At 35.3% G+C, this 72,089-nt stretch overlaps 4 protein-coding genes and 1 pseudogene across 6 annotated transcripts in view; 2 read left to right on the top strand and 3 right to left on the bottom strand.

Moving 5' to 3' along the window:
* The window catches only part of CPR5 (protein), a 1,868-nt gene extending 930 nt beyond the window's left edge, over positions 1-938 (bottom strand). Inside the window, 2 exon segments of the mRNA XM_088945682.1 lie at positions 1-138; positions 141-938. The exon segment at positions 1-138 is cut by the window's left edge and continues 15 nt beyond it. Coding sequence (XP_088801808.1) covers positions 1-138; positions 141-791 — 789 coding nt within the window. The 5' untranslated portion in view covers positions 792-938.
* Positions 939-12,419: 11,481 nt separating this feature from the next.
* LOC148851424 (nuclear transcription factor Y subunit B-1 pseudogene) lies at positions 12,420-13,318 on the bottom strand (annotated as a pseudogene). The gene has a single exon (XR_016099513.1). The product of XR_016099513.1 is annotated as a nuclear transcription factor Y subunit B-1 pseudogene (transcript).
* Positions 13,319-31,269: 17,951 nt separating this feature from the next.
* LOC148851423 (histone acetyltransferase of the MYST family 1-like) lies at positions 31,270-54,579 on the top strand. Of its 2 annotated transcripts, none has more exons than XM_088945578.1 (9): positions 31,270-31,805; positions 34,743-34,831; positions 45,965-46,024; positions 46,271-46,480; positions 48,111-48,179; positions 48,585-48,746; positions 49,609-49,702; positions 51,417-51,559; positions 54,112-54,579. In XM_088945578.1, the coding sequence occupies exons 1-9, from the start codon at positions 31,517-31,519 to the stop codon at positions 54,313-54,315; spliced, it is 1,320 nt and encodes a 439-aa protein (XP_088801704.1). In that variant the 5' UTR covers positions 31,270-31,516; the 3' UTR covers positions 54,316-54,579. The 2 variants fall into 2 exon arrangements, with proteins under 2 accessions (XP_088801704.1, XP_088801705.1); XM_088945579.1 differs by lacking the exon at positions 54,112-54,579 and adding an exon at positions 51,720-51,952 and having other exon boundaries at positions 31,386-31,805.
* Positions 54,580-61,267: 6,688 nt separating this feature from the next.
* Positions 61,268-67,016, top strand: LOC148851422 (somatic embryogenesis receptor kinase 1-like). Its single transcript, XM_088944398.1, has 8 exons — positions 61,268-61,283; positions 61,458-61,687; positions 62,492-62,624; positions 62,757-62,828; positions 65,006-65,149; positions 66,287-66,358; positions 66,470-66,541; positions 66,631-67,016. Exons 2-8 carry the CDS (start codon positions 61,546-61,548, stop codon positions 66,782-66,784), a joined length of 789 nt encoding a protein of 262 aa, XP_088800524.1. The 5' UTR covers positions 61,268-61,283; positions 61,458-61,545; the 3' UTR covers positions 66,785-67,016.
* Positions 67,017-70,303: 3,287 nt separating this feature from the next.
* Positions 70,304-71,839, bottom strand: LOC148851421 (uncharacterized). Its single transcript, XM_088944397.1, has 2 exons — positions 70,753-71,839; positions 70,304-70,462 (listed from the first exon to the last, which is right to left on the bottom strand). Exons 1-2 carry the CDS (start codon positions 71,693-71,695, stop codon positions 70,425-70,427), a joined length of 981 nt encoding a protein of 326 aa, XP_088800523.1. The 5' UTR covers positions 71,696-71,839; the 3' UTR covers positions 70,304-70,424.
* Between the last annotated feature and the right edge of the window lie 250 nt (positions 71,840-72,089).

Genomic DNA, 72,089 nt, shown 5'->3' with positions numbered 1-72,089 from the left:
ACAGGATTCAGTGGCCTCCATGATCTGTTCACAGGAATAAACATAAGCACCATATACAAGAGAAGCCAACATGATAATCAGACCAGCTATGAGACAATCCACACACTTCTTGAGCAGCTCAGCAGCTCTGCACATCTCATGTCTTCCAACTGATTCTTAAATTTCTTGGCTTTGAAGGATGCTTTTGAAATACCCATAGATAATTCAAACCTCTCTAAATGATTTGACTCAGAGTTGAGAGCCAGTTGTGATTCGTTCAGTTGCAAACCTTTCATAATCAGACCTATCTCTAATGTCTTCAGGTCATTGAAATGGGCTTGCTCCATGACAGATTTTTCAAAGGTGCTAAGCATAGACTGATTAAATTGAGAACCCATTGTGCTTGAAGCAGCACAAGCTAGCTGGTAGTTTATTTGTCCATTGAGAGCAAGCTCCTGCTTCATAGAATCTGAAATCACAGTCTCTTGTATTTCCTCAACATCAGAAAATAGTTTGCACGGAAGGATGGCTTCAGAATGGCAATTTTTCATGTCACTGTAACAATTGCTTAAAGGATCTTGTTGCTTGTTAAAAGAAGCAGGGTGTACCATTTCAGGACTACAATTTTGCATACTTTAACCACTTAATTCATCTCTTTCTTTGTTGAGAGATGCTTCACTGAGCTACTGTAGGGTCCACAGGGTGCTCCGAAATTATCTGTCAAGTTTCCTAGCAAAACTGTCAAACTGTTTCTCAAAAATCTGCCCAAAGATGGTCCATACAATAAAAGCCATATGGTATAGCTTCAGCATCTAAAATGCAATGACACATCAAGTGTTTGACACTAAAAATGTAAAATTTAACTAAAAACCTAAGAACATGTGGATTATCCAGCAGTTAAATTCCCTTCCACCCCACCCCACCCCACCAAAAAGAAATGTCTACCAGAAAAAAGTAGATGGATGAGTTAGCAGTTTAGCTTCTGGTTCTGCCTTACGTTGGCTAAAGATTCCTTCAATGCCAGGGTGAAAATCTGCAAGCATATCAATATATTCAAGTCAGTTGATATGCCGTACTTGTCAGATCAATAAAATTAACGAGTACACAGTCATGGAAAAAGAAGTACAGAGAAACATAAGGTGGGAGTGGGAAGACACCGTGACTTGCAGGCTTCATCTTTCAAAGCACCAATTATTTCAACAATCTGGATAGAGAACCTCCTGGATAGGCCGCAGCTGAAAAGAACAGCAGCTAGGTGTACAAACCATCCAATCTGGTTGACCCTTGGTCAACAAAAATGTACATGACATCCACTAGAAATAGCACTAATCAAATCAATGTGATATATGCAGAGCAATCCAGCAGATCTTAGTACACAAAATGCCCTTAATTGTTGGCCAAGGATGAACTTGTAGGAACCAAAAACAATAAATACAGGTATTGAAATAGGGATCAAAAAGTGTACCTTTGAAAGGTGATCTACAGAAATCCTATCCCCTGCTACATCATTAGTATCCAACACCTAAAACCAACATTAGTAATGTCCTCAGAATCAACAAAAATGACATTTATTGTGTGTGCGTGTGTAAGTGAGAGAGAGAGAGAGCAAAATCAAATCGTTTTTCTTTTTTTGATGAATAAATCAAATCTAAATCACAAGGAAGGTTTAATCTTTAAAGGGCCAATCTCAGGGGAAACATTAGCCATTTACAAAGGGGAAAAAAAAACAGGTATTGTTGGAAATTTAATGTCAGTATATTGTAAAAATTGTGGGTTTTGTAAAAACTACCAAACCTATAAAAATATTCAATAATGTGATAATGATTTAATAAATGAGGAAAGAAACATAAAGATGCACTTTGAAATTACTATTATCACTCTAAAAGTGCCTAATAAAGCTAAAAACAGTTGTCAAATAGACAAAAATACTTGTTATTTATAACCAATGTGGCAAATACTTTCGTTTTTTATATCAAAGGAAAGTCCTAGATATTAAAATGATTTTATCATGACATATTTATTTATTCTTTTATAGGAATGTCTGAGATAATGAGAAGATGATGCCACAACTAATTAAATTATGCACATATTACAAGAATATTTCAGAAAAAAAGGAATAACGTTTTAAACTTATAGCTTTAAACAACAACAACAATAAAGAGGGAGTCTTGCAAGCTTGACTCTTGAATATAATTGTTTAGACAATGTTTCTCTCCATGTAGACCAAAATATGATGTTTGTACAAATAAGAAAGTAAGTCATCAGAACAATAGAAAACAAATCAAAGTGTTAGGGGGCATGTCCAAAGATATGGCATGTATGATAGTTTTTCAATCTCAATTTCTTCATGCATGCCTTAAATTTTTTTCTTAATTGATAATACGGGATTGTGTTAATTGGACATATATATATATATATAGAGAGAGAGAGAGAGAGAGAGAGAGAGAGTGTGCGTGTGTGTTTAAAAAGCTGTACATTCATTGTGAAAACATATTTATCTATAGAAAAGTCACCAATACTCTTCTCCACAAAATTTTTCCTGAAATAAACCTTTCAATTTGATAACAATGTCATCTTACATACCAAGTTACACCCCTATACTTGATCTATTACTGTAATTCTATGGGCAATATCCTTTTTCTAGAGGAAAATATAGAGTAACTTGAAGCTCATAGAAGATGAAATCTATAATACAAACAAAAGCATGATAACTTGGAAATAGAATGATCATTATATTTTTCATTCTTTAGATTTTTATAGCTATGTCTGAAGTTATCACTTGAGGTGCATGAAAGAAGTGGAATCTCTAACTATGACCTGCTCAGGTCAGTGCAGTTCACCACACCTCATAGGAGGGTATATCCCTCCCTTTCCTTTCACAAAAACATTCCCTGCCTTCCTTCAATAACCTACATAGCCCTCAAATGGCTAAGAAGGGAACCATTCGTAATACCAAAACAACACAAACTACTAAACCTGATCACTTTCTAGCATAGGTAGCACACATTTAGTAGGTTACAAAGTGTAAGAAAATGGGCATATAAAATAACATAAACCCATTCAACCCAACATAAACCCAAACTGATCCAGACCAATCCAACCCATTTGTCCCAACAAATATAAAAATAGGGATACACGCTCAAATGAGGACCCAAAACCTAAGGAACCCCAAATTCTCTTCTCTCTAGTCTCTACAACCACCACTGCCTTGAACTTTCGGAGGCTTGACCACCACCTCTTCAGAGTTGATCCTCTTACACAAACAAATACACCTTTGCTTGGCTTCAAACCCACCTCACCCCCACCCCTCAACAAAACATGCACACAAAAAGTGAAGAACATTGTATTCAATTAACATATCCTATACATTTTTTTGAATTGTAATATAAAGTATTTCATTAAATCAAAAAGGCAACAAAGAACCCCTGTACATTAGGTTTATGAAAAATTATTTTCACTTTTTTGTTCCTTTTTTCCCTTTTTCCTCTGTGCTTAATACATCATGCTTTATTCCTTAACAAACCACGGTTCCTCCGTACTTGGTTAACCTTGGCCACCTAACTTAAATAAGGAGATGAAGGATCTAGAGACATTAAAAAGGAGTAACACTTCTATTTTTTGCCATTTGCTTAACTGTAAATAAGAATAGATTGTAAGTAGGAGGATACTAATATCATGAAGCATGGAACAAACTACACAAAAGATACTTCGGCGCATACAAAGAGGTTTACTTAGACATGAGCTGTAAAAAGCATAGGGGAAAATAATGATGAAACTATTTTTATTATAGTGATATTCCTGTTACTGCAGTAAAAGTCAATCACTTATGTATAAATAAAGCATTTTCTTCCCAAAACCACTCTTTTATGCTTAATGAAATATTAAATTTTTCTTCTCAAAATCTTGAATAAGTTTTCAGAACTCCAGCCCTCTTCGGAATGGTTGTGGCTGTATGTGGTTTATCGGATTCAGGAATTTGATAATCAGGTTACACATGCTTGTAGAGGAAACAACAAAGGTGGTGGAGATAATCTAGTGGTACTCGAGCTGCAACATGGAGAGGGAACTAGATAGTTAAAGAGTTAAAACCAACAGCTTTCTTGATAAATTGGACTATGTAGTTTTCCATAGTTTTTTACTGTCTGTAGGGACTCCAGGAGTTTCCAATCATATGCTAAACTGACACTCTCAAAGTTAACATATTCAGTTCAAGGACCATACTGTTAAAGGGATATGTACATAATGCAAATTGAATAAGAACCTAGACGGCTAGACCTGGAACATATTTGCGCCAATCTAAGGATTTGACAGTTCTGTCTTCAACTCTTTAAGTCTTTATACGTCCTTTAATGTGATTCCAATTTAAAATAAAGTATAACAAAGCAAAGCCCGGACGAACTCTGTTTTCTTCAACTCTGCCCAACCAAAATGCTCCTATGTTTGTATGACCATAAAAGTTTTCGCGTTGAAAGCTCTTTTTTTTATTCTAAATTCATCCCTATGCCAATCTCCAACGATAAGTATAGTCTCAAGGAGCGAAAAAGAGAAAGGCGTCTTCAAGAGTATATGCAGAGATGCAGACAACATTAAAAAAAAAGTGCACTGATCAAGATTACAACCTTATAAAGGTTCTAAAACAAAAATGAGACCTAGAATATTCGAACCTACGAAACAACGGAGGCAATCGACATCCCCAGAGGAAGCGCCTGTGCATCGAAATAGTTCTCGTCGCGCCGACTACATCGAATAAATACTTGAGGAGTTCAGCTTTTAATTGTGATGCGCAAGCCTTTCTGTTGGGATGAAAAAGAAGATAGAGAAAAAGAAGAACTAGACAAATGTCTCAATTGCTTCTTCTTCCTGACAACTTGTCCGCCATTATCGATGCTCGAGTTCCGACGAGGAGGCGAGGGGAGTTCCGGGTTTGCATTGGCTGGGGATAAATCAACTGTCCGATTCGAGTGACAAGCAGTCGACTCGACGGTAAAGCCTTTTCCAGCTCCGCCATTCACCTCTTCTGTGGCAATAGTGAAACCAGCACGATTGGAACCAAGCGCTTGCGAAGGAGACGAAGACGAAGACGATTGGACGAATACGAAGACGAAGACGAAGACGAAGACGAAGACGAAGACGAATACGAATACGAAGACGAATACGAAGACGAAGACGAATATGAAGAGGAGGTGGTGCTTGTTCACCAGCAGTGGTAACAAAGTAGCGGTAGTGGCGACGATGGTACCAAACAGCGGCGACGGTGGTGGCAATGACGTTAACAGACCAACAGCGATGCAAATGTATCTGAAATCTCGTATTTGAGATCTAATTTCAATCCCTCCCCCCATCTCTCGATCCCCTCTCAGTACATGCTCCCTTAAAAAATTAAATAACAAGTATTTTATTAGACCATGAACTGCTGTTTGGGTCGAATAGTTTAACGGTTCGATCGCCCAAGTTAGTGATTTTCTAACTAATTCAATGGTTTGTTTAGAAAAAGCGGTCCACTTGAAAACTGGACCCAAAAGTATCACCACTCCTGGGTTAAACAGTTCAACCGTCTAGTCTGCTCCAGTTTTTAAAACAACGGTTTGGATAGTTGATAAAGGAAATTAGATAACACTCAAAGGGTATTTGTGTCTTTTTCAAATACCACTTAATAGTTAGTTAATAGCATGATTGACACATTTTGAAAGTTTAGATATTGAGTTGTTGCATTTTAAAGTTTGGGGACCAAAGTGGTATTAGACCCAAAGTCCAGGGTACTAATTGGGAATTTCCCTTTGTTTTCTAAAAATGGAAAATAAATTACCCTATTGTTTCAATAATTATTTAAAGAATTCTTAAGTTTTCTAACAATTATAAAATCATTCCCTGTTGTTCGATGCCCTTCCAATATAACATGATTTATATAATTTTTCTTAATTCCAAAATTATCCTTTGCGATCTGCTTGTTATTGTTGTTCAAAATAAAACCGAAGGACAATGATAAAGAACCTTACACTAGATGAAATGAGATAAATTAATATAGAAAAAGAGAAGTTCCATCCCATATATTGCCTCTTAAAGAATATCGTCCAAAGGATTCTATGTTTAAAATATTTAGAAAAGGTCCAAACCCCAAGGTGGGTGGGTGGGGGTGTGGGGACCATGTATTTCCCTATCCTTATCTTCTCCTATTTAAAACCTCTGACACCGTTAAGAGAAAATAAATGCATGTAGTGTGGGACGTGCTGTGCTGGCATGGCACGGATTGGAGGCAGCCCGGACACCACCCTCTCTTGTTCAAATCAGCCCCCCACAACATCTCACAGCACATCCCCGCCGTATATTGCGAATATCTCACATCTGAAGATGCTCTCAATACACGGCGGGGATGTACTATGGGACGTTGTGGGGGGCAATCTTGTGGGAGGCTGATTTGATCTCCACCCTCTCGCTGTTGATGCTAATTAACATGTGAAAGTCTAAAGGTATTTGAAACTTTTCATAGTTCATGTAGTAAAGTAATACACCTCCCATATTTGTGGGGGGTTTGGAGTTTACCCTAAACAAGGACGAAGTGATTCATGTCTTCGCAACCAGGCCGAAACTCTAGAAAAGGAGAAAAGCAAACCTTGTTACCAAGTGAGTAGCAATGTTGGTATGAATCCCATTATTTAGGTGGTGTTTGGCACAATGGTATTGTCACATTATATATAATTGTCATTTCAAGTGAGTAGCAATTTTGGGCTGATTAATACAAATTTGTGAGAAATACGTATTGCCACATTATATATAATTGTCATTTCAAGTAAAGAAATGCATGTGCTTGAGAAAACATAATATTAGATGTTTTAGAATAAAAATAGCAATTTATATTGATAAACTCGAACGTTTTCAAAACATCTCTCAATTTTGTATTGATCGATTTAACTGTTAGAATAGTCACTCCTATCTTTGGTTTTGGTCCTCTTAAAACCTGACATTTGATAAAAATGTTAACCTGATAAAAAAGTGTCCACCTTGGGCAGTTGAACCATTAACCCATTCAACAAAATAAAAAGTTGCATACTTAATGTATGTGCAATTTTTCAGAGGTCATAATTTTGCACTTAGTTGTACAATTAAGGTGATTTTTTTTTATTTTGGGTAACTTTTCTAGATCCATGCATTGCAAGGTGCCAAAGCCCTACTTATTCCCCCAAAAAACACTTATTTGGTCTCAAATTGTAATTTTTAATATTTTTATAAATAAAAAAGTTAAATAAATTAAAAAATATAACTTAAACATAAAATAATATTTATATATACATATACTACATCTACAAAATATTTGTATTTTTTATTGATAAAATACAAGTTTATATACATACATATATACATGCATACATGTTTTGTTAATGTGTTATGGTCTGACCAATTCGACCCAAACGGTCGAACCGATGACCTACAACCAAGACGCAAGAACAATTTGGCCTTGATGCTGGTTTTTAAAACATTGGTTTTAGTTTAACACTAATGGGGACCCGTGCAAATGCACGGGATTTATTAAGCAAAAGCTAAACTATAGAAACACATAAGAGTATACAATTGTTTTATACTTTTAACTTTTAAAATAATTAATAATTATTTATATTTTATATACTACTTTTAATAATTTTTTACAATACAAAAATAACAATTAATAACTAATTTTAGCTAGCTAGGGCTGTTCATCAAACTGATGAAACAGACTAACCCAACCAACTCGACCTGAGTTGGTCAGTTTTCTAGTATTTCCAATTGGCTTTGGTTCAACAATTTCCCAACCCAACCAGGTTGGATTAATTTCATTTTTCCTATTTCTAAATCAACCAAAATCAAATGACGTAACCATAGATATATTTTATATTTTTTATATAAAATTTTAAAACAGAAAAGTGGGAAAATTCCCATATCTAAAATATTTTAATCATAAACTTAATTTTTAAATTTATTTTTAAATTTATTTTTAAATTTATTTTTAAATTATTTCACTATAATTTTTTAAATTTAAATTTATTTTTTAAGTTTAAATCTTTTGAACCGACCGACCAAATCGATACAACTCGAGTTGGTTGATTTTCACTAATGGTCAGTTGGTTTCATGTGACCAACTCCCTAACCTAACCAGGTTGATTTGGTCGGCCAAACATCCTACAACCGAGCAGAACTAACTCATGAGCACTCCTAATTTTAGCTAAATTAATAGTCTAATCTCTAATAAATAATAATAGTTTAATCTCCAATAATTATTGAAAATTTATAGCAAAAATACATAATTATTAAAAATATATTGATAATGAAAATATAATAAATACTAAAAAATATATTAAATTAGTCAATAAATAGTTTATTCTCAAATAAATATTAATCAATAAATTATAACAAAGATACAATAAGTACAATAAATTAAATTTAAAAATTTAAATAATAGTAGTTTAATCTCCAATAATTAGTGAAAATGTTCTACTAAATAATAAAACAAAAATAAATTTGTACATAATTATTGAAAATATATTTATCACAAAAACAATAAATAATTACTAAAAATACAAAAAATATTAAGTTTAATATAGATAAATATATAATAAATATATATATTAAGATTTTAAAAATATTATTAATAAATATTAATTTTTCAAAGTTTCTTTCTAGAATTATTAATTGAATACGTGAAATTAGTTATTTAAATAATATCATTATTTATATTTAAAATATTAATTATTCATTGAATTTAATAATCTGTAAATTTGTAATTTATACTATTATTACATAATTTCGTTATTAATTTTGTATAATATTTCATTATTATTAATTTGAATATTATGTTCTAGCTATTTTTCTAGTTTTAAGATTTTTTATAAATTCATTACATAATTTCATGATTTTAACTATTTAAAATCTAGTTATGTTAAATATTTCATTAGTTAACATATTTAGTTATTTATATATTTAAATAATATATAAAATATTTAAATTTTTTTGTTGTTTGAATTTTATTTATTTTAAAGTTATTACATAATATTATATATTTTGTTTAAATAATTATTTAGTTATTTTTATGTTATTTAAGATATTTAGCTATTGAAATATTTAATTAATAATTTATTGTTAAATGTTAAATTTTTATATTTAAACAACATTTGAATTGAATAATCTTGAAAACCATAATATATATTGTTAGTACATAATTTCGTGATGAATTTTGTAAAAATATAAAATTATTAATGATATGAGTATTATTAAATCTATTATAATTATTTTTTTGTATTCTTAATAAATATTTTAAAGTTATTATATAATTTTGTTAGAATATTTAAATAATTTTTAAATTTTTAATTCAAACTTTAAATATATATGGATAAAAAGTGGGGGAGAGGATAAATAGGAATTAGAGATAATTTAGGTTGCATTTGGAAACGATGCAAATGTGTGAATGCAAATATGTAGAGTGTAAAACAGTTCATATAAATTGCAAAGTTGGGTTAGTTTTGCACTGACAAATTTACCTTCTTACCAAACAGACTTTTAGTTGTAATGGATGTGAACATGAATTCCAATAAAGCATATTTTTTTTTTTTTATCAAAAGCACATTTTAATTCAAATTTACTCCTTTTTTATTGATGTACTTTTACATCTTATTATCAATGTAAATATACATTGGATTGTCATTTGTCAATGCATAAATGTAATGTTGCCAAACATAGGCAAAAGTAAACCAGAGTGCAAACTTACCCTAAATAGGGATTTACACTCCATTTGCTTCGTTTCCAAATGCAACCTTATAAAAAAATGGGGGAGGTAGTTTAGGAGAAATTTTAGGAGATGATATTATTCAAATTATTGAGAACATGCATGCATGGAATAAAAAAATAAAAATTGTTGTGTTTTAGTGTGTGTTTGTGTAGAGAGAGAGAGAGAGAGATAATTGGTTAGATTCTGACATAGATAGTGGGTCCCAAATAAAATGAATATATAGGAGTAGTTTTCCCCATACTCAACACGATGTGGTCAATAGAACAAAGCTGGAACAGTCCAAATTAAACTATACTAGTGCAATGTAAATTCTTTAAATCCGGCATCCGACTTGCACCCAATACTTGATGAGTTGGATCAATATAACTTTACTCCCACTCTCCAAAGGTGTGTTGATGTATAAAGACCCGCAATCCTTCCATGAAGCACAACTTATACTGAGAATTACAACCCAAGAGTTTTCAACATTGAAGAAAAAAATATAGTTCCACAATGTATGTGTTTGGCACCGCGGGTGTTTATTAACTAAACATTTTATACTTGATTTGTTTGGAAAACTGAGAAAAGCAATGATGAGCCCATTTATTGACACTTAAGCGCTATTAGATGCCACATCAACAAAATAGTGAATAAATGACTACCCATTTGGGGAAGCGCTAAATTGAAGCTTTTCCCAACAATAAGCACGCACATAAACCAAAGTCTACTTTTGCAAGTCCCTATGCGTATGGATTCATATAATGGGGGAAATGTTGAAGTGGTGCCTATGTGGTAGTGTTTTTTCAATAAACACCCACAATTCCAAACACACACAACATTGTTAGTGAAAAAACTTGTATACAATATTTTAAACCTTATATTTTGAACTATACATATTACTATATTTTTAAACCTTTTATTTGTATCGTCCATCTTTGCATTTCTAAATTTTACAAGTGTGCATGTACTTTGCACGTGACAAATTTTGATGATGATGATGATGATGATGATAGTAAATTATATGTTTTCAAAATTTTCTACAATTTTATTTTTATTAAGTACACTTGGTTTTGTCTAATATGATAAATATGTGCCTAAATGTCTTTTACTTTTTTTTGCATTTTTTATACTTTTGTTTGTTTTCATCCTTTTTAATTTGTATTATTATTTAATTATGACATCAAGGGCTTACACATTTAACCTAAAAGGTTGAATTGCTGATTCGCTACCAAATAGGAAAACAACTCCATTTTGGGCTGATTTTAAATTTGTATTTTATTTCTATCATCAATAAAACAATTATTCTTTGGTACACTTAGTTTTCTTTTTTAATATGGTCAATTAATATAAAAAAATAAAAAATGGGAGTTAATACCCTAAATATAAGACTTAATGAGAGGGAATTGAATGAGGAAAAATGTAGTAGTTAAAATTACATTTTATGCCCTCATAATTGAAGAGACCAAATTAAAAAATAGGGGTATTCTACTTAAGAATAGAATTCAATTAATGTTATTGGGAATTATTATGTACCTTAAATAGAAGACTTAATGATAAGGATTCAAATGAGAAAGAATGGTTACTCAAATTACATTTTGTCCTTGCAATGAGATAGGGTGCAAATTAAAAAATTGGGATATTTTAGGCGGTGTTTGGCATCAATGCTGTTTTCTAAGAAAACGACGCCACATCAATGCCATGTTAGAAAAGGCGATGCTTAAAAAAATGGTTATAAAGCATTGGTACCAAACAAAACCAGTGTTGTTTTCCCATAAAACAGCCTATGTGGTAGTATCAATGCCAAACCAAAAAATGAGCCACTTTCTAAGAAAACGGTGCAACGGACCCTCATGCATACAACACCATTTTCTCATAAATATCTTTAAAGCAACAACATTGATGCCAAACACCTACTTAATCAAACAAAACATTTCCCTTCCATTCAAACTTTTAATAATAGTATAGATGCGGTCTTAAAGTTTCTATTAATAAATGTTGCTCATCTGGTTTATTATCTCAATTAAAGCTTTTTTATTAAAATACAAATTTGCCCTCATATTATCTCAAGATCAAAGGGTAAATTCTATCCAATAAGAATAAGACCCATTCACACTTTTATAAGTAATATAGATATAAATATAGTATATAGACTGCAAATACAAATCCATACAGTGCAAAATCAAGATTTAAAAATATTGGATACAAGGTTATGCATCAAACATATTTGTATTTAATTTGCACTCCTAAACCGAGCCCAAGGGATTTTACTCTGTTTTCTCTTAAGGGCCTGGATGGGTTCATAATAGGAAAAGAAAAAAAAAAATTCCCAGACCAGCCTGGCCCAGGTCCTGACGAGTTGCTAGTTTACCAGTTTACCACTGCTTCGTTCTTTGTTCCATTAATTTCCCTGGCCAAAAGGCCCAAAACCCATATAATTGCAATGCCATACTACTAATATAATCTGAAGATAAACGCCTACTATCTCATAGAAATCCCTACAAGTCCCACCATCGCTACTTTCCCTGTAAACGTCTAAACCAGAACTGATAAATGCAGTTTGAAACATGTACAGAATAGCAAGTAAACGCTTGATCTCACCCAGCTGGGCTCCTTTAGTAGTCCTCTCTTTCTCTTCATTTTTCTTCTTCTAAGAAACACAGAGAGACGAAGAATGTCGCAATAGAAAACAGTAGCAGAGTCACAAGATACACACAAAATATTGAAACATCAATTAATTAATACCCACATATCGACTAATATGTCGAAACATATGCAGTTCCGGCTATGAAAATCTCCATATATTATATTCCACCAAGTTACAGAATGGAGAAAAATAAAGAGAACCCTTAATTTAAATTACCCCTACTCAACCCCACGATGATTTTACTCTATCTACCTCCAAATTTTCCTAGATTTTACCAGTGTAGAGAGTACCCATCCTCGAGTTGTCTCCATAGTCAACCATTCTCCCTTCATCTCCGTGGTTCTTCGAAGCTACTTGAGCCCCCAGCGAATAAAACCCGCCATTAAAACTCTGGAAGGTCGCCCTGCTTGCCATCGGATCAGTAACGACCTTGTCAAGTACAGTAACAGCATAATTATTATTGCTGCAGGTATTCGCCGTCTCCTCAGTTGGGGATTGATCTCCTTGTCTAAGCATGGAATTCTTCTCTCCTTCCATCTCCCGATACTTGTTAAGATAAATCTTCAGAGGCCCGACATAGTTCTCGAACCCCAGAGTTGTCATGGCCCATAAGAGATCGTCACCGTTTATAGTCTTTCTCTTCTCTCTCTGGCACTTGTCCGACGCTTCGCCAGTGATAAAGCTGATGAACTCCGACACACATTCTTGCACGGTCTCTTTCGCTTCCTTCGATATCTTTGCGTTGGCTGGGAGCGATTTTTTCATGATACGGCTCACGTTGGCTATGGGGAGGAATCGGTCTTGCTCTTTAGAGGAGCTATCCGATGCATTCTCAGTCATGGCTGCAGACTCAGACCCAGATAGATGGCTCTTGACTGGGCTATTTTGCTGTTGTATTCCTTAATTTCATAGAGGAGAAGGATTTTATAGAAGAAGAAGATAAACAAGAGGAAGGAGATAGAAACAGATCTAGGGATCACTTGAGTATCCTTCATTTCATGTGTTGTCAAGTTACAGTAGTTGAAGTATTATTTTGCTCATGAGTTGTAGACTTCTGGGGTGTGAACTGAAGGAAGAAGAAACACTTCCCCAGAATTAATCAGATGTATTCAGGGAACATGACTCGGCACTGGATTGGTGGGTTCCAACTAGCTATCAACCATCCATGGAAGCTGGTTCATTATCTCCTGCTAGGAGCCAACTCCCAAAGCAGGTACTCCCTAGCTAGTCCCTAGCTCTTTTGTTATATTTGATTTTCTAGGGTTTTTAGTAGGGTTTTGATCTAATCAACCTTTGCATTATTTTTTACCTTTTGACAAGGTATCTTGAATGGCCAAAGGAAGGAAGAAAAAAGGTGGTGGCACATATGCCTATTATCCTGTCATCTTGCTTGCTGTGTGTCCAGGATTCTTCTTGTCACATCCATGGATATTTGAAGACAAAAAAGTATCACAAGTTCATGATTTACCTTCATTCACAATCAAATATCATTCTTACGGTGAAAGTGAACCAGATTTAAAAATAAAACCTCAAGGAACATTTCAAAGAAGTGTATACAGTGACAGATGTGTCTTCACTTGGAACTACCCTAACCCACATCATATCACAAAGTACAAATATACTTTATATGTTTAAATATGTATTTATTTTTTTACTTGGTCTACCCTAACAAAATAGATGCTAAAGTCTCAATTTGTAAGCTAAGACTATTTTTATTAAATGGGTTTTCCTCCCATCGCTCATGAAATTTGATACTCCAAAAAAAGAAGGAAAAAAAAAAAAGAAAATGCTGTTGATTGATGAATTGGGTTTTGAAAATGGATAGAAGCCTCTAGGTCAAGCATAAATTTTTTCTCTTTTGGGGTGGTGGAGGGATGATCTTTCTTGAACAGACATGCTTAGCTATATAACATGTAATTGAGACAGGATGTGGCCTGTCGAATATAGATATGTAGAGGTGGATCCAAATGAAAAAAGATTGCTCACCTGGGACAAGCACAGGCTAAGCCTACTACAGTCACATGATACGATGGAAATGGCTTTTTCCTTTCTTCCATTCTCTCACTATCATCTGAAACTTAAAAAGTAAAATAAGAGTTCTCTGCAAACTAGAAACTGTACTGTAGAAGATTCTTTTTTAGTAACTTTCTTACTAGTGTACATGTACATTTTTTTATATGTATGTAATATAAGCTATTGGAATTTATTCTTTTAAATGTTCTTTATTTGTATAAAGGAAAGTACTTGTACGCCTAAATAGTGTTCTATCTTAAGGGATGGAATTTCTTGTCTTGAACTTCTGAACCTGTTTGATAATTGGGTATTTGGGTCAAGGTCGATTTAGGATCTTTGCTCATTGAAAAACTGGCTGATCACTCATGATTGACCCATTTTCAAGTTCTGCCTAGAACCCTTAAATTAGACCAACACTGGATCAGATTTGGTTGAATGTTTCTGATCTAACCAAATTACGAACGCACATAATTCGGTTATCTTATCATCATCTGAGTCATGCTCGAACTATATGGGGTCAGTTATATGAATTTTGTTTCACCATTCTTTAATTGTTTATGATCCCTCGGCATGAGAATTTGACAAAAGTTTTAGTGCCAGCTGCCAACCCTCTTTTATCTGGGCTTGGGAATGGCAATGTAAAACAAACTCATAGTGATAGAATTACCAACATAACTTGTCAATAAAATTATAGTTGTTGAAGCATGAGAGAGATGGTTTAACAAATTCATGGGCAAATCACCATCAACGAGTAAATGAATTTAACCAAGGGAAAATGTTTAGAAGATCTCCTTGTCGGCTCATTAGGTAGCCTTGATACAATCATGCATGCAACATTTTTGGATTGCTTCTTTGAACCATTTTGCATGTAAAGGGACTGAATATCTGTTTACCAGTTCTTTTCTAGTTTTCTTTCAATGAAAAAAAAATAAAATACATAATCTTCCAATAAGGCAAGTCCACAAGTAACTGTCTCTCCATAATTGTCATGTGAGATGCCCTTCTCCATGTCCACAATATGCACTTTTTTCTTCAAAAGAGTAGTAGAAGGAGATTCAATATATATACACACTAGTAATTAAGCACATGTGTTGCATGTGAGAATTTTTTTTATATTAATTACTTGTATTTCAAATATTTCGTAGTTAAAATAGAAATTAGAAATTAACAAAAGTAACAATATGTTCAAAAATAAACTTAAATATTTATTATTCAATTATGACATCACGCATTTCTTTGAAAAGTTTGATCATTGACCCACCATTTATATAAGAAAATAGCATTGCTTTTGGATTAATTTTAAATTACGAACGGAGCCGGCTGTACATTGAAAATTAGGTTACGAGTTGGTCCATAATCAAACAAAACTCTAACAACCGAATCTACATTTTAGGTTATAAAAACCCTTGCCATGTCATCGGAGGGTTATGTGGCTATTGCCAACATGGGACTCTTAATCCATATTGGACACAACAAAAAGCTTATACTGAAATTGCCTTTAATGTTGGGTGATTGGAAAAAGAAATGTTTTTAGTTTCTCTCTCTCTCTCATTTTTATTTGCTCAACGGCTATGTGATTTAAAAATAAATAAAAATGTTTTTGGTTTCTGTATTTACATTATCTATATCAATTTCTCTCATTCTCTCTCTCTCTCTAATTATCGTTCTCCCTCAATCTCTCTCATTCTCCTTCTTGGTCAATCTCTCATTCTCCCTTAATTTCTATCATTTCCCTTAGTTTCTCTCCATCTCCCTCTCTCGTTTTTATTTTTTATTTATTTTCTTACACGTTTATATGATATTAGTTAGATTGTATAAAAGAAAATTAAAACAACTTGGTATGGTTAAAAAATTATTACACCAATTTGATAAAAAATCACAAGAAACTCTTGGCTATGAAATTTACACCAACTAGAGAACGATAGAGATTGAGGGAGAATGAGATATTGATTGAGAGGGAGAGTGAGGGAGAAGAATCAAAAAAATTAAGGGAGAGCAATAAAGAGAGAGGGAGAGTGTGCATGTGTGTGTGTGTGTGAGGTTTTGATTTGGCTATAAACCGAAGTTGAGAGAGTGGGAAAGACAGAGGAAGGGAGAGATCGAGAGATGACTGTGAGAGTGGGAAAGAAGGGAGGGAGATTGAAAGACACAGGGAATGTGAGAGAAACTAAAAACCTATTTTAGATATAATTTTTTTTTATTGTGTCCAACATAGAATAAGAGTCCCATGTTTGCAACAACCACAAAAGCCTCTAATGACATGGCAAGGTTTTTATAATTTAAAATGTAGAGCCGATCGTTAGAGTTTTGTTGGTTTCCAAACCAACTTGCAACCTAATTTTAAATGTATAATTGGCTTTGACTATAGTTTTCCCTTTAAATTATATATTTCATTTATATTATATAAAATGTTTTTCATTTATCACACTTATTTTTTGTTTGTCTATGGTATCATTTTACTCAAACCACTAACCCACCATCTAAAAATAAAAATTGTTTCATTTCTAGGTTGACATTAAATTTTGTATTACATTTCCATCATTGATCATATTATTTCTTATGTATAAAACTTATTTTTGTTCAATATAATGATTGCACAATATTATAGATTACCCAATATTTTATTTTTTGTAAATATATAGCACTAAAAATGTGCCAAATTTTTTCTCTATCTTTTTATATTTTTACTTTTATGATTCTTTGTATGTTCTATTATTAAAAATTTATTATTTGACTATGAAATCATTTAATTTCTTAGTAGATTTTGAATTTGGCATTCCGTTTTCATCATTAATAAACATATTTCTTACATTTCATACTTATTTGTTTTAGTTTTTTATTATTTAATTATGACATTATTTATTAAACCATTTGACCCAAAATTGTCAAATTGCTTGCCCACCACCAAAGGGAAGAAAATAGTTTTTGTTTTCAAAATATTTATTTTTATACATTAAAATTAATATTGTGGATTTAATTACAAGAATTTAATGATGATAAAAATATATCTTAAATATATGATTTAATGACAGAGAATAGGAAAATATTTATATTTCCAATTGGTTTTAAATTTTACATTCCATTTTCATAATTAATAAAAACATTTCTTATTTATCATACTTATTATTGTTTAATATGTATGCTAAAAATGTTTTCATTTTTTTTAATTTCTATTTTTTTCATTTTTTTATAATTTTTATTTTTATTATTTAATCATGGCAACATGGATTAACCCATTTGACCTAAAATGATTTAATTTCTTACCACCACTTAGATGAAAACACTATTTTTTCTATGTAGATTTTAAAAGTATATAAGCTCTTATGTTATTGGAATTATTAATTCATTAAGTATGGAATTATCTAATAGAACTTAATGATGAGAAGAAATAAAAAATGACTTAAATATATGATTCAATGAACATGAATGCAAGTTTATAACTTAAATATTGGATGTAATGAGAGAGAATTGAATGCATTGAATATCTTTAAATTACCTCTTTTCAATTCATCATTTAATATCAAGAACCGGTTACCCTATTTGCCCTCATTTTTTTATCATTAAATTTAAATATAGAGGGGTAAATATTGTCCTTAGAAAATTCTAGAAATATTCTTGAGGTCATTCATACTTTTTAAAGTAGTATATATATATATATATAAGATCTAGATGTTGAGTGATCATAAACAATTTAAACTTTTAGCTTAGTTCTCTTCAATAGTTTGAAATTTGCTTCTTTTTGAAAACGCCATTATCCAATGGTGGTCCCACTCTCAGTTATTTGGGTAGTTCACATAAGCTAGGAGTGGATTTGAGCTGAGTCGAGCCAAATAATATGAGGCTCAAGCTTGGCTCGACAAGGTTGTTCAAGGCTTGAGCTTGACTCGAGTCAAAAACTCATAAGCTCGAGCTCGATTTGAGAAGAAAGGTTTTATAAAAATAAAAAATTATATATATATAAATTATATTTAAAATTTTAAAAATTATAAGCTCGAATAATAATAATAATAATAATAATAAAATTTTAAAAATTATAATAATAATAATAATAATAATAATAATAATTATTATTATTATTATTATTATTATTCAAGCTCGGTTGGCGAGCCTCACGAGTCATGAGTCGAGCTCTATTAGGCTCATTTATTAATCGAGCTTGTAAATTGGGCTCAAGCTCGACTCAAAGCTCGGTTGAAACCGAGTCGAGCTGAGCTCGAGTAGCTCATGAAGAGCTCGGCTCGTGGCCACCCCTAACATCAGCTCCCCACAACACCCCACATGCCACTACACATCCCAATTGTGTATTGAAACATCTCCTGATGACAGTATGAGAGATGGTAAGACATCATCGGAAGATATTTCCAATGCACAGTTGGGATGTGCTGTAGGGAATTGTGGGGCACTAATGTGAATTCCTATTTGGGGTCATGGGAGGGGTAGATTGTATACAGTCCTAACCTTTGACATTTTTAATTAGTATAAAATGATAGTCCCCTCAAACTCGAATTTGCATTCTCACACTTGCAAGCCTAAGATTTTATCATTACATCGAATAGTGTGCTTCTTCTTGAAGTAATGATAAAATTATTCGCGGTTCAAAATAGGCAGCTACAAATAAATAGTGGCTTTGAATTAGAGGTATCCTAGACCAACTCTTGCATGCTGGAAAAGACAAATTGCTTGTTGTCTTGTTGGAGGTAAATATATACCCATCTAGAGGTGAGAAAGCAATAACTTATTAGGCCAATACACACACTCAATTGGGAAAGTATTAGAATTAGAAGATAGGTTCCATTTTGTTGATGCAAACAACACTGCAACACTCACATTCCTCGTTTAGTTTGAGAGGAAAGGTCTGGAACACTATAATCCATATGAATGGATCACTTGTTCTAGACAAAGCACTATAATTCATTCATATGGAGATTATCATTTGTCTTAGGTCATTGGCAATATTATCAACACTACTGACAAGAGAAAAGTATGAACCACAAAAGGTATGGGAGAATCTGATTCCATTAGAGTCTATGTTGATAAACAAAAGGTTCCACAATAGTAATATTTCGAGTCCGGATCTGCTCCCAAAGAAAAACACTTCCAACACGTTCCAGCATGATTTATATCCACACATCTCAAACATATTTTGTAGAACTTGATGAAATATGTTGAAGATGTGCGGGCAAAGATCACGTTGGAAGCATTTTTTGTTGGGAGCAAATCCAGACTATAATCAATTTAATCATAGGAAAAGTATGGACAGGTCCAATGCAAATTTCTGATTTTCTTAAAATTATAAACATTCAAAATGTCAAAAACCCCACTTTATACACCGATACCACCCCAACTATACTTTGGGCCTAAAAATTCTGACCCTGGGTTGAACCATCATTCTCCCATTAATCATTGCATTCCAAAATTTACCTTTAGATGTTAAATTATGCAATCATCCACAACCACAAATTGCCAAACTGGAAAGAGGTTCTTGGTAAATTAAAATTGATGATCATATTGAGTAAGCACACAATCAAGAGTTAAATTATGCATGACACTTGTCCAACGCTTTTGTTTAAGTGATGGCATAGGTGAATCCGAAGGCATGCTTGTGGGACATTGTGTCGTATACTTTTATGTGTGGGGTGGGTGAAGAGTCGTTTACTGATTTTTTTTTCTGATACTAAGAAAGATACTTACTGACATCTAGAAAAAGAACACCCTAAGGCATCTAGAGGGAAACAATATATTCTAAGTCTAAGTGAGTGGCCTCCACTTCCAAGATGTTGACGCCATGGCCTTCATTAGCCAATCACAACTTGATTTTCTTCTTTGTGAATATGCAAGTAGCCGACCTTGTACCACTCAATTATGCCAATCAAGGCTCTAGATATCGATATAGGGGTGTATCAATCTGTATTGATATTTTTTTAAGCCGATCTTATTGTAGGGATACATCAAGAAAACCCTGATATAATACATATCAGTTGATAGGAGCTAATACTGAACGATATTTTGAACCTTGATGTCAACAAAATTGGGTTGTACTTACATTTTTTGTTTTTTTGCCCATAACTTTACTTTTATTTGATGAACTTACAGATTAGGTTTTAGGAGTAGAACATGATGAAATACAAACAAAAACATGTACATGGATTACGGAACCAATCAAAATTGAACATACTAGTGTTCATTGTTCAGTACACGCCTTTAATGGACTTGACTTGATGTAAGATTATGCTCCTTTTGGTAAAAGGAAGTCTAGCCAAGTTGTACATTTGGATCGGGAACACTGCCCGAACCAAACCCGACGTGTTTTCCCTTTCTGCTTCACATTGATCCAACATGATGTAAGAACGAGCCCAATAAATAATAGAATGGGTTCCATTTTTTTCCTATAAACCATTGAATGGATTTTCCCTAAGCCCGGATGACCGTCTTTAAGTGATAATAAAGGAATCACATAACTACCATGTGAAAGTTGCCCTTATTCATGTTCACAATATATACCTTTTTCTTTCCAAAAGGAGCATTAGTATAAAGCATGGTTTTTAAAACCGAACCGGTCAGGGTTCAGTTATCAGTCAAACAGTCCAACCATTTGATCCGAATGGTCATCCCGTTTTGACAAAAAAATAAAAAAATAATAAAAAAAAGGAAAAATGGTCAAAACCATTGGAACGATTAACCAGTCGGTTCAACGGTTTGTTGACCAAAATCAACAGTTTTGGGGAAAACTGGAACCAATCAAGTGACCGGTTCCCGGTTTGATCTAATACAAATAAAAGTTAAATCCAATTATCATGTGCTTTATATCACTCTCGATTATTCATAAAAACTCTACCTGTACCTACCCACAAAGCACTATAGCCATGCATCGAGAACATCTCCCATGCATAATAACATACAAGCAAGGAGATGTTCCCTTGTGTGGTTGTGATGTCATTGTGGGTAATTGTGGGTGTAGAGTTCTTATAGGTAAGTGATCCAAGCTGGTCAATACTTGCACACATGCATGGATTGATGTTAAAAGTATGACATCCATTCAATTTCTTAATTGAATTGGTTGTCGGTGACTTTGAATGGTAGTATATTTCTTTTTTATTTTTAAAATTAAAAAAAACATCACAAAATTCTAAAAGAATTAAGAAGCAATATGAAAAAAAAAAATCTTTTTTTCCCAAACTTACTCCAAGTGGAGGGGTGGCCACCTAAAACTTTTTGGGGTTTTAACTATTCAGTCCACCCCTAGAAATCTTAGCTTCACCCTAGGGGTGGAATGAATCTAGCCGTGGATTGATGTCAAATTCATAGGCAAGATGCGATTTATAGGGGGGCTAGTAGTAGACTAAGAGGTAGATGTAATTTCGGATTTCTGAGGGGGAGTACAGTCTACTTATCCCAAACTTTTTATTAATCAGCCAACATCAAAAGGAAAATCATTTACAAGAGAGGATGTAGCCCACCTAGCCACAAGACCTAAAATACAAACATACTTCCTTTCCCACTCAACCCTACCCAACAACATTACAGAAAATAGAAGAAAACAAATAAAAGACCATAAATACCTCATTAATCAATTCTTAAGATTGGCAGTCGCATGCAATCCTCCCTCAAATAGGTTAAGAGATCACGAGGAATCTCAATGGGGGAATTAAACACATGATCGTGGTTTTCAAAATCGGACTAGACCAAACGGTCAGACTGGAAAAATCGGGAACCAGTTAGGTGACCGGTTCCATTTTTCCCTGAAATCGGATTTTCTCCAAAAACCGTTGATTTTAGTCAGCAAACTATTGACCTGGGCAATTAACCGTTCGAATGGTTTTGACCGTTTTTATTTTTTTATTATTTTTATTTTTTTATCAAAACATGTTGGTCGTTCAACCCAGGAATTGAACCCCTGATCGGTTCATTCTCCAGATCGGTTTTAAAAGCTTATTACCTTCACGAAGAGTATGACAAACTTTATACCTCATAACTAAACATATAAATCTGATTTTTCTTAACATATAAGTGATACACCAAGGAAGCGACGGAGAACCAATGAGGTTATTCATTGAATTTTGTTATCACTTTCTATTTCCACTTCTATTAATCCCTTGCTATAGCAAAGATTTAAGCCATCTAGAAGCGCCCAACACATGGCCTGCATTGATGTGCCATCACCATAAAGGTTATAAAAAGTGCAAACCATTACACCATTGCTATCTCTAATAATCCCACCTCCAGCACAATCACTTGAGTTCCCACGACAAGACCCATCAAGTTCAGTTTAAGGGGAAATTCAGATGGATAGTGCCAATAGATCCCGGAAAGCTTTCTTTCCTAATAGATCAAATAGGAATGTTCAAGTAATATAAAATAGATGGATTGATCTCATGAGAGTCGAATTTATATTATGACAAGTTGATCTCCATTATCCATTTACGAACTTGCTTAACGAGCATAGTAGAAGGAAGTTTTTTACCCTTAAATCTTCTTTTGCATCTTTCTTTCTACTAGTAAATGTGTACGTGCTTTTGCAGGTGGCAGTGCCTTCGATGAAGGTAGATTTATTTTGTTTTATATTTTCATGCACTTTATGTGTTTATTTAAACATTACTTATCTATTGATGATAACATGTGGGGGTTATAGGTGTTATTTCTCTTTTTAATCCTCGTAAAGACTCTTTAGTAGACATTTTCTTATATATGATTATAAGTGGACACTTTCTAAATAGTTATAAGTAGACAATTTCTGAAGTGAGAGTAAACGACATATATGCCCTCTTTATGCCCATTGCGTGCATAGACAAAAGGATACAAAACATTTAGTGAAAATTCCAAAAAAAGGGGGTAATCACTCTTTTATAGGTAGTATAGATAACACCCAAAGTAATAAAGAGGGGAGAACTCTCTTAAGATATTGAGATTCCACCACAACTAAGTCCTATTTATTATATTTTGATTGAGTGACGATGATAGGAACATCAAAGACACTATTAAAATAGGTCCAGAGTTTGTTTGCAACAACGCCATTAATGAAAACATGGCCTCAGTAAAGGCTGTGGAGGGTAAATAACTAAATATCGGTATGGGTCTAGAGATGAGAAAGAAACCATTAAGGCCAACAATACACATTTAGCTAGGCAAGTGTTAGAATTAGAAAATAAAATAGGTTTCATTTTCCTCATGCAAACATGACTCGCATTCCTGGTTTAGTTAGAGCCTTTGGAGCAAAGATTTCGAACACCATAATGCATATAAATGAGATCATTTGTCTTAGACAAGCACTATAGACCATTCTTGTCAAATATGGAGATAATCACCTGTCTTAAACCCTCGGAAATAATATCAACATTCAACAATATACTATCAAGAGAAAAGAATGAACCACAAACGGCAGGCGAAAGAGTCGTCGGTAACCTTTGCACCCTAAAGTTTACCTACTTGTATTAAACGCACACATCCAACCATAAGTTTGGTTGCCAGACTGCAAAGTGTTGTTGGTATATTAAATCAGTGAGTATATATACTGGGTAAGCATACACTCAGTGCAAGATACTTGTCCTATATGTTTGTATAAATGATTGTATGAGTGGTTTTTTAAGGAAATTGTCTAAAACTCACCATGAGTTTTCAACATTTCTCTTAAACTCACCACAACTTTTCAAAATGTTTAAAACTCATCATGTCAATCAGTTTTTATTTTTCAAAATTCACCTTCTATTAGTGCACGTTAATGTTTCTTAACAGAAGTGTCCATGTCAGCATAAATAACATTTTTCATGACCAAATTACCCTTGAATAGTGAGTTAGAGGAAAAATGGTCTTTTCAGTTTTCAAATTTCTTGTTTCTTTTGCATTTTTAATGCTTTGTTATAATTTCCAATATTTATTATATTTATTGTTTTTTTACATTTTTCTATTTTCTACAATCTATAAGTTTCCCTATAATTTTGTTATTTATTTACAATTTCTGTGTTTTCTATTTTTTTTTTGTATTTTTCTATAATTTTTATTTTCCGACTTTGTTTTTCAATTTCTATAGTTTCTATAATTTGAAAATAATTTTTTATTTTGTTTTAAATTTTTAGAAATTTTTATATTTTTTGCAATTTCTATGTTTTTATGAATTTTATATTTTAGAATATTTTTTAAACATTTTCCTTTTTTCATGTCTAGATATTAAAATGGTAATATATTAACACCCGTTAATTTATTTTTTATATATTTTATATTTTTTATGAAGGTTAAAATGGTAATATATAACGTTCGTTAGTCTGTTTAACGTCAAGTTAGTGACATGGTGAGTTTTAGACATTTTGAAAAGTTGTGGTGAGTTTAAGTGAAATGCTAAAAACTCATGGTGAGTTTTAGATAATTTCTCTTTTTTTAATTGATTTACATGGGTGGGTTTTTGTTTAAGTGATTACATGCTTACCACTTATCAAATGCATGTGTCTATCAAATTGAGTTGAGCTACAATTTTTTAGGCTATGTTTGATGATTAAGTAGTTATTAAAATTGCATTTGTTTTACAAGTGCTTATTTTAACAACCATTTAAGGCTATTTGGTGACCCATTTGCCAAATCATTTATTGGGTTTTTTAAGCACTTATTGGGGTGGGGATATTTGATGAGCTACTATCCCCACAAGTGCTTATTTTAACATAAATGACAATGTAACCCTCATTTCACCAATACGTATAAATAATGTTTTTCACACATATAAACAATTTTAGCCCACATGGACTCAAATAATAATAATAATAATAATAATATTATTATTATTATTATTATTTGATCTAGGTTGTACCTTCATGTTTATATTATAAATCAAAACTGATAAGAATGTAACTTAGTTCTCCTTTGTCAAGCTAATAGAGCAGATATTCTAGTTCAAAATTAACCTAATACCAATAAATTGGGCTTAACCTCAAGCTCAGTTTGGGCTCGGACCTTATGTCCAAATTTTAGGGTCAAGCCTGAGTTAACCCGCCCCACTTGCACCCCTTAATTCTTGACAAGTATTTTGAGATTTTATTCAATAAGAACTTGAAACCACTTCATGATTGCTCAGTATAATCTTTTAAGTGCCTCGTTTTAGGCGATAATGTGCTTCCCACCAAAGTAATATCCATAATTCCCAAGCATAAGCAGCCAAACTCCCTCTGCTTCGATTAATTACTTCACTCGTCCAAATTATCCTATTGTGTTTTAAGTTCAACAAGCCAAATCAACTATCAATCCACTATGCATCATTAATTTATGGTTGTTATGAAATATACGCATCAACCGATTCAAGGGCTTATCCCACAAGCCATCGCATGTGAAATGCAAGCTGCAAAGGTTGTAAACTTTCAAATCAAGCCTGCAGAAGATTTTGTGTTCTTTTCTATCGATCCTCTGAGAAGTTCTCACTTGGCACATGGCAAGAGAAGTTATCAGTCCTGCGCGACCAACTTTTGCTTGATAGACTTTGAATGTTGACATAGAAGTAGAAATGGAACAAATAACTTAGGAGAATCTATAAAGTTGAAAGTGGAATTCGAAGTTGAAACATTTTTTGGGAGATGCTTCTGTAAGAAGCCTTTTTCAGTTCCACCAAATTGACAGTAGTGTGGGGGTCATGACTCATGAGGATTCTTCTACACTTTGCAGGTTCAGTGGGAGGTCATTACCAGTTGGCTCAAATGGTGAATCACTAGCTCCCATATAACTGGTAAAGATGTTAATATTAATGCAAGGACCACCGCTTGTGTGGCTAATGTTTTCTTTCGGTTCCAACATATTGACAAATAGTTTTGTTAAGTAATTAAAGAGCCTTATTTTTAGTTGTTTTGAGTACTCTAATTTCTTCAATGTAACAGTATTGAAATTTATTAATAAAATCTTATGGTGATCACCTGTCCACTAGAGTAAAGTTTGGGGTAAAAACAAGCAAAAAAAAAAAAAAAACAAAAAAAACATTATTGGAGATACAATCTAACCAGTCAAGGCCAATAATGCATCACAAGTGGACGATATTATTTTTACTTGCTTAATAAGAGACTTATTTTCAAATGTCGTGTTTAGAAAGCTATAATTGATCAATAGAAAAAAAATAAGGCTTGGTTTGGAAGGAGTGCAAAACCTCGCATTTTGTATGTATTTGTACTATATACATTAATTTGTATTTGTGCTCTTTCTAAATTGAGCCTAATTAATAAAGTGTGAGAAAATCTTGTTACATGCTTAATTTTTTTTACCTTTTCAGTGACGAGTTATTTGTTGATTGTAAAATGTATTCTTTTTTTTTTCAATCTCTCTCTCTCTCTCTGTTCTCAAATTATTCTCTATATAGTTTAGCCTAGGGGTGCAAGTCAAGTGAGTTGGGAACCCAGGCCCACCCCTAAGAATTTGGTCTAAAGTCTGAGCTGGAGGTCAAGCACAAACTATTCAACTTGAGCCCAACCTGCACAAAAGTTGACACACTCGGGTGGCTTATTGACTAATCCAAGTCCATTGGCCCAAGCCTGAGTCCAATCCAAGTGCATCAAATTTTAGTGTGACCTAGGCTCGAGTTGGACAAATCCAGCCTGACCTCATGATCAGGCCTTAAGCCCAATTCTAAGGGTTGGGCCTAAGTTGAGCTTAATTACTATACAATTATTTTCTCTAATTAAGTAAATAAATGTGAAATTGTATTAATTATTGTGTGTTTTACTCAAATAACTAAGTAATTTACTTTGTTATTTTACATAACAAAATGTTTGTAAATTCACTAATTTAGTACTAAATTACTATCATTTTAATTATTGATAATTTACGTGAATAATTCACTAAATATGGTAATTTACTATTAAATTATTTTTCCAAACAACTCAGTAACTAATTAAGTAACTTAATTTTCATAAACTATGGTAATTTTCAATAATAATTATCATATTATTAATTATATTTATAGTTAATAATTTAAGTAATTTGAAATAATAATTTAGTTATAATTATTGTTATTTTAATTACTATAAAATCATTTTATAGTAACTAAAATAATAATATAATAATTATAATTTAAATAATTCATTAAATATGGTAATTTACTATTAGATTACTTTTTTCAAAAAAGTTTGGTAAATAATTAACTATAATTACTTATCAAATATTAAGAGTAATTTTTTAACAACAAATAATTAAGTAATTAATTATCAACTCTACTTAATTAATTAACTATAATTAAGTGAGTCTTTAATGAGTAATAACAATTACTTGAGATTAATTAAATCTACTTAATTAATTAAATGTATTTAATTTTGTAGTTGTATCATATATAATTATAATAAGATTTTTAATTAATTATTGAATTTTTACATTACTTTTATTATTTGTCTTATTGTATTGTTATTTTTTTCTCTTATTATTTCAATTTCTGTAAGTTTAACTTAAACTGTTTTCAAAAAAAAGTTTTAAAGTTAGACATTAATATTTTAAAACATTGGTGATAAATTAAATGAATGCATTTGCAAGATATATATATATATATATATATATATATATATATATATAGGGATGGAAATAAATCGAAAGATATAGGAATTTGGCTTTCATCCTCACAACCCCTTAAATTGGGAATATCTCCCCATGAATAACAACGTATAGGTATGGAGATGTTATCAATGCAGAATTACAAAAAGGTTGTGAATAAACCTGTTCATTGGTCAGGCCAAACCGGGTTTTGCCTCTTTATCAACAAAAAATGTCAAGGCTTGAGTCTGAGCCCGACCCTTATATAAAGCTCGAAGCTTGGTCTACACATAAAGTGCCCTACTTATAGCGTAATTTAATAAACTAATATTCTATTAATTTGATAATAATTTAATAAGCTAACATATATGTATATATATATATTTATTATATAATTAATGTATGTTTTTATAATATGTAGTGATATTGCATCAAGAGGGGGGAACCAATGAGAAACCTCAATGGTTTAATTTTTTAAAACAAAAACAATTGTCACATTAGCAAAAAAAAATATAATTTTTGCATACATGATAATTGTTTTTTGATTTAAAAAACAAAGCCATGACATTAGTAGCCCTAAAATTGCAATAGGTTCGAGTTTGATACAAGTTATTTTTAACTCATTTTGTTCATGATAGAAGCAGGTCGAACATTGAACTTGAAAAAGGGAGTCGTTCATGGGCCATAGGTTCAATTGAGGCCAATACACGATAACATAAGACACATACATACACACACACATACATACATACATATGTATATTAATTTTGTATTTGTTATATATTCAAAATGCATATTTATATTATGTTATATATATTAGTTCCAATTTTGTCACTTGAGCCAAAGTACAAGGTACTGATTGGGAATTTTCCCTAACATTAAAGATTTGAGGCCAAACAAGCTTTTTTTTTTTGCTAAAAATAGTAGGGCAAAAGCACGTTTGGCTATTTAGGAACACTTGGAGATTTTAGAAAGTTACCAAAGATAAAAAAAATATCATTCAATCAAACAATGAAGTGTAGTGCTATGGCTTACGGAAGTTTGCATATAAGGTCAAATAAAAATGATAAAAAAACCAACCAACTAAACAAAATTGGGATTGGTTCATTGGTTCCTAGATTGGACCAATTGAGGGGATGATTTTAACCAACTTTTTGGTAATATTGGTTTTAGGGACATGACTAAACCCATTAGATGCCCAGGTCACAATTTAACCAATTCGACAAACTCTCTTTGATTTTCTAAACAGTGTGAAATACAATATTGAAGTCTTTTTTTTCAGATTAATTTAAAAATATTTTTAATTCAACTTATTTAATTGTACATATACAATTAAAGAGTAAGGATATAATTTAATATTATATAATCAAGTTTTTTTTGAAGAAAGTAAGGTGTTGTATATAATCAAGTTTAACTTTTACAACTACACCAAACTGAATGTCCAATATAGATAGATCTATTAATAATATTTTGTTATTTTGTTATTTTTAATTGGGAAAATTCTATATTAGTACACTATTCTTTAGGGTAGCCTCTATTTAGTACCCGAATTTCAAAACATGTCACTATAGTACTTAAACTCTCAAAAACTATTAATTTAGTCCAAAATCAGCGATCGACTTTAAGTGGCATTTGTAAGGACAAAAATGCCCTTTAGGTGCCATCTAATTTTCCTTACCTACCACTCCCGCATAAAACCAACTTAAATAAAACTCATCCAGCCAGATGTTGAAGAAAAATAACATAAATTATAAAAAACAAATAAATACATAAAAAATAACATAAATTACAAAAAACCAAAGAAATACACGAAAAAACATAAATTACAAAAATAACCCAAAAAATAACATAAATTACAAAAAAGTTCAGAAATGAAGAGGAAATTTCACCTCCACTTCAATGTCCAAATCCCTCCAGCTTGTCTCCAGATTTAAGAGTTGGGAATAATTCCTCTTGGGATTAAAAGAAGATTTTAAAATTTAAGTAGGAAAATAACAAATAAAAAGGCCAAATGTGAAAATCCTAATTTCAGCAAAATATGTAGAAGTGAAGAATGAATTTTTGTCCAGAAAAAAAAATCAAAATAAAATGCAGAGTAAAAAAGCAAGTAGAAAATGAATGAAATGTTCCAACCTCGCCAAAATCCTATGCTTATATACAAGTGATAAATGAACAGTTGCAACGAGTTTGAGAGATGTGAATGACTTACTAGTAGTTAGAGGTGTAAATCGGGTCGTGTCCTCGTGGCCCAGCATGACAGTCCACGGGCCGTGATGGGTCTGGGGTTTTAGGTCCATGGGCTGAGCTAGCACGGCACGACCGAGCGGGTCATGCCACCTGTGGCCTGTGTGTCGGCATGACCCATATATTATTTATATATTTATATAAATTATAATTATATAATAATATAGTATACAATATATTAATAAAATAAACATTTTTTTAATTTTATTATACAAATTTATTTAATTATTGTATATATAAGCAATTGTATACATCAAAATTCATATAAAATTAAAATTTAAAGTTTTTTTGTTAAATTTTTTAAAATAAATAACTTTGGCCCGATACACGGCTCGACCTAGCCCAGCCCATTTTACACCTCTACTAGTAGTTTTCGCACCAGTGTTAGATTTCTAGCATGAACTACGACTTCAAAAACAACACTATCACGTTAGTCTCGAACTCCTTTCACTCAATCCGAATTTCACCGATATTTTAGTAGAACCTCCGTCTTCCACGACTGCAATAACACCAATCAATACCGTTCACATCACCATAAGAATCAACGGTGCACTCTAATGTTGAAAATAATGTTCTCTAACGATTGCAGTAATTACGAAGAAATGTAGGTATTGGCACAAAGAAAGAGAGAGAATTGTGAAAAACGGAAGGAGTAAAGCTCTTTCCAAATAAAAAAGAAAGTAGCCTTATTGAATGCTCGTTGGATGTCCATAACCCAACCTATTAAAAATATTTTTATTGGATTGACCCAACCGCTAAAGACCCAGGATTAACAAAAACAACCCCGCTAATAAATGGATTGGTTGGGCGGGTTGAATTGTAAATTGCCACCCCTAATGTCTCCTTTAGAATAATTTTGATATTTTTAAAAATTTGAAATCTTACATATTATATTATCACATAATATATATAACTGATAGACTATTAACGCACGAACTAAATTAATATATTTTAGAGTTCAGTAGTTACTATAATGGCACATATTGAAATTTGGATACTAAAATAAGAATATAAGAATACCCTTAAAATACATGCTACCAATATGGAAAATTTCCTTTTTAATTTAATACTATTCACCGACTGATATTTGGTTGCTTCAGTTGATTGACTTACTAAGGTAACAGGGGATGAGCTACTACTCCGTTGGGTAGCCCATGAAGAAAAAGAAATGTGAATTAATTTGAATCCGACGATGAGATCCGATTCGAACGAACATATATCATATTTCATATATGGGAAAAGAAATTTGGGTCTACACATATCCGATCCGATCCGATTCGATCAATCCATTTGCAAATTTGCAGCCCTAATTTGGGGAATTTCAGGGGCTATTAAGCTATTTCGGTATCTGGATAAAACTCCTCGGTTAAGGCCGTCATTTCTCCAATCGCCGGCTTCACTCCTTTCGCGCTCGTCTGCTCAGCATGGGTTCAATGGAAGCGCGAACGACATCAGAGAACGGCTCAGCCCCAAAAGGCAACGAAAACCAACAACAGCCCGAAGATGGCTCACAGGACCGAGTTCTTGCCGGAAACCCTCCTGAAAATGACGCATCGGGGAAGAGAAAGGTGGGAGTGCTCCCTCTCGAGGTTGGGACGCGAGTCATGTGCCGTTGGAGGGACGGAAAATTCCACCCCGTCAAGGTCATTGAACGACGCAAGATTCCCTGCGGTGTCCCCAGCGATTACGAGTATTACGTCCACTATACTGAATGTGAGTTCCTTTCGAATCTCTTCCTATTCGAAACATAGAACGACTTGCAAATTAGGTCAAAATTCACTGATTACTATGGACACTCTGTGCGTTACGATGAACGAAGATGTGCTTTTTTTTCCTTACTTCTTCTTCCTCCATATTGGTATTATTTCTTCATGCAAATGCCTTTATATACTATAGTTATACTTGGAATCAGCAATTTGAGTTAGAGTTCTGATCCGAGAAGAATCTCTTTTATAGTTAATTTTACCTCATTTTTTATGAAAAAAGATAGAATAAGCACCAGGACGGTGATTAAATTGATACAAATATCAATAGGCACATTTTGTTGCTCTTGGATGTATGATTCTGTAGTCTATACTGTACCTTGAACAAAAAGAAGAGAAAGTAAAGGGTAAGGGATTGGTTCTAGGCAGAAGAAGACCTCTTAAAGTTCCTACAGAGCAGAATTTTGTCAATTTTCACACTTGATTACCCTTCAACATACTATTTGGTACGAAATGAATCCTCTCCAACAATCTTCGTTTCCCTATTTTATAACGTGCTAACATTGCACATTTACTGATCGAGCTATTTAGGAAGGAGCCCTTGGGTAGACGTTTTTTTTGAGGGGAGTGATGTCAATGTGTATTGGTGTTATCATAAATGATGCACATTTATTGATAGAGCTATTCATCATAGACCTGGCTGCTATATGAATCTTCTATGTCCTTGTCTTAGGATCTGACTAGTGTTGGAGGGATGAAATGCAATAATCTTGTGTTTGATGGAAGAGATTCTGGGGTATTAATGGACACACTGAAAGCATGAGGGAAGGTGAATGTGTTATTGCTGCAGTAGTCCACCAGGAGAGGAGAGACTGAGTTAGGGATATGCCTCACGTGTCATTTCAGTGGCAGTAACTAGGAGACCAGATCCTGGATTGGGTGCTAACTTTCCACTACCCACTAGAGAATGACCCCCTTACTAAGTAATGGGCAGCTACACCTATATATTATTTTGTGTTTGAGATTTACTATTTATATAGTATATTTAATTTGACTTATTTATTGAAAAAATTACAGGTTTAATTTGTAAGTGATAATCTATTTCATCTAAAAGAATTAGGGGTGCAAGTCGGGCGGGTTGGGCCGTGTTTATGGCCAATCCAGGCCCGGCCCTAAAATTTGGGCTTAAGGCCCGAGCCTGGCCTGAGCTTGAGGTCAAGCTCAGTTTTCCCAACCCGAGCCCAGACCGCCCTGTAATTTGATGCACTCGGGTTGGGCTCAGGTTCGGGTCGGGCTCGGGTTGGTCAATGAACCCACTCTAAAATTATATTATACATATATAAAAGTATTTATGCAAATATATATACATATATTTATGTATGTATGTAAATATGTATGCAAAATATCTATACCAATGTTATATATACAAATATGTATGTATATATATGTAAATATGTATGCAACATTTACATATATACACATATCTATGTATAAATGTATATAATTGGGCCAGGTTCGGGCTACCTAAGGGCTAGGCCTGAGCTCGGCCCTAAAATTAAAATAAGCCCGACTTCTTGGGCCCGAGCCCAGCCTGTGTAGAATTTCGGGTTGGGTCGGTTCGGGCTTGGGCTGGGCCAGCCCAAGTTGCACCCCTAAAAAGAATGGATCCACACCATTGAAAGTTTTAAAATGAGTCTTTGTGTTATCCAGCCAAAAAAGTGTTTTAATAAGTCTTTTATTTGAATTAGGAAGTTGAATCAAACACATTAATATGGGTCTCATATCTTTTGAAATGGGTTATTTTTGATAGATAACCACCTCTCTGAAGAAGTTGGCACTTTTTTTTGAAAGTGGGGTTGACTGCTCTTACTATATATTAGATTTGGCTCTTGGAGGCATTTCCATTAGGAATTTGGGCAATTTTTGCTACCATTTGCTGAGGCTATATAACATTCCTTTCTCTATTTGAATTTGAATTTTGTTTTCCCCTTTGCATCTGTTGATCTGTAGCAGTTGTTGATGGCTCAGGTCTTTCTCTTCAGCTTTAGTTTGGACCTTTTTACTTGCCTTCTTCTAATAACGTGTAACCTCCTTAATTGGTTTTTAAGGATTTGTTATTAATTATTTAATATCTCTATCCCTACCTTCAATACATACCCCACTTTACCAATGAGCCTACATGGTTTACCCTTTTGTACACCTGCCTCCACAACGCCCCTAGTTACATTTGGTTGTCCTTCTCACTGAGACTGTGAGACCAAATCAAACCTTGTGCTCCTTCAAAGGGATCATTCTGGGAATGGCTCGAATACTCTTTCCTGTAATCTTGTGAATGAATCTCAGGACTGACATATTTATTGTCTTTCTATCCATAGCTTCCATACCCTGCATAAAACACCAATCAAGGTAAACACTCTCTATTCTACAAATGGAAAGTTGTCCTCTGGCTTCTAGCCACCCATCAAAATCCATATATATGCAGATTCAGATTTAACCTATCCAATGATACCAAAATCAAGCCAAGCAGGTAGGTTTTGAGTTGTTTTGACCATTCAAAACCAGGTCACAAGTAAAGTGATGGGCTTGAGAGTTGAGATAGGTCTTTTTTGGACGGGTAATTTTTCTTTTTGATAGGTACAGACTTGAGATAGCTCTCCACCCATTTTTGGTTTGAGGTCTAAATTATTCATAGGCAGCTTGGAACATTATCTCCTTTGTGTTCCATATCACATTGTCTTTGTTTTACATATTAAAAACTACATCTATAAATGCTTGGCATTATCATTCATAATTTGTTAACCTTGATAAACATATTCCTTCATCAATCAGTTTTGTGAATCCTTTCTGTTCAACTTTCTGCTTGTTATTTACCTTTTTTTCCTCTCATTGTCTTTAATTCTGGAGATGGAGCATTTATCACCTATTTGCTTTTTGTTATTATGCACAGATAATAGGAGACTTGATGAATGGGTGAAGCTTGAACAACTTGATCTTGATTCAGTAGAGACTGATGTTGATGAGAAGGTGGAGGACAAGGTATTGTTTTTTATTTTCTGATGAAGGTAACGGGTAACCAAGTGTCTTTTGTTAATAATTAGAATTCATTTACATGTATGATTCCTAACATTAGGATGCCATCCAAGAGATCGCTCCCTATACCAACCTATCTATTATTCTTGCCAACTTGAACACCTTTATGTTGCTCCTCACACTTGTGTTATGTGCATGAAAGATGGGGAGGCATTTTGCCACCTTATAAACTGTGAAGTAGCCAGAAGTCTATGGCAATTCTTTTTGGAATCTTCTACAGAGGTAACTTCCATTGGGTTCCTTCGAACTTGGTGTCTGAATTCCTTTTGCAGCCTCGGTGAACCTTGACTTAAAGAGGTACTCTTTATGGGAAGGCAACTCTCCATGCGGTGTGGTGGTGCATTTGTGTAGAGCGTAATAAAATAATCTTTGAAGATAAGTGTTCTCTCTTGAAAGAGTTAAAAGGAAGGGTGATTTTCTGGATCGACTCCCAGATGTTCTAGTATTTTTAGAGGCATATCTATGGAAGACTTAGAAATCTGGGGCCGGTTCTGAGTTCTTCATGTCATGAAATAGCTCATTCTTCTCCTGTGCCCCCCCAGACCCTGTACTGAATTCATTCTCCAGGTTGATGGCAGCTGCCTAAGCAGACTTAGTCACAGAGGTCAGGCAGGGATAGGTGGCAGAATTCTTACCTCAGGTATTCAAGTTTGGGCCTACAGTGGGGCCCATTGGGGAGACTGAAGCTGTTGAAACCGAGGTGCAGGCCTTGCTGGTGGGGCTGAGGTGTGTAATGTCCCTTATGGTGGTGGAAGGAGACTCAGAGGTGGTTATTAGCTGGATGCTAAACCAGCAGGAGGGGCCATGGAGATTCTCCCATCAACTCAATGAAATCGGGGTCATTCAATTGCAGTTAGCCTGTGATTTCAGGTTGGTTCCAAGAGACCTAAACTCAGTGGCAAGGTTCAAAATATCGATACAGCCCGATACGCTGGTAGGGGTTGGTCCCCCTTTTTGTAGTGTTTTTTTTTTGTGAACCTGGTTCAGAGGGGTCGGTCTAAGGATCTTCTACCCCCTGAACCAGGTTAAACTCCGAAGCACCCCCTGTAGGGGGCGTATCAGGAGGCTTCCGATACGATACGTATCGGCCTATACGGTCTGATATGCATCGAAATTTTGGTCCTTGGTCAGTGGCATATGCTCTAGCTAAATCTGGGGTGGGCAGGCACTTTTTGTATAGTGATATAGAGCTTCCCTCTTTTTGTTAATGGAAGTTACCTTTTCTCAAAAAAAAAAATCCTGACATTCCAAGGTGTAATGATAACAAGCCATGCAGGTTAAGCATTTGCCCAATAAAAAAAATCACTTCTACAAGAATTAAATATGAAAGACATCAAAGAACAACCTGATCTTCCAACCTTTAGCTTCTTTATCTCAACAGAATGCTTATAATATCTATTTTATACATGCAAGTAAATAACTTATCTGAATTTTGAAGTTCTAAATTTATAACGTAATGTTGTAAGATATGAATATTCTGTTTCTAATAAAATTACTTTACGTATAAAAAAAACATAATCTTGTAAGATATATACATATGATTTAAGACAGATTAGAGTAATTGAATAGAACTAAGGGGTTGATCAAATTATGGTTTAATATACATGGGAGTTGTGTTGAGACAATTGAAGCATGATTTAAGACTCATTTCATTTTGGGGATTTAATATTGGTATGGTCTGAAACTAGGGTCTATTGGCTATATTTCTTAGGTTTTACAGAAAATTATGAAATTTCGATGTGCAATAGACAGTAAGTTGAGGATTGTGTAAATATAGGGCTTGGGATGGAGAGGAAGTAGCAGAGTATGATATTGGAGACTGAAATTATTATAGCATTGAAATTAGGTTGAGTGGGTGGACTTTTGGATCAGGTTTAACAGATCTGGAATCAAATTAGGGTTTTTAAGAGTGCAGAAACTTCAAGAGAAATGGATTGAAACTGGAGAAATAGAATCCAAGGTGGAACCTGACTAAATGGTGCAAAAGAAGACACAAGGTGTGGCTATGTTTTTGTTTGTGTCAAGGTTTTAAGGGATTTTTAAGGTAGGTGGATTTTATCTCTAGGAATTCTCAAGGTTTGGTTACATTACTGAATAGCGCAAATTGATGAAGATCTGTAAGATACAGTTTATCACTCAAATAACGATCTTCAGGCAAAATCAGTAATAATTGCCCGAGTAAAGAACAACAAGGTTTTGTAGGATAATAATAATGCAAAATCAGTAATAATAATACAATTTATCACTCGCTGATCAAGGAAAGAATACCTAGAATCACTTCATGGTCTTGTAGGAATCTTTCCTAGGTTTTGGTAATGCACTCAATGAAAGAGTTTGTACCAATCAGAACTCAAAGTTTGTTCACTATGTAAAGGTGATCAAATCCAACCTGGCCCGGAAATTTCTGGGCCCATACACAAGGTTTTAATCCAAGCCTGGCCTGGCCAGACTTGCATCAACCCTACACATAATGCAAGATTGAGCTGTGAACTTAAAACCTCAAGCCTAGAAAATCCAGCCCAGCCCATATCATATATATTTAGTGTGTTTGATGTACAATTGTATAACCCCATTTCAATTTTTAATAAGGGACAATGGTATTTTGAATATTGACAGAACGAATATATGTATATATATATATGTAATTTTAAATATATTTTGATTTTTACAATAGGTTCAACTTCATTGGTTTACGTGGGCAAAAGCCAATTGCCTCACCTAACTGACATAGAAGCATTGTTTTAAAAGTCTTAAGCCTCACAACTTTGATGTGTGGCTTAAGCCTTTGTCAGAATGAGGTGTAAGCCCCAAGCCTTAAGGCATGAGGTATAGCCTGAGGCATAAAAAGGCGTAAGCCTCAAGTATCAATGATTACTTAGTGATTTAATGCAAAAAATATACATTTTTATAATTTAAAGCATATAGAAAAAACACTTCAATAATTATATGCCAAATAAAAAAAGTAAAAAAGAAAAACCAATAAGGCAAATCAAGTTTTATTTAGTTTTTCTTAGTATTTTAACAGAGTTCAATGCAAAAAGGACTAATCAAGTTCTTAATTTCTTTTGGACAAATCAAGTGAGATTTTTGTTGTTATTCTAAATGTAATGTCCCATGTTTGTTATTATTATTTTTTATTTCTTCTACTAATGGATCTTTTCATAATAATAATATATTATTATTATTATTATAGATCAAATCAACTAAGTTGTTTCCTTTCTTCTAAATTGATTTTTTTATATGAAATGTAAAATACTTATAATTGTTAGTTGATTAGTTATTATATTATTTAATGCTTAAATGCCAAAACTTGTTGCTTATAAACTTATAGTTTATGGACATGTATACTTTCTATCATTTTAATTTGGCATATTATATGTTATTTTCATCAATTTACAAAAATTAGTTAATTTTTCCTTAAACTTTGAGGCTTACACCTTGCAACACCTTGAGGCTTATGTCTCACCTTTTTGGGTCATTATACCTCAACTATGCCTTTAGCCTTTTAAAATCTTGCATAGAAGTGGTCTCGAGCATATATTTTCAGGCATAGGTTTTGGATGGGTCATGATGGGCCTGAACAACTCAACATGCTTTCAGACCCATAAGGTGAGGAGGAGATAGCAAGAGCTTTTGTGGAGCATTTCAAATCCATTTATGACAGCCCAAGAAGAGAGAGAGAGAGAGAAGAAATTCCTAACCTTGATTGGCTTCCAGGGAATAGAGTTGATGGATCAGCTAGAAAAGATTTTTGAGGCCCAAGAAGTAAAAGATGCTATTTTTTCAATGGAAAGATCTAGAGCCCCAGGCCTAGATGGTTTTGTGATGGCCTTTTACCAAAATGGCTGGGATATTATAGGTGGTGATTTAATGGAGGTCTTCTTGGAATTCTTTGAGAGAGGTAAGATAAATTCAGGTGCCAATGCTACTTTCATAGCTCTAATTCCTAAAAAGGTAAATGCAAACCACCTAAAGGATTTTAGGCCCATAAGCCTAATTGGTAGTATGTATAAGGTAATCTCAAAGGTCTTGGGAGAAAGGATAAAAAAGGTACTACCATCCTTGATTTCTCTGAACCAAGGGGTGTTTGTGTCGGGAAGACAAATTATTGATCAAATCCTTATTGCCAATGAATATGTGGATTACAAAAAAGACAAGGAGAAAAGGGTATGATTTGCAAATTGGACTTGGAGAAGGCCTATGATTTGGTGGACTGGGGTTTTTTACTAGAAGTATTGAGAATTAGAGGATTTGGAGAGAGGTGGTGCATGTGGGTTAAGGGTTGTCTCTCTTCATGCCACTACTCCATTCTAGTTAATGGGGTAGCCAAGGATTTCTTCCTAGCAAAGAGAGGTTTAAGACAAGGGGACCCTCTTTCTCCTTTCCTTTTCACCTTGATAGTTGATGTGTTGAGTGTCCAGATTATTAGAGCCGATGCTAGAAATTTGCTTAGAGGGTGGAGAGTAGGGAGGGAGGAAATAGTTGTAACCCACCTTCAATTTGTTGATGACTTGATTCTTTTTTGTGAAGGAGATCCGGAGGAGTTGGAAAATTTAAAGGTCTTGGCAGAGAATTTTGAAAAGGTCTCCAACTTGAGAGTAAATTGAAATAAAAGTTGTGTACCTGGAATTAATATGCAAGAAGCAGAGGTGGCATCTTTGGCTAGATCTTTAGGTTGTGAGGTAAGTGATTGGCCTCTTAAGTATTTAGGATTACCTTTGGGAGGAAACCCGATGTCAGATAGCTTTTGGTCCCCAGTTTTGGAAAGATTCTCAAAAAGACTAGCAGGTTGGAAAAGGAACTACATCTCTTTAGGGGGTAGAATCATTCTAATTAAGTCAACACTAGCAAATTTTCTAGTGTATTTTTTGTCTACCTTCAAATTGCCTGTTAAGATTGCAAACCGGGTTGAAAAAATAACGAGAGATTTTCTATGTGAGCCTAGATATATCAAAAAGGATCATAGGGTAAAATGGGAAGTTGAAAAGATAACGAGAGGTTTTCTCTTCTAAGCTCAAATTTTCTAGACCACTCTTCTCCTAACAGTAGAATTTGGACTGAAACTTCTGCAGGTAGTTTTTCTTGTTCTTTGTTTTACAATGCTATGGTCCTTCCTTTTAACCCAGTTTCCTCCTTTCCTGTTAAAGAAGTATGGAGCGCTCCGGTACTCCCAAAAGTAAGGGTTTTTTGTTGGGAAGTGGTTCTCCAAAAAATCAATACCTTGGAAGTGCTTCAAAGAAAGAGACCAAATTGGTGCTTGTCCCCTCATGTCTGTAGCCTTTGCTTGAGGAATGGTGAGACAGTGGATCACCTATTAATTTCTTGTCTTTTTAGTGCTCTAATTTGGGATTGGTTCTCCTTTCTCCTTGATTGTAGGTGAACTCCTCCGACAAGCGTAGTGGAATTATTTGACCCTAGCCTTTTCCAACAACCAAAGAAGAAAGGAAGGGTGATGTGGAGAACAACAAGGGCAGCTCTCTTGTGGGCAGTGTGGGAAGAGAGAAATAATAGGATTTTCCAAGGGAAAGAAAAATCAGCTCCTGAAGTTATTGAAGGGGTCACCATCAAGGCAGTACATTGGCTGAACACTCTTGACTTGTTCAAGGATGTCTGCATAGATGATTTGACTAGAGGTTGGAGTATTTTAGCAAGGTCTTCTACTTCATCACCTACCATAGGGGGTGTGTTTAGAGATGCGGAAGGAAAAATCCTAGCTATGTATTCTGGTCCAATAGGTTTGGGGGACTCGCTTAGAGCTGAAGTGTTGGCTCTCCTCTAGGGGCTCAGATGGGCCAAGTAATTGGGTTTTCAACAGTTAGAAGTGGAGCGACTAGGGAGATTCAAAATTAGTAGTAGGTTGGCTGCAATCAAATAGTTTGGGAATGTGGTCCCTTAGACAACCTGTAAGGGAATTATTGAGCCTCACAAGGGAGCTGGGTGAATCAGGAGGTTTTGTTTTGGGTAGTGTTGTAAGTTAGTTTTTGTTCAGGAGTCACCTTTCACTTTAGAAGGTGACAGTTGCTCTTCTAGTTTTATCTAATGAAAGTTACCGTTTCCTAAAAAAAACTCTTGGACCCATATGAAAACCCAACCTGGTCTAATCCATGATAATCCTTATCACCATGTATGAAAATGAATGACATAAACAATAGTACAATACTGACCCTAAATTGTGGCTGCACCGAAAGTAGGGGGGAAGATAGCTAAACTTCCCTTAAAACAAAAGAACCAAAAAAGAAATATTGCATTTTCTAGTTTAACTTAGAATGGTTGCGGTCATGAGAGAAAACTTTATAAATGAGAGACTATATTATGCTATATAAAGTGTGTAAATGCAGCACTAATCTTTTGCATTTCCATGCTGATCTTGCAAAACTATCATTTATGGAGTTTGGCACTCACAACTGATTTGCACCAACGTGGTAAACACTCAGAGGAGTGTTTCTAATCCCATTGAGGTAATTGATGAGTCTCCATGCCCTTTTCCTTGTCATTTTGGTAGTGCTGTCAATGGGTCAGGTCTGGGTTGGGACAGGGCGTCCCATCCCAAACCGATTATTAATCGGGACAATATCAAGGACCCAGAACTGTCCCTATTAATAATCGAGATACTGACATCTATATTTATGTATATAAATAATAACTTAAAACTTGAATTTTGACAATATAGCCTTAAGTGGTTTTAACTAACATTATCTTATATATTATCTATCAAGTTTACCATTTGAAGCATAAAATATAACAAAAATTATAGGAAAACTAGGAAACCCTTATGTATTTAATAAAATAATCATTTCGGGTCTGAATCGGTTTAAAAAAAAAGAATCAGAACTGACTCAATTATTAGTCGGGACAAAATCATAGAACCAGAACCGACATACTCGGTTCAGTTCGCTTCGGTTCGTTGATCAGAACTGATCCATTGACAGTCCTACATTTTGGCTCATCTGACAAAATACATTTAGTTTTTCTTAATGGACAAGTAAGAATGACACAAGCTTTAAGTGACCTACAAGCCAGTTAGAAGAGCAAACACATCAGTCTTTGTGGTACTTCCCAATTGGAATGCTGACTGCCCAAAATATTGTCATCCAAATTGATGAAAACTTCAGTGATTTTAACTTTCCTTCCCTGTTATTCCCAAGGGAGCTTCCATACAATACAAGGTTAAGCTCTGTTGTGATGCGAGGAAGGGGTGAGCTTCTAGGAGGGGAATGCGTGGGGAAGACTGAAGGACCTCTTTTCCTTGAAAGAACACCTTGAAATTCTTTGGAGAGGCCAAGTGATGCAAGACATCTTTGATGCCGAATTGATGTAAGATAGCTCTTGCAGTTGATGTGCTCACAAAAAAGAATAAAGGAGATGGCAATGCTAGGTATTTTCATGCTATTGCAAATGGTAGGAGTAAAAATCTCATCTCTAATTTGGAGATTGATGGAAGGGAAATTGCAGATCAGGTAAAGATTGCTAAGGATTGTTGGGAGATCATTAAATCAGATTTGCTTAGAGTGTTTAGAGAAAATTGAAGGGTAAAATCAGTTCGGGAATGAATTCTACCTTTATAACCTTGGTGCCCAAAAAGTCTAATCCTACTCACCCTAAGGATTTTAGACCTATCAGCTTGGTTACTAGCATCTATAAAATAATCACCAAGGTGTTGTCTTTGAAGATTAAGAAAGTTCTCCCTTCGATAATCTCTCATTATCAAGGGGCCTTTATCCAAGATAGACATGTAGTGGATCAAATCGTCGTTGCTAATGAATGTGTGGAGGCCCAAAGGAGATCTAAGGAAAAGGGTGTGGCAATTAAGTTGGATTTGGAGAAAGCCTATGATTTAGTGGATTGGGAGTTCTTGATTAATATCATGGGATCTTTTGGTTTTGGGGATTTGTGGTGTAAGTGGATTAAAGGCTGCTTGCAACCTAGTCACTTCTCAGTGATTGTGAATGGGTCGGTGGTGGACTTTTTTGGAGCAGTTAGAGGGCTTAGACAAGGAGATCCCCTTTCTCTTTTCCCTTTCATCCAGAAGTTCTAAGTAAGCTGATTACTAGAGCCAACTAATTGTAGTTTACTAAAGATTGGGAGGTGGGTAGAGATAGAGCGATGGTTTCCCACCTCCAGTTTGCAGATGACATTTTGATTTTTTGTGATGGGGAAGATAGGAAAAGAGTGCCAAACCTGAAGTTGGTGGTGAGCCTTTTTAAAATAATGTCTAACCTAAAGATCAATTGGAATAAGAGTGCAATGGTTGGTTTAAATGTTGGGGAAGAGGAGCTTGACTCATTTGCGGAGATTCTTGGAAAAAGGGGTGTGGTCTTTGAATTATACCACTTGGTGGCAATCCAGGGTCTATAAGATTCTGGACTCTAGTAGTTGAGAGATTTGAGAAAAATTAGCTGGGTGGAAAAGGAAGTACATTTCTCTAGGAGGGAGAATCACTTTGATAAAATCAACCTTGGTCAACCTCTCTATCTACTTCATGTATGTTTTTAGGATGCCTCAAGCAGTTGTGAAGAGGGTGGAAAAGCTAACGAGAGACTTTCTGTGGGAACCGAGAGATAGTAAAAAGGACCACTTGGTGAAATGGGAAAAGGTGGTTAAAAGGAAAGAGGAGGGGGGGTTCGGTATAGGTAACATCGGTAAAAAAAACCTTGCCCTTCTAAGTAAGTGGTTGTGGTGTTTCCCTTTAGAGAATATGTGACTGATTATGGCATAAAGTGGTCTCAAGTATTCATGGGCTGGCTAGGAATGAATGGGGCATGCTATCTTGCCCCAATTCTTTGAGCATGTCAGGTATGATCTGGCTTCTAGTAATAGGATAAGATTTTGGGAAGATGTGTGGGTTGGGGATGTTCCCTTGAAAGATTTGTTTCCTGCGTTGTATGCCCTCTCTAATCTAAAGGAGAAACCTATGTCCGATTTCTTTGTGTCTCCCTCCTCCCCTAGGGCGGCTGGAATTTGGGGTTGTGAGAAACCGTCTAGAGTCAGAAATTCCATCTGTATCAAACCTTTTTAAATATTCTGGATGGCCTTGCCCTTGATGTTTTAGCAGAAGATAGTAGGGTGTGGTCTCTCAAATCTCAATCCCGTTGGGTCTTTTAATTGTTAACCCTTTTTTTCTTCTCTTGTGTGCACCCCCATTCCCCTTTCCTTTCCTGTTAAAGAAATTCGGAGTGCCCTTATCCCCCTGAAAGTTAGTGCCCTTTGTTGGGAAGTTTATCATGGGTGCATCAACACATGTGATATGCTACAAAAGAAAAGGCCAAATTGGTGCTTGTCTCCTAATTGGTGCATCTTGTGTAAGGTGAACGGTGAGAATGCTTTCCATTTTCTAATTTCATGCCCCTTTGTTTGTTGTATTTGGGAATGGTTTTGCTCTCTTTTTGGTTGCAGGTAGAGCCCTCCTGGTAGCTTGGAAGGTCTCCTTAGTCCATCTCTTCTGAGGAGCACGAAGAGAAAAGGTAGAATCCTTTGGAAGTGTGTAAGGGCAGTTGTGGGGTGGTGAGTTTGGGAGGAAAGGAACCTAAGAATCTTTGAAGAGAGAAAAAAATAATGTGGCACTTGTGGAAATTGTTACAGTAAGAGCTACACATTGGGTGAGAAAATGTTCTCAGACTTCTCAATGGATGGCTTCTTCCGAAACTGGAGGTCGATTGCCTTCTCCTCTTCTAGGAAATATAAGGTCTTGGATACCTGGAGCCCCCCAAGTGGTGGGTGGATGAAGCTGAACTTTAATGGAAGTAGATTTGGCAATCCAGGGCCTTCTGGAATTGGTGGAGTGTTTAGAGATGAGAATGGGAATATAAGCATTCAGGACCTATTGATCAAGGTGACTCATTGAGAGCTGGATTTTTGGCTGCTATTGTTGGGTGCAAAAAGCTAAAGATATGGGAATTACTAGGCTGATTCTTGAAGGGGACTCTAAAATAGTCGTTGGCTGGTTGAAAAAAGGTGAAGGGGTTATTCATCAAAAACAAAAAGGTGAAGGGGTTCTATGGCAATTCAGAAATGATTTCAGAATATTCAAGATGATCTCAAGAAACATGCGGATCCACGTAAGATGGGTTTGGAGGTCTGCAAATGGGTTGGCGGATGGATTGGCTAAGGAAGGAACTCATAAGCAGCATTTGTTTTGGGCTCAATGTTAACTGTGTGTGGGGATCTTTGCTGTAAAGGGTCTTCGACCTAACAACTTCTTGTTGTACCTTTTTGTTCTTTAATCTTAATAAATTTTTCTTGAGTTGCTGATAAAAAAAATAATAACAATAATAATGAAAAGAACTAGAAAATTAGGAGGAAATTGATAGAAGAAGCAGATGGATAGATAGAGGCCTATTTGGAGGTACCTTATAAAATTGGAACAATATAGAGAGGAAGATAGGGGGATTACCCTCTCTTTTTGATTTTTTTTTTTTTTTTGGAAATGGTGACTTCTAATTGGTAGATTACAAAAGACAAAGACATCCAAATTCTAGGGTGCTAATCCCACAATGGAAATTTCTTGTTACAAAGAAGCCCCAAAAAGTTCTCCCCTATTTGTGCCTTGTTTACCTAAAGTGTCAGCCAAACCATTGGCTTATCTTCTACTTGATTTGAAGCTGATACCAATCTCTCTTGATAAACAATTGATCTCCTGGTATGAGATGTGATCACCTGGCATCTAATGATATTTGATACTTTATCTTTTTCAAAAGAAATAAAAAAGAGATGTGTTTGAAACATGGGAATGGATATCGTTAATTACCAATATGGTTTGGGCATTCAAGTGGATAAAAAAAGAACAGTAAAAGGTGGGGACAAGCAGTTGATAGGATGATGGAAGATACATCTTCTTTCCTTCATAAAAGGGGGCATACATGCATCCATATGCGTGCCTGTGCATACCCATGGTTGGAAGTTATCATTATAACTATTCTGTTTGTACTTTGTAGACTGTATTTTGGTTTCTTGTTTTATACCCATGATTGGGGGTATACACTTTGTTTGCTTTTTCCTGTGATTTACTTTTACTAGAATGGCTCATAGAAAGGGATTATTTTGTACAGCTCCCAAGAAGTTTCTTATGCATGATATTTTCAGGCAACAAGCTTGAAAATGACGCGCCACCAGAAACGAAAGATTGATGAGACACATGTAGAGGTATGTGCAAGTTCTTTTTGCTAATATACTATCTTATATTGTCAGTATTATTATTGCCAGGACTCTGAAGTGAAGCCTACGTTTGGGAAAAACATTTTGCATTTAACATTAATTGTTGGATAGTCATTGGATACATTTCTCAATTGTCTAAATGTTCATGTTTGATGTTTTTCTCTTTTTTCTCTTTTGTATCACCCTGGACATCCCTCAAAATTAATTTGAATTCATAGTTTCATTCATATCCAGGGCCATGAGGAGCTTGATGCTGCGAGTTTACGTGAGCATGAAGAGTTTACTAAAGTAAAAAATATAGCAACTATAGAACTTGGAAGATATGAGATTGAGACGTGGTATTTTTCCCCTTTTCCTCCAGAATATAATGACTGTTCAAAACTGTTTTTTTGTGAGTTTTGCCTCAATTTCATGAAGCGCAAAGAACAACTCCAGCGGCATATGGTAAGCAGTGAGCTACACTTGAAATTCCACTAGTTTCACTTGAATCACAATGCTTAGTTGCATTATGGCATTTTGTTTAAAAGTAGTTCTGGTTTAACATTATTGAGTTAGTAGGGTTCATCCAATTGCCTTTAATGTTTTTGTTGTGTTAGATTTTGTAAATGTACTACCTACTTCTTCCCTTTTTATACTTTTTTTTTTATGAGTAAAGAGAAAAGATTCATTAATAGAGAATTAATGCAATTACAAGCTTCCCATGGAGAGGCACGAGCTGCGTCCTCTCCTAATAGCAGAAGACAAAGGAAAACAGATAACAGAAACCAGGAAGCAGATTCAATCTACAATTGAGCCCAATATAAACTTTCCCTGTTTACCCCTTGCTTTGCAAGGCCATCAGCCATAGAGTTTGTAGATCTCCCCACCCATTGTATTCTCACTGTCAAGCTCCTTGTCAGGCAGTTGAATTTTTTAATTTCATTCTTAAAACACCACACTATAGAGCCTGGGTTTTGTAGCCATCCCACTACCACCTTGGAGTCCCCTTCTATTATCAGATGTTCCACACCTATCTGCACAGCTAGCTGTACTCCTTGGATAGCAGCTGCAAGTTCCGCCCTAATGGAGTTTCCAGCTCCTATTGGCCCCGAGTAGATAAGAACCACATTCCCAGCCTCATTCCTCAGTACCCCTCCCACCCCTGATGGACCTGGATTACCAAGACTACTTGCATCGAAGTTCAGCTTCAAAAAATTCTCAGGAGGGGGTTCCCAAGTCAGACTCACTTTAGTCTTTCTAGATGAACAATTAGTTACTGCTAACCAATTCCTCCAAATATCACTAAATGAGAAAAGATGAAATAAGTCCAGTGATTTTAGCCATAAGATCACCCTTTTTATACTTTTTTCCTGTTAAATCTCATTGAGATATTGCTGTAATTCTCAAAATCTAAATTTCAGTCCCCCATAATCATTAAGTTTGTTTTATTTACTATCCACCTTTGCCTATTGGCCTTACCCACTTAATGTTTTATACCATGCTGGTGGTTTAGAGTTTGCCTTTGATGCATATGATTTGTTAGATGGATGATTTTTAACTTTTTATATGAAGTGCTTTCTTGAACATGAATGGTTAGATGGAAATATTAATAGTATGAAATATTACAAAAAGATGATGTGGAAGAATGTCGCTAGATCAACAGACCATGAGCCCTTTCTCTTATCTAATTGCATTTGAGGAATCTCCTATAATCAGGTTGGATGAAGGGTTTAAGGCCATGGAAGCCTGTGCCGCCCCGCCCCGCCCCCCGCCCCCCCCCCAACCAAAAAGAAAAGCCATCATATCTACCTTTGTGCATTCTTCCTTGCCAATGGCACCATTGATGCTTGTTAGACCTACCTATTTGTAGGTCCATGATTAAGAAAACGGGCTGGACAACTCATCACTGCTGGTCATTGTTAGGAGTTTCTTCTTCATTTCTGCTCCTGCATTGTTCATACTTTATCTGAAGAAAAAGACTAGTTTTTCATCAGTATGTGACTTGACATAATTATTCTTTGTTCCTTAAACATTTTTTTTTTAAATTTTTGGGGATATTTTAACCTTTATGATGTTTCTGCGTTTTCTTGTATAGAGGAAGTGTGATCTTAAACATCCCCCAGGTGATGAGATCTACCGCAACGGCACACTGTCAATGTTTGAGGTAAGTTGTCATGGATTTTTTTAGTTCAATCTCTGAAGTGCAATGATGTTCTGCTAATTGGTTTGAGTTACCATGAAATGTTAGGTTAGGAATATCTCCACCAATTTCTTTAGCCATACATCTTAACTATTTACTGTATGCCATATTTAGTTTTGTGTAGTGTCTTGTTTCTTGTTAAAAAAACTGTGTACAGTTGATTGAACCTTCATTTTGTGTTTAAAGTTCTTAATTATAATTTTATATAAGTTTCAACTTAATCTACAAATATATATTTCATATTTGCAATTTTAATATTTTTTCTTTTTTCTTGCACTTCCACTTTATGTAGTCTTATTATGTTTCCATAAAATCAGATTCTAGCAGTGAACTTTACATATAATCTAAGAGCTTAATGATCTGATGCAGGTTGATGGCAAAAAGAACAAAGTTTATGGTCAGAATCTTTGTTACTTGGCAAAGTTGTTCCTTGATCACAAGACACTTTATTATGATGTTGATCTGTTTCTATTTTACGTTCTATGTGAATGTGATGATCGAGGATGTCATATGGTTGGATATTTTTCTAAGGTAAGTGCTTCTGTGAGATATTTTTTTCTTTCTAGTTATATGTTGATTATTCTTATTTTTTATTTTTCTGTGAGTTATTTATTAATTGCAAAAACATATATATTTTGACACCAGCCTTGGAAAGTTTAGGCTTTTTTAAGTATTTGGAACAGTTCAAATGGGCTCTCTGGGTTACCATGTTAAAGATTCCTGGGTTATATGGCAATGGAACTATAACTGTGATGGGCTTTAGGATTATATTTTCCTTTCTGAATATGTACTGTATACTGAATCACATGTAGATAAACAAATGCATATGAATCTGGAAACCGAACTCTTGGTCTGTGGGAAATTTTCTGATTCAATATGGATGTGTATGATAGTGATACAGTACAATGTGAACTTTCTGCATGTTAGGCCACCCATTGGATAGGTCATAGGACAAAATTATACCACTATTTGATTCAGATAGTCTGTTAAAGAACATCTTCTGGAGTCACTGATAATTTGGGGTACAATTTTGAAATTTTCCGGTCGACATAATCTGAGCTGGTTATGCTTCATGAAAGTTATTAGGCTTTCTATAGTGTCCTAATTCATAGTTGTAGCTAGGTTGAGACTTGAGAGACAATTTAGGTTGCTACTTCATGTCCCTTCATTATGCTTAGGTTCTTGAATTGGGTTTCAACTGAAGAGAATAGGAGATTAACCCATTTTTTGGTTCATATATACTCAAAGCTACATTCTATCACGTTGAAAATTTGAAGCTGGGTTTTCTAGTTTCGACAATAAACTTTTTTTTTTTTTCTGATTTGTGTTTCCGTTCTATATTCTTTATGCCAAACTTGTATAACTCATTGTTGAGGTTGTGGATTTGTAACAGGAAAAGCATTCAGAAGAATCATATAATTTGGCCTGCATCCTTACTCTGCCCCCTTATCAAAGGAAAGGCTATGGAAAATTTCTAATTGCTTTCTGTAAGTTTCCTTTATATATATTCCCCCTTTTCTCTTTTGTTTGCTAGTTTTATATTTGAAAGGGAAAGTGGATGGATAGAATGATCAACCTGTTGATCCTTACCAGTGGATTTAACTTGTTCCTGGAAAGCCCTCCTTGCACAATTTATTAATATACCTTGCAAATATTTATATGGTTAACTAAATAGACATGAATTTGGATAACTTGATTATTGAAGGGGACTCTGAGGTGGTGATGGGTTGGTTAAGTAATTCAGAAACTATGGTATGGACTTATGGGGGAAGTAAAGAAATTCAAATGGTTATCTAGTAATATGACCTTAAGGATACAATGGGTGCAAAAATCGGCAAATGGGCTTGTTGATGCCTTAGTAAAAGGGTTTAATAGGGGTAATTATATTAGGCTCAGTCATAATTTGTTTATTGTGATGTGAGAGGTTGCCACTTGCACCTCTCTTAAGGGATGCTTATATTGTATGTATGGATTGCTGTTCCATTTTTAATAAAATTTTGAAGTTACTTGTCAAAAAAAAAAAGCTATTTAGTTTGGATCTCCCATAGCAGATTAGATATCCAGGTATAAACACTCATACAGGAACTGATGTGGAAAACATGGATAAGACCATTATTTATAAGTTCAAATTATTACCGTGCTTTTACTTCTAGTTTTTCATGATTTTTATTTTTTTTTGTAAAATTGAATTGGTTATAGAAAAGCACATATAAATTCTTTTATTCTACAAGAACCCAGTGGTGTTTGGGGTCAGTTTTGGTTTTTATTCAAGCAACATGGATATGCTAAGTATGTTCATGTATCTAGGTATCACAGCTCAAGGAAAGTCTTTTTTTTTTTCCTACTCTAGCAATTTTTTAGTTTGATCAACGGATGTATGCCTCTTTTAATCTCATTCTTAATAAAAGTTTCTGTTATTTATCAAAAAAGTGTATGCTTCATTGTTGTTCCTTAGCTGGTCCTAAGTAATGGTATTTTACTTGGTAAATATTGGATGATAATATAGAATCTTTGCATCCATGCAAAGAAAATATGTAGTTTTTAAGGCGCCAAGGTGAGGCTAGGCAATAGGGGATTCCTTGTTGCTTGAGCGGTGGGATTTCTTTTTTTGAATAAAAACCATGAATCCTAGGGTAATTCCCTAGGTTCCATGGCAAACAGCAACCATTGTTTACTAAAATTGTCAGCTATCTTCATAAAAAAATGTATAAACTTTATATAAAACATAGAAAGTCAACAACTGATAAAAAAAACATAGAAAGTCAACCTATTCATGAAAAAAATGGAAGAAAGAAATGTCGAAAAATAAAGGGGCTGAGCTTCTATTTTTGTCCTAGGAAAAGAAAAGAAAAGAAAAGAAAGGAAACATGCTAAGCTTCCTTGGTGTTTACTTGATTGTGACAGTAGGTAGTATATCCTAGAGGTAGTTTCTATTTTATTTGGTAGTGGGTTGTTCTTGTATGGTTTGGTATAGCAAAAGCAGGCATGCCTTCACTGAGTTATTTGTGTTTTCCATTTGATTGATAGCATCATGTTTGTGTTTTATTGGATGGTTGCAAGAAATTGTTCTGACTTTGTAAACTCATGAAAGCCAAATTACCCAGGCATGCACCCACTGGGATTTTGGTTTATCCTTTGACTTATAGCATGTCTCTTGCACTCTCGCCAAATTCTTATTTATTTGATTCTATCACTGAACAGCATATGAACTTTCTAAGAAAGAAGGCAAAGTAGGGACACCCGAAAGGCCACTTTCTGACCTTGGACTAGTGAGCTACAGAGGGTACTGGACCAGGGTCCTTCTGGACATCTTGAAAAAGCACAAGGGCAACATTTCCATCAAGGTATGCATTTTACTTGTCATTTCTAATTTTCTGATTTTGTCATTTTCTTTGTCTTCTTATAACCATTTTCCCTTCGGGTTCTCATTATTTTCCTTTTTAAGTTTTCTTTATGTTACTAAAATACCAATATTTTGTCTTGGCCTCGTTGAATGTTCAATAGGCTGTGAGAGAAAGGGGTCTAAATGTAGATGAAGATTGCATGGTTTGTGGGGAGTGGGAAGATTGTAATCATATTTTCCTCAACTGTGAATATGCTAGTCAAACTTGGAGGCTGTTAGAGAATTCAATTATGGTACCCTCGAATGTGGATAACTCAAATTTAGACTGGTGGGTAAGAATCCAAAACTGATACTATCTAGGAAGTAAGAAACTTGAGATCTGTTTAAAAATAGGTCCCTCTCTCCCTCGATTTTCTTTGATAAAGCAAGAGAGGAGGCTGTTGAGTTTAAACTTTAAATTGCTAAATGAGGAAAAACCTGGGATCACATAAAAAATATCCAGCTAAGATGGGAACCCCCGAGGGCTCCTATATCAAAATAGGTTTTGATGCTTCTAGAAAAGCTGATGGGTCCTAAGCTATTGGCTGTATTGCTAGGGATGAAAGGGGTCACATTCTCAAAGTTGTTTACCAGTCTCATGATATGGAAAAATTGTTTACCAATGTCAACATCATGATAGAAGGTGAATTGAAGCTTGATATAGACTGTCGAAGGGTTGGGATATTCCTCCTTGGAGTATAAAAAGTATCACAGATTAATGCCATTCAATCTGTAGCAGATGGAAGTCAAATTTTCAATACACCCTTGGGAAGCAAATTTTGCGGCAGACTCTTTGTTCTCTAATAGGCCCTTTCTCTTATTTGTTTTAGTGATTGCTGGGGAAGGACTACTCCCTGTGTTGTGTAGCCTGATCTTTCCTCTTAACCAAAAAAGAAAAGGCTGTGAAAGAATGGCATACAGCATACTTTTGGCCCAGTTTTCCAACATTGCTTGAATGCTTGTCATATCTACTTAATTACGTCCATTCATTTTTGGTAGCATGCACAAAAAGATTAGATGAATAGGAAAAGGAATCAAGAGAGAATGGAGGACCTGCAAATGAAAAGCAAAGCCAATGCAAGGATCTCTGACCATGTGTCTATCCATCCATATCTATCTATATCTGTATATAGAAGTTTGTTTTTTTTTTTTTTTGGTTTAAAAAAATATACATTTTGTTCTTTGCCATGAAAAGGTATACATAAAAGGGTGGAGTTTCAAAATCTAACAAGAGATGGGAAAACGTCACATCACATGTAACAGCATTTAATATCTAATTTTCTTTCAAGGCAAAAGTGTTACACAAATTTATGATAAGAACTTGTTGTTGCACTAATAAGTAAGCTGTATTTAATGTACTATATGTTTAAATGGAAAATATATTGAGAATCATAGTGCTGCTCCTAAGCTGGATAAAATTGTCCTTTGAGAATCCAGGAAGCAATTATTTATGTCATGCTGCTTTTTGTACAAGGTATTTAAATACATAGAGATCATTACTAGTGAGATTTTCTTTTTCCCTTCAGAATAATTGCATTTTCTAAATTCTTGCTCTTTCTAATATTCTTTGAGATATTGTATTTGCTTGCTTTTAAGTAGTCTGTTTTGACAGTATTGGTCTGAACTTACGAAGTTACTTCGTCAATTAGTATTAGAGTTGTCAGAGGCTGCCTGCACTTTAGAAAAAGCTTGGGATTTAAATAAAGCACTGAAGTGAGGTGTGGTGAGGATACAAGCTGGGTCAAGCTCAACCCAAGTATGACAGAAATGGTTATGCTGACCTAGGCTTCTGATGTCCTTGATTGAAGGAGCTTAATCTGTTTGTCAGTTGCTTTTCCTTTTCTTTAGGGTCCAACCAAGAAGGTGGGGAAACCCACACACAGTCATCATCTGAGAGTTTGGCCTTTCGCACCACAAGATGGGCAGGCCTAGAAAAGGTTCTATGAATAATATGCAAAAAGTTAACAGAAGTAAAAGAGTGAAGTAATCTAGAAATTTTGTCCAACAAAGAACTACACTGCCAAAGAACAGAAACATTCGACTTCTGCAAAATGAAAAAGGCTATTAGGTTCACAGCATCAGACAGGACTACCACTTTTTTCCATCCTTCCTCCAAAGCAAAAGAAAGAGCTTGCAAAACAGCACCGCTTTCAGCTTCAAAAGGGCCCTTTACTGGACCTAACTTCTCACCTGCCGCAAGAATAAAGGAAAAAGTATTATCAAATACGCAAAAACCAAAAGTATCATTAGACTGATTGAGTACACATCACAAAGAAGGATAATATCTTCAGAATTTAAGGACCAAACCCAATTTCTCATAGGAGAAGATAGAATGGTGACCTGTAGTTGATTCCCCGCTTAATAGCCTATCCCCCCACTAGATTGTAATTAGTAACAAAAATTGTTATGCTGAACGTGGGCCTATTTTTTCTGACGTACTCTTTTTTGGTTACCGTCTAATGACATAATCTGATGGATGATTCAATTCTTACTTTTTCACATCTTCTTTCTTAGGAGCTGAGTGACATGACAGCCATAAAGGCAGAAGATATCTTGACCACCCTGCAGGGACTCGATCTGATCCAGTATAGGAAAGGGCAGCATGTCATCTGTGCAGACCCCAAGGTTCTGGATCGTCATCTGAAGGCTGCTGGCCGTGGGGGACTTGAGGTTGATGTGAGCAAGTTAATTTGGACTCCTTACAAGGAACAAGGTTGATGATGTTAGCAAATTCGTCTTGAAGACTCACCTTGTTATGAAGACCTATGGTCACCTGCTTATACTCTCTGTACAAATGTGTATTGTATATTCGTATTATAACTTAGAACTGATTTCTTGGCTGTTGTCTCTCTGATTTCTATAGTTTAACAGTTGCGTCGATGTGTTCTACTGACATATATGGTTGATGTAGCTATTCTAACATAAGCAAACCTAGATGTTACTTACAGGCTAACCAAAATATGTTGCATTTTTCTGATCTTATGCCGTTGCTCACAAATAATGCATGCTGGATTATAGCTACGGGGTCAGTGGAAACCAAGTAAAGGTTTCTCTAACACATGGAAAAGAAATAATATTTGGTTATGGAACACTTCTTATTTACTGGATCATTGTTTGGTTTGGCTTTGACCGTTTGGTAACTTCCTTGGGTCGGTTTAAATTCTTGGTAATTGGAATTTGTTGCCATCCAACAAGTAGGGGATATTTCTATCTTTGTTGTTGGAAAGATTTCATCTGCTGAATAAAATGAATGCTAGTATGTCGAACTTTATATTTATGATGAGTTTAAAGCGGGTCGGGAAGTTGATTTGGTAAAAAATTGTTGATTTGGTCAATGATTTGTTGACCCTGACCCGGGCAATTGATCCATCAACTCATTTCACTCGGATAACTGTTTTTAACTATTTTTTTTTTTTTTATGTTTTAAATTGGAATGGGCCATCTATTCGAACTGGATGATTGAACCGTTAACCCAAAAAATGGTGGTCAAAGCAGTTTCAGTTCTGAGTCGGTTTTTAATACATTGATGACTTGTTCATTGGTATGTTTAGAATCCATTTGGGAGGGCTTCAGCTTTGATTGAGACGATGCATTGAATAAACCAATGACTTCATTGGAAAGCCCATGATTATTTTTGGCCGACGCAGGGCTTTTTGGTAAATATTTCACCAAATCTAACCTCTAAGGCTCTCTTGAAAGTTTGCATGAAAGTCCAAAAGCCTTCTTAGGCTTTCTTACGTGGCCCAAGCTAGGCTGTCTCCCTCCCTTGATTTGGGGGGTTGACTTGGCACGGCCCATGGCCCGATCCTGTGTGAGCCTGTGCCATGTTGTGGGTCTGGGCCAGGTAGGCTGTAGATAGGAAAGCTTGGACTTTTTTTTGTTGTTTTTTCTAACATTTTATTTATTTTTATTTATTTATTGTTAAGTAAAACTAAAATTCTTAACTTTCTTTTATAAATAAATTGAAAAAAAAATTTAACAAAGAAATGAAAAAATACTTACCAAAATATAAAATGGACAATAAATTGGAAAAATAGGAATTTTATTTATCTAAAATATAAAAAAATTATAAATTGAAAATAAAAAATTACATTGTTGAAAAAATAACAAATAATTTAAATAAAATTGAAAAAAACTATTCCATCTCCTTGACTTCAATCATTTGCTTCATCAGGTGTAGTAGTGTCATTTTCTCCTTTGTCTTGTAATTTATCCTCAACATCCAATAAATCTTTAAAGTAGATGTATTTCTCTTGTTTCTCATGGAAGAGCAAATGTTTGCCCAAATGTCCAATACCACTCTTGCTACTAAAGCTAAAGTCCATCTTACATTTTTAGCAAATGACTCCTTTTCCCTTCCCCTCAACCTCTTCTATTTTAAATATTTTTAAAATCGTAGCAGTGAACTTACTGTTGGAGAATTGGTTTCTAGAGGAGGAGCCAACCGTTTTTTAGTTTTAAAAAAATAAAAATTAATTTAATTGCACTTACCTGGATGGGTGGTTTATCGATTCAGAATCGCAACTTGATTTCAATGGTTGAAGCCTCAAAGGCCAAGCCTCTTAAATTGCCAAGTGTATAACACCATGACAATATGAGATGAAAAACTGAGTATGAGAATTGAGAAGAGAGTTGCTGAATTGGTGTGATGAGAACGGTGAATGATATGACTATTTATAGGAATTGAAAATAATTAAATTGCCCAAAATACCCTGAAAATTAATTGTTGAGAGGGATATTTTGGTCATTATAAAGTCATTTATCACTTTACCCAAATTCCCTGAAGTCCCAAATTAACTATTGTATTATAGGATGCAGCTGTTGGAGGGGCATTATTGTCTTTTTCTTCCCCCAAAGCCAAAATACATAAATACCCCCATATATAGTTATTTATATGCTTATAGTTATTGATTGAGGGGGTATATCTGTAAAAACCCCTAAAAGAAAAGCTAAACTAGCTGTTTGGGGATCTCCCAAGGGTCCCAATGGCTAATTTTCTCAAACAGGTTGCACTCAGTCTGTTGTGGGCAGTGTCTTGTTGTAGACTAGGTGTGTTGGCATGTGGGCCATGGATGACACGACACACATAGCTGTGTTGGCCCATGAACCTAAAACCCTCGGCACAGCATGGCCTACATGATTGTGACTTACCTGGCACGACCTACATACCATCATACCAAGCCGTGCCGGGCCACGGCCAGCACATCCCAATTTACACGTCTAAGCTTTCATCAAACAGAACTTATAAGGCTTTCCTCGTGGGGCCCACAATGTATAGTCAGATGTCTGCGTAAAGCCTTCTCAAACAGGCACTTTTGAGCAGAATAACATCGTTGTGAATGTGAAATAGGTCAAGATTCTGCGGTCAGGTCGCTTCGATTTAAAAAATAATAATAACACAATTCAGAACCTACTTGTTCCTCTCTCCACTTCCAAAGTCCAGTCGTTGCCTTGTGTTCATAAATGAGCTATCTTATTTTTTCTGGCATTTATGAATTGAAAGTTTGAACTTTTGAACGATGGAATACAAACCGCCCATTTGAATAATAGCTCTTTTTTTTTTCTGGCATTTATAAAGCAAGATAGATTTTTTCTGGCATACCAATTCGCCTCCAAATTATGAGCGTCCCAAGCCCCAGGTAGATTGATGGAAGTAATCCCCAAGATGTAAGTTTTGTAGTCCACTATCTCTTCAATATGGTTCTTAGTAATAGCAGTAATAGAGTTCATCCCATTACAAGAGTGAGAGGCATAAAATTTTATGTTAATAGCGTTGAAATTTGGAGTTTCCCGAATAATGAATTTCCATATTTTTTTTTGAATAAGAGAATTCTTCTTTATGGAACTTTATTTTCCCTTTGAGCATTTAAGGCTGCGTTTGGAAGAAGTGTAAAACGTCGCCTACACTGATGACGTTTTACACTGAACCGTATATAATGACTGTTACATTTTGAAAATTGATGTAAAAAATTGTAAAATTTTACATTGATAAAACATTAAAGGTGATTAGGTTTTATATCTAGTATCAACATAAAACTACACTCCATCCAAATGCATACAAAACTGAACCGAAGTATAGTTTTATGTCAATAATAATTACACCCTTTTACCAAATACATACAAAAGCGAATTAATGTAAATTTTACATCGATTCTTGATTTACATCACATCCAAATGCAGCCTAAAGCTCTCTCCAAGATCATATGAGGGGGAGTACAAATATTATTAAAATTATTTTTATTTATATTCTTCCAAGTATTCCACAAAAAAAGAAAACACATTTCTCTTTATTATTGAGACCACCACTTAAGTCACTAGTTCTAACTTTTTCCCACCAATTGGCAAGAGAAGAATCAATATCATGGGGTTATTAAATTTATTTTTATTTATATTCTCCAAATTTATTTGGCAATTTCACAGTTCTTAAAAATATGGTCAATGCCTTCTTCCTCCCTGCAGAAACTGTAACCCCATCATGTTAAAACCTTTGTTTCAAATTTTAAATGTTTATAATAGAAATACAGGACTAAAAAACAAAGTATTGATACTTTGAACCATGTTTGATAGACAGATTCAAAATTCATGTGTGTGGTTTGATTTTTAAATTAAAGGTGCCTTGATTCAAAATTCATGTAGGTGTTTCAAAATTTAAAGGTTTTCGCAGAGTCATTTTCGCTAAGTAGGGAGAATAATGACGTCGGTTACAGAATTTGCACGGGGTGCTAAAGTCGGTCCGGTTCACTCTGATGTGCGTGATGCGAGTAGACCAACCCAATGGTCAACTCATTAATACTCTAGATATCTTGGACTGACGACGGATCTATGTGACAAATTAGTGAACGTGCCTTATAGGTCGCCAATGGTACTTACCATAGCTCGGTCGTTCTCTGAGGTAGGTCACTCCTTGCCTAAAGCCCTTTCAAGTCGGCCCGGCCAAAGTACTCTAGGTCGGCTTAGGCGAGCTGCTACTATCCGACTTGCCAAGATAATTTGCTTACTCACCACTGAAGTGTCACTTGAAAACCACGTGTCGTGATGTCATTCAGATGACCAAATTACCCCTAATCATCTACTATTATTGTTTTTTGTCTATTTTCTTATTTCTTTTCTTATATGGTGGAGCATATTTTAAGATGCATCTATAGTGTTTATATTAGCATAATCTTTTATGGATTTTATGTTGAGGTAAAAGTTATAACTGAAATTATTGTTTCCACAAGATTAACTGTAGCCAAAGGGGACAATATCCCTGGCCAATTAACCATATATCTAGATCAATATCTTTTCAATTGAAAAGTTGTTCCCTTAATTTTCTTGCACTCCATTTTCTGCCTTGTGGAATGGTCCAAATGGAAGAACTCCATTTTTGTAAAATTTCAACTCTGATTCTTCTGTGAATTCAGATTCATACTTTCAAATCAAAGAAAAAATTGAACATCAGAACTCCATTGTGCAAATCATGGGAATTTATTATTTTGGAAGTTCAAATACTCCAAGGTTTTGTGGTAAAAAATGTTTTACAAATGTTTCAATGATTAGATCGCAACATTAAATTCTAAACATCACCATCATCATCATCATCATCATCATAGATAAACATATAAACATCATCATCATCATCATCATAGATAAACATATAAGCATCATCATCATCATCATAGATAAACATATAAACATCATCATCATCATATATCCTACCCTAAAGGCAGGATCTGAACTTAAGGACTAGAAAACAGTATATATGATGCAGTCCCCCTCATCATCAAATCCTAAACTTACACGTGGCTCCCTAAACTATCAATCTTTAGGAGGGGAGAGGGGGTTGATCATCTCTTAAACACACTGCAAGGAATTTTATGGTTCTTACTAACCATGATTCTCTCTTCATTTTATGTGGGGTAGGGTAAGAGTTGACAAATTAAACGTAATTATGCTCTAAATCCAAACTTTTCCCGGCCCATTGATGTACATAATATGTTTTTTTTTTTTTTTTAATGCATTCCATTCCTTGATTCCCATGCTCTCATCAGATTTCAATATGATAAAGTGATAGCTCACTAGCTGCTCTCAGACATGGTGAAAGGTATTAGCCCACCTCAAACACCTATCATAGTGGCTAATATGATGGGGTGCATGGTAATAAATTTGGCATTTTAAAAATAGTGAGACCAGCCAAATAGCCATTCTCCCAAAAGCAGTGCAGAAGACAAATATGTAAAAGGCATCCTCCTTTTCCTCTCCAAACAATCTCTTGGCAATCAGTTTGTTACTTGAAATTACAAGATGGTCTTATTTGCCTAGCTTTTGAAAGCATATGCTATGATACAAAAGTAGTTATTCTTCCTCCTGTTTTTGCTTTTTTTTATTAATTTTTCTTCTTATTCTTTCTTTCTTTATTTATTTATTTTTCCTTCCTTCGTTTCATGTTATCATTGCTGTGAACACCGGTTGCTATTGTTGATCACCTAGATTCACATAAAAGCATCTTACAAGAAAAATAAATAGATGGAAAGGGACACATCCATAGAGTGTGTGACACGTGGAAATCAGTAACATAGATTTGGGATGTCAAAGGAAACATGGGAGATTGCAACATCCAGTTACTTAGCTTCTAGGCTACATGGGCTGGATGCCATGTGAAATGAACTAGCATTTTCAGTCAAAACAATTACATATCTTCTACCTAGCATTTCCAAAATTAGCTATTAACAGTGGAAATTGGAAAAGAGTGCCAATTGTTTTTGTTTGCATTTTTCTGTTAAAATTTATTATCATTGTGATGATAACTAACAATAGAGAATAAAAGAAAGAAGGAACAATCCTCGTAGTGGATTGGCAAGCTCAACAAGTGAAGATGATCTACATGTCTTTAGCTTTCAGAACATGATCTCGGGTAGGCTACCACAGAGCTTACATTGAATTGGAAAAGCATGGCAGTCCAACGCTTTCTTGAGTTAGCTAAAGGTTCCTGTTGTGATGATGATGGGCGTCAAATCAGAACTGGTAAAATCCGTCTAACACTAGTTAAGTTTTATTTGATTATTGCCTTACCGTGTAATTCATATATGTGCCTTTTGGGAAAGAAAATATTTGACAGAAACCTTTTGGACATGTATTGCCAATATAATAACTGCAGTTATTGGAGCCAGGTTCCTGTCTATGGTATGGAGTGTTGGACAGTTGGGATGGATTGCATGGCCTATTTCCATGCTTTATTTGCACCTGTCACCTATCAGATTGTTACAGATCTCCCCACCCAGTAACAGGAACAAGAAACTACAGTTACATGGGTGCCAGTTAAAGTGAACCTGGGTACAAAAAAAATGATAATAAATATTAGGAATGGGTCGCACAGGTCATTAGGCCACACAAGTGAAGGGAACGGTCATTTTTGGAAAAAAAAAAAAAAAAAGAGTTCAGCTTAAGGTCAGAATTTGTAGGCCTAAAGTATAAAGTATTGTTGGGGTAGAGTAGGTGATAGTTAGGAATTGATACTAATTTATGGGCAAGCATTGATGCATAAAGTGTGAATTATTAACATTTTGAATATTTATAATTTTATAGTGGAAATCAGAAATCTTCATCAAACCTGTCCATACTTTTTCCTATGAAATATCTAAACAGTCACAAATTAACACCCTTATTTTGCATCAGTGGTTGCCAAACAAAAAATGTGTAAATTGAAGGTAAAATCCGATCTACAATTGCATGCACCTGAACTGGAGTACTTCGCAGTGTGTACTTTTGCATTTACACTCTTTCAAAAATCGTAAAGGCCATTTATGTACTTTTGCATTTACACTTTTTAAATTAGCCTAAATTACATCATACTAATCGGGAATTTTCCCATAAAAATTCAGTTAGAAGAGTCAAAATTCTCTGGATCGCCCGCCATTGTTGAACGTACAGTTTCTAAACAACTGCTCTGTTCTCAGTGAACTTTATATCATGTTTCTCAAGCATTTAACAAGTTTCAAAGCAGAAATAAGAACACAGTTTCTTGTCATGGAGCGAGGGATGGTTACCTCTGTTCTTTTCTGCTTGATCCTGGTTTTCCTTCCACTGACGAGTATCTACGCTAATAAGGAAGGTTGTATTTGCTTTTGGCACTCCTTTGTATTTTTGTTAGTATCTCTTAATGAAATTGGTGTATGATGAACTTCTTTATGTTTGGTAATATTGCACTGACTACTGTTGTATCAAACAAAACAGAAGGTTATGTTCTTTCCTCAAGTCAAACGGGCATGCAGAAATGGGTGGATTTTGTTCGCTGATATACTACATTGAGCTGGTTTTTGTTCCCGTTTTTTTTTTTCACAAAACCCATTGTTTTGGGGCTGCAAATACTAGTCGGTACCTGCCTGAATTCTAGGGTCGTAGTTGTTGCAGAGTTATAAGTCAACACTCTTAAGTCTCCAAGTGATATTAGTATTAGAGAAGGGTTTCAGAGAAATACTGACTTCAGTAACAAATTGAAGAATTTAGCATTGGAGAGTTCTTGGAGAACAATGATACATTTCTACCCTTTTGACTAGCTGTTACAGTCTAATTAGGAAGAGAATTTGTTTGAAATTCTATGTCAAAGTAGTCTGAAGTCTGGTTCCTTGCAGTTCGAAATTTTCAAAATCTGTCTAAGTACCCTTATTCTCTCTTGGTAGATTTGGATGTTGCTTCTCCTCATTTGACTAGCATCTGCCTGTTAGATTGCAAGTACAAGTTGTGGCAATTCAAAATGCTGATAATTGTTCGATAGTCTTTTTTTTTTCTTTTGAAATGGTAAATTTTCAGTAGTCTATGGTTTGATCTTACTTACCATCAAAATGAAGATAAATCAGTTGTTTTTATTGATTTTTCCCAACCATCAATTGATACTTGTTGTTTTCCTGTGCAACAGTTGATGCTTTATTTAGCCTAAGGGTAAATTTAGAAGATCCTAATGCTGTGCTGGAGAGCTGGGATCCTACCCTTCCTAATCCCTGCACGTGGATTCATGTTACCTGCAACAATGATAACAGTGTCATAAGAGTGTAAGTTATTTCCCTTTTGAATGACTTGTGGTGCTTTATCTGTAGAATTCCAATGGGCATCTGAATTGCTTTCTAGTTGGTTGTTAGCTACCATGTATTATGGTGACAATTGTTTCATTCATCTTCTTTCAGTGATCTTGGAAACGCTTCATTGTCTGGTCAACTTGTCCCACAACTTGGTCAGCTTAAGAATTTGCAGTACTTGTAAGTCATGCATGTATACTTTGAAATTTTTCGAGGTTTTTCTTGCTTTTATATGATTAAGATTGCAATTTTATATCTGCTTTCCCTGAAGTATACTTCTCTTAAAACTTCGCATTACCTTAATTCACATGTTCAAAATTTTCATTTTCAACAACTCTATCCATGATTTTGCTGGTTTGAGTTTGTGTTTATGATACTTCTGCAGTACCCTCTGCATATTCAAGAATGTTTTGATATTGACTACTTAATATTTACTACCATTTGACCTAATTAATGGATTAACAGGCAGGAAATAGACAGAAATTATCAATTGCTCAGTAAACCTAATCTTCAGATAGTAGACTCTTCTCACATGTTTAGATATGTATCTTGTTTCGTATGTTACCTTAAAATGAGGCAGAACTACCAATGGTTAAAAGAGTAAGGAATTGTTCTTATGTAGCATAAGTTATATTTGTTCAATGTAGGGACAGATCTATGTACTTGGGTACCTTTTTATCTGTTAGAATTAATGGTTTCTATGCTCTTCAATCAATGTGATGAATCCCCTGAGCTGCACTGGACAAATATTTAATCCCCTAAGATATATATATATATATATATATATATATATATATATAGATAGATAGAGAGAGAGAGAGAGAGAGAGAGACAGACAGACAGACAGACAGATAGATAGATATATAGATAGATAGGTAGATAGATAGATAGATAGATAGATAGATAGATATGTACACACACACATGCACATAGATGGCACATTTAATTATATAATCCCAAATATGTGCAACATCACAAGTCTAACTCTAGTCCCATTGAGGGCATCTACAATTACATTGTAATTGGTTTACTGTATGATTCCTTAAATAAGCACACTTGACATTACTTCAGATGTATCCTAAAGGGCAGCCCAATGCACGAGGCTCCTGCCAATGCGGGTTCTGGGGAGGGATAGATGTACGCAGCCTTACCCCTGCACATACAGAGAGGCTGTTTCCAAGATAGAAGTATGTATTCTGGTATAGCAAATAACTAACTATGAGTATGATGAATGTGATTGTTCCTATATATGGAGGGTAAAATTGATGGCTACAAAATTATGTGTTTTGGGTTAGGGTGCAATGTGTGAGTATGTGTCTAGGAGTTGGATCTGCCTGACTCCAACATCTCAGGATACTGTGACTAAGCTAATAAGTAATCATTGACCAGGCAGAAGTACATAGATATATTGCACATTGAAGAATAACTACATAAGTTTAATAATCTAGATATATCCTGCTACTGATATCCAATAAAGGAACATCAGCAAGAATTGTGAAATAATAAACTTTCAATATGAGAATAACAAAATCAAAGTATAATGATGTGCTAAAAATATGCAAGAACAATGTTAAAATGGTTATTGAAGTGATAATCCATGAGGTGAGAGCTTAGAATTAGAACATAAGTATAGGTTTGGTAATTCCAAGGCAAATTATGTGTCCTTAACCATGCTTTGTCATGTGAGATAATGAAGGACCATAGGTTGGTGGCTATATTTGTGGGTAATGGAACTTCAAAGGATATTTATTTTTCTCTCTTCCTCTTGCGTGAACTATCAGATTAATCCTGAAATCTAAATTGCTTTTTGTTGTAGATACTTTGGTTTAATAATTGGCTGCATCTTTAGCCCTGCAGTCTGTTATAGTGGAGTTCTAGTAGTTGCAGATGGAATCTTTTTACCTCAGATCAGGAAAAAAAAGGAAATGTATTACTTATGTATTTCTGCATGTATTTGCAATGCTTTTCCTCTCATTCTTCAATTGTTTTATATTGTTATAGCTGTTTCCAGAATCCTTACCTCATCATAAAAAATAAATAAAAGAATGTATTAGTTACCTATAAGTGCATGTATTTTTATTCTCAAAGGTTGCATCTTAATCTCAGATTTGTTTTTGTATGAAGTGCCTATTTCTATTAATAAAAGGGAAATGGATAATGAGTAAGTTGTCCAATCTTAAGATGTTTATCACAAGGGATACCTTTATGTCATCCATATCACGGTAATTATTTTTAACAAAAAAATGGATATAGTTACTTTTAATAATGTAGATGATTCTTTTTACTAGAAAGGCTTTATTGAGTTGGTGCAGTTCTTTCTGATTCACAAATCATTGAATTCCTCTCATTTATGACAGGGAACTTTTTAGTAATAACATAAGTGGACCAATTCCTAGTGAACTTGGTAAATTGAAAAGTTTAGTGAGCTTGGATCTTTACTGGAACAAATTCAATGGGCACATTCCAAATACACTGGGGAAGCTGAGAAAGCTGCGTTTTCTGTATGAATCATCCTTAAACCTATTTTTTGTGAATAACTATGTTTCATTGTTTCTTTTTGTTTATGATCTTTTATTCTTTTGAGATAGCACTAGTCATCATGTAATATGGTTTGTCATTTGCGTACATGGCAGAAGGTAAGGCTAATATGTTTACAGAATTATAGTTCTTTATCAACCTACAGAGTTATAAAATTTAAAGAGAAATATTATCAAGAAGAAATTTTGTAGCCATTTTTCAAATTCATAAGAAGAATTGATCCTTTTATAGGTTGACATGATACAGCTATAACATATTAAGTTCAATGTTTAAGATCTGTCAACACTTGGATCATATCTGGGCCATACAAAGTTCAAATATGACAAAAAGGTTTCTTGGCTGTGCTCTTATCTCAAGTGATGACCACAATGTAAAGCTAATAATGTAGCCAAAACTCCCTCTTTCCAATCATTAAAATTTATCCAAAAAGGGAATTTATAAGAGTCGTTTGCTTGATCATTGTTGTAAGGATCCTTGATATTTAGAAATGGTCAAATTAAGTGTTTGCTACAAGGGTTTTGACTTAGCACAGATAGGCAGTAGTTATTGTGAACTTGAAATAGAGATGGATTATGATGATGCAGAATGTTGCTTCATGGACAGAAAGGCAGTAGTTATTGTGAACTTGATATAGAGGTGGATTATGATGATGCAGAAAGTTGCTTCATGGATAACTGCATTCAATGATGGGAAGTTGCAAAAATGTTTTCATCATTCTCTCATCGAAGAAACCATGTGATCATAATTTGGGTATATTCTACTTGTTAGACTACCCTAGTTGGACAGCAGCCACATCAATCTATATCTTTGTATGCAGATTTTCTGGTGAATAGCTTCGTTTTGAATATTGAAAAGAATTTGCATACTTTTCAAAAACCTGGTCAATCAACATTAAGTTAGCATATTTAATATCATATACTAGGAATTTAGGATTCATAAAATGGCATATAGATTGTTTTATGGCTAGCCCAAGGAGTAGTGCCGTGCTCAAAGCCTCAAAGTATGGTTGGTGTCTGCCTATATGTTTTTTCAAGTTATGTTACATTCTGATTATTTGAAACTTAATATGATTTTCTTTTGGAATGTCTTTGTAAGGATAGCCGGCTTAACTCCAACAGGTTGACAGGTCAGATTCCAATGTCTTTAACCAATCTCAAAGCACTGCGAGTTCTGTATGTACAAAGCTGATCTCATTTTTTATGTCTTAACTTCTCTCTTCACCCTTTATGGCATGCTTTTGGTTGCAAGGATGTCTCATTAACAGCTTACAATGTGGACTACAGAGATCTATCCAACAACCAACTTTCAGGACCTGTTCCAAACAATGGCTCCTTTTCTCTGTTCACTCCAATCAGGTGTCTTGCTGATATTATTTTTTCTAAATGTAGTGATCTTTTTTGTTTTGAATTTTTACATTGACTCACATTTCTTTTCCCTTTTGCAGCTTTGCTAATAATCCAAATCTATGTGGTCCACTTACTGGTCACCCTTGCCCAGGATCTCCTCCATTTCCCCCACCTCCTCCTTTAGAGACATTACCACCTGTCACTTCTCCAGGTCTCTCTCCCTCTCCATCTCCAACAAGCCCAACCATCTAGGCAAGAGGTTCTGAGGTTTGTCAGTTGGACCAGTTGATTGACCCGGTTTTGTATTGGTCATGGCTAAAATTTTTGGGTCTTGGTTGGTCCGTCAATTGGATCTAAGATAGACTTGTAGAATGGTTGACTTGTAAGCATTGTGAATGTTTGAAATTATCAATTGCTTGGATACTTTCAAAGTTAGAGATTTAAATTTTCATTAATAATAACAATGTTATTTATTGTATGTCAAGTTATGAGCGTAAGTGGTTTTTTCCCTTTATATTGTTGGTGGATGGTCTTATATTCCTTTCTTCTATGAAAGATGTCACCCATTTATGCTAGTATATAGAAGTTACATTTTACAATCGCACACACAACATCTTATTCTTTTGTTTCAGTAGAAGTTCAGGACTGTTATCAGTCTTGAACCCTAATGGATTTCAGGATCGAAGATAAGAAAAAAGGTAAGAGGAAAGAAGAGGAAGAGGGAGGAGAAGCAGTAGAACACAAGGGTTGAAAGGAGGAGCAGAAGCTTAATGTTCTGCCGCCGCCACTTTAATTAATATTTATAGGTTATACTCATTACATGGAAATGACAGATCTGTCCTTAGTCTTTACATAACAAATAGAGCAAAAAATAAGACTGAAATAAATAACAACTGAAACAACTAAATGACCAATAGCTAACCCTAGGCAGACTAGAACATCTTCTACCCTATGAACACAATGGGACCGTAGCTGTGGGGCCCACATCAGTGTTCTCTACACTCTCCCTCAAGTTGGGAATAAATGTTTATCATTCCCAACTTGGATAGATTTGCCTCTAGCTTCTTCCGTGGTACAGCTTTGGTGAAGATATCTGCCAATTGCATATTGGAGGTGATGTATGGGAGACACACTTCTTGTGATGAGACCCCCTCTCGTACAAAGTGTCGATCAACTTCAATATGTTTAGTCCTGTCATGTTGCACTGGGTTGTGTGCTATATTAATAGCCGCTTGATTATCATAATACAGCATTAGGGGCTTCTCATACTCAATACCCAGCTCCTCAAGTAGTGATCTCAGCCAAAGAATTTCAGCCACTCCATTAGCCATTGACCTGTACTCAGATTCAGCACTGGATCGGGAGACAACACTCTGTTTCTTACTCCTCCAAGAAACCAAGTTACCTCCCACAAGAGCACAATATCCAAAGGTAGACCTTCTGTCATCAACACTCCCAGCCCAATCGGCATCCGTATAGACTTCCACCTTCATGTGGTCATTGTTCTTAAACAGTATACCTTTACCCGGGCATCTCTTCAAGTATGCTAGTATTCTTTCTGCTGCTAGAAGGTGTGTGGTTCTAGGAGAATGCATGTACTGACTGACAACACTAACGGCATAACTGATATCTGGTCGGGTGAGGCATAGATATAGGAGCTTTCCCACTAACCGCTGGAACATAACTTTGTCTTCAAGCAACTCCCCACTCTCTGCACTAATCTTGTGGTTCTGTTCAATGGGTGTATCTATAGGTTTGACACCTAGCTTTCCAGTTTCAGCCAAGAGATCTAAAACATATTTCCTCTGAGAGACAAAGATCCCCTGTTTAGATCTAGCAACCTCAATAACCAAAAAATACCGTAGTGTACCCAGATCTTTCACCTCAAACTCTTGATGAAGGAGTTGTTTGAGGGACTCAATCTCATGATTGTCATTCCTGTCACCACAATATCATCAACATATATTGCAAGAAGTGTCAGTGACGACTCCACCCTCTTGATGAACAGTGTATGATCTGACTGGGCCTGTACATATCCCAAGGGCTAGTTTGAATCTGTTGAACCAAGCTCTAAGTGACTGCTTCAAACCATACAGTGCCTTATTGAGCTGGCAGACCTTCTTACCTACCTCTGTATCATAGAATCCAGGAGGCAACTGCATGTAAACCTCTTCCTGCAAGTCCCCATTCAGGAAGGCATTCTTAACATCCATTTGGTAAAAGGCCAAGTGTAGCTTGCTGCAAGAGATAATAGAACTCGAATGGTGGTCATCTTGGATACCGGGGCAAATGTCTCCAAGTAATCTATACCATTAGTCTGAGTGAACCCTTTTGCAACTAGTCGAGCTTTGTACCTCTCAATGGAACCATCCACATTGTGCTTCACAGTAAATACCCACCTGCATCCAACTGGTTTCTTTCCTTTGGGCAAGTTAACTAACTCCAAGGTATTATTTTTCAACAGGGCATCCATTTCAACTTGCATTGCACCTCTCCACTCCGGAACTGATAGGGCTTCTTGCACTGTTCTTGGAATAGGGACATCAGCAACGGAGGTGAGATAGGACCTATAGGAGGGAGATAGGCGATCATAGGACAAAAAATGGGAGATGCAGTGGGCTGTAGATGTGGTGCAATGCCGTTTTCCTTTCCAGAGGGCAATGGGAAGGTCAATGTCATCTGCAGAGGGTGAGGTAGCAACAATGAAAGGAGTCTCTGTGGGCCCTGGGACTGTAATATCTGGACTTGGAGCCGCAGAAGAGATTGGAGCTAGCTGGGACTGCTGATGACCGGGATCAACCTGCCTGCATCGCCTGTGATAGACTCTCAACTCCCGATCCCTCTGACCACCCTCGCTACTACAGCCCTCATCACCAACTGGAATAGGTAAGGGAACAACCCCAAAGGAATTAACCCTGTCCTCACTGCACTCCCCCTGAAGAAAAGGACCCAAAACTCCACGCTCACTACTCTCCCCCTGAGGAGAGACCCAAGAATAGTAGGGTGTCTCCTCAAAGAAAGTGACATCCATGGATACAAACTTCTTCCCTGAGACAGGATCATAACAACAATAACCCTTTTGAGTTTATGCATAACCAAGAAAGATGCATTTGGAGGCCTTGGGTTCAAACTTGGAGTGATGGGGACCGAGAAGCTAAACAAAACAGGTACAACCAAATGTCTTGAGGGGAATAGTGAACAACTCCTCATTGGGGGTATAGAAGGGAAAAATGATGTCTCATATCAAGAACCCAAAAAGGAATCCGATTAATAAGATATACCGCCGTAAGGATAGCATCACCCCAGAAGCGAGTAGGGACATTGGAGGTAAACATAATACTTCTAGCCACCTCCAAGGTGTGCCTATTCTTCCTCTCTGCAACCCCATTCTGTTGAGGTGTATGAGGGCAAGTGCTCTGGTGGATAACCTCATGATTAAGGAGGTATGATATCAAACTGGGTTAGGATCATTTGGTGGAAGTTTTGGGTCAGGGCAGGCACCTCATCTCGTGATCGCATAAGATAAACCCAAGAAAACCAGGTGTGGTCATCAACAAATAACAAAAAATACTTGTACCCACCCATAGAAGGAATGTGATATGGCCCCCAAACATCAGTATGCACAATATCAAAAGAACTATTACTCCTTTTATTACTCAATGAATAAGAGTTTCTACAATGTTTAGCAAACTCACAACTTTCACACTTCAACTGAGATGACTCAACAAACTCAAACAAAGTAGGAAACGGACTCTTCAAGGACCGAAAAGATAAATGACCCAATCGGTTATGCCAAAGCATAACCGGACTCACAACCTAAGAAACAAGTAACTTCTTATCCACTGACTCTTCCCGACGAGAACTCTCCCCGAGCAGATAGATCCCATTCGTCTCACAGCCAGTCCCAATCACCTTCTTCGTCTCCAGGTCCTGAAAAACACATTGGTCAGGAAAGAAAGTTACTGAGCAGTTCAAATGTTTGGTAATACTACTAACGGAAAGGAGGTTAGTATCCAGTTTAGGAACATGCAAGACAGAGGACAAGGATATAGTATCCGATAGTTTGATGTCACCCTTGCCAGAAATAGGGACAAGAGAGCCATCAGCTATAGATACTTTATCCCTACCAGAAGATAAGTAATAAGTAGTAAACAAGGAGGGCAAGCTAGTTATATGGTCGGATGCACCTGAATCTATTACCCAACACGGTTCAGTAGTACCTGGAGCAGAGGCATGGTAGGCTGAGGCTCGAGTACCTGAGTGTGCAAAGGCTGATGTGGCCGGAGCTGATGATGACTGCAGTAACTGAGCCGAACTGCCAACTTCCTTCTCCAATTGTATTAAAGCAGCCCGAACTGCAGCTAAGGTCTCTAATGATGTGCCTCTCGTGCCAAATGAGGATGCTGAATCAGTAGTCATAGCCACATGAGCATTGCCCCTTTTATTTCTCAACTTTGCTGGGACCAAATGTGGATGCAGCTTCCAACATGTTTCTTTTGTGTGTTTAGGTTTCTTGCAATGCTCACACACCACATCCCTTTTATCTTCCTTCTTTCTGTCCCTCTCTGAATCACCCTCTGTTTTGGGTTTGACAGCTACCAAGGCAGGTGTAAGCGGCTGAGGTTGCATCATGACTTTCCTCCTGGTCTCTTCACTGTGCACTAAGGAGTATGCCTGAGAGAGGGTCACACTATCTCTGGTCAAAATCTGCTGCCTCACAATATCATATTCTGAATTCAGTCCTGCCAGGAACTCAAACACTCTGCTTGTCTCGATGTGCTTTCTATGTATCTGAGCATCTTTGGGACTCTTCCACTCAAGAGTCTCTAAGTGATCAATCTCATGCCACAGGGAATTCAAGGTAGAGAAGTAGACCGACACCGGTTTCTCTCCTTGTTTAAGGGAATTCACCTCACATTTCAACTCATATGCTCTGGCAACATTAAGGGGTTGGGAGTAAGTCTCTTTCATCACATTCCATATCTCCTTGACTGTCTTTGCCCATAAGTAATTTCGGCTGATATGGGGCTGCATAGAATTACAGAGCCATGTCATAACAAAGTTTTCTTGGACCCACTTGGTATACATAGGGTCTCCCTTGGAAGGTTCTGCCACATCTCCCAAGACATACCCTACTTTGCCCCTTCCCCCAATAGCCATCATGGCTGATTGGGCCCATTCCAAATAGTTTGATCCATCAAACTTTACGGTTGTAATCTAAAAACCTGTCTCAGAACCACCACCATAGCTGCTGTTCCCAAAACTGCCTTCTGCCTGATTCTTAAACTCCATTTCGATCAAGAACCAGAAGTCTCAAAATTAGGGTTACTACAGTCAAAACCAGCACTAGGACTACCAACCACAATCACAAAATCAGTATAGAACCAATCTGTACTCACAGTAGATGTGCATGAAATATGTATAAAACTGATCTGAAATCAACAACCACACACAACAGCAACAGTCCGAACTGTTTTCACCCCTTTAGAAGTGTTCGAAACCCCAAAAGAAAACTGAAAAACAGTTTGAAGAACAATCTGATATGTTGAAGCCAATT

This window comes from Nelumbo lutea, chromosome 5 (genome assembly GCF_056320005.1).
Source record: "Nelumbo lutea isolate HS-2025 chromosome 5, American lotus-T2T, whole genome shotgun sequence".
NCBI lineage: Eukaryota > Viridiplantae > Streptophyta > Magnoliopsida > Proteales > Nelumbonaceae > Nelumbo > Nelumbo lutea.
Note: the sequence above shows the minus strand (reverse complement) of the source record. Positions and strands in the feature narration are given on the sequence as shown.

Excerpts from the sequence above, each read along its gene's own strand:
- LOC148851423 (XM_088945578.1), top strand. The coding sequence starts at position 31,517 with ATGGGTTCAATGGAAGCGCGAACGACATCAGAGAACGGCTCAGCCCCA. Across the intron at positions 46,025-46,270 it reads TTGATGAGACACATGTAGAG|GGCCATGAGGAGCTTGATGC; the intron begins GTATGTGCAAGT and ends ATTCATATCCAG. Across the intron at positions 48,180-48,584 it reads GCACACTGTCAATGTTTGAG|GTTGATGGCAAAAAGAACAA; the intron begins GTAAGTTGTCAT and ends GATCTGATGCAG.
- LOC148851422 (XM_088944398.1), top strand. The coding sequence starts at position 61,546 with ATGTTTCTCAAGCATTTAACAAGTTTCAAAGCAGAAATAAGAACACAG. Across the intron at positions 62,625-62,756 it reads GATAACAGTGTCATAAGAGT|TGATCTTGGAAACGCTTCAT; the intron begins GTAAGTTATTTC and ends ATCTTCTTTCAG. Across the intron at positions 66,542-66,630 it reads TCTCTGTTCACTCCAATCAG|CTTTGCTAATAATCCAAATC; the intron begins GTGTCTTGCTGA and ends TCCCTTTTGCAG.
- LOC148851421 (XM_088944397.1), bottom strand. The coding sequence starts at position 71,695 with ATGATGGCTATTGGGGGAAGGGGCAAAGTAGGGTATGTCTTGGGAGAT. Across the intron at positions 70,463-70,752 it reads CTACCATGCCTCTGCTCCAG|GACCTGGAGACGAAGAAGGT; the intron begins GTACTACTGAAC and ends TGTGTTTTTCAG.